This window comes from Bufo gargarizans, chromosome 2 (genome assembly GCF_014858855.1).
Source record: "Bufo gargarizans isolate SCDJY-AF-19 chromosome 2, ASM1485885v1, whole genome shotgun sequence".
Classification (NCBI taxonomy): domain Eukaryota; kingdom Metazoa; phylum Chordata; class Amphibia; order Anura; family Bufonidae; genus Bufo; species Bufo gargarizans.
This window is the reverse complement of record NC_058081.1, coordinates 549,889,046-549,961,134: the sequence shown is the minus strand read 5'-3', so window position 1 is coordinate 549,961,134 and position 72,089 is coordinate 549,889,046. Positions and strand designations below refer to the sequence as shown.

The 72,089-nt window shown below is 45.4% G+C and overlaps 1 long non-coding RNA gene across 1 annotated transcript; it reads right to left on the bottom strand.

Annotated features, from left to right (window-relative positions):
• Positions 1-16,002: 16,002 nt before the first annotated feature.
• Positions 16,003-60,565, bottom strand: LOC122926666. The gene is made up of 5 exons (XR_006387699.1): positions 60,503-60,565; positions 52,752-52,901; positions 49,713-49,771; positions 47,519-47,551; positions 16,003-17,580 (listed from the first exon to the last, which is right to left on the bottom strand). It is a non-coding gene; the product is annotated as an uncharacterized LOC122926666 (long non-coding RNA).
• Between the last annotated feature and the right edge of the window lie 11,524 nt (positions 60,566-72,089).

Below are 72,089 nucleotides of genomic sequence, written 5' to 3'. Positions count from 1 at the left end.
ATTCTCCACAATTTAGCTCAAACAATTGAGCTACGCAATGACCTTACCCCCGAACCACGCAACCCCCCCCCCCCCCAAGAAACACTACCGGATCTTCTGAGGGAAGAGCAATCCGGAATGGTCTTGTGGAACGTCTCTTTGCACATTAAACACACCCTGATCTTGTCACAAGTATAATGCATGTATGTACACCACTGTAGTCCCTAGCACACACCCGACACATGCACCCCCAATTGGATTAGACCCAACAATACCCCATGGTATTAGGGAGCAGCAACGCCGCGTCAAGGCTCCAATTATGTTGCTGTCCATTCATACACCTTTCACATGGCAGAGGGTGACACCCCTTTTCCAGCAGGAGTGCCACCCCCCCCCCCCCCATTCACACACCAGTCACACTGTAGTATACACTCCTCACCGTGTGTAGGGACTACAAATAAATCTAAAAACTCATATCCTGAGCATATAAAAAAAAAATAATCTCATACCCTGAGCATATCGAAAAATAATAAAAAAAATCATATTGTGTTGAGCAAAAAAATGTAGACATAAAATTATTTTTTTGTTTTTTTCTTTGGGCCAAGGGTGCCCCGGCTCTGGCTCCTCAATCTCCGTGGTGCGGAGGAGGCATGGGGTGGGGATGGAGGGGTGGGGGGAGGAGGGGGGGGGAGGAGCATCAACCCCTACTTCCACACTCCTTGCAGGTGGTGGCTGCATGCCCTCCATGGCGTTGGCCAGGCGGGCAAGGATGGTGTTGGTCTGGGCCAACATCCGCATTTGGCGGGTGGTGGTATCCCGCTGATGCCGGCGGGTAACTCTCGCCTCCTCCTGCACTGCAGCGGTGTTGGCCTGCACAGCAGCGGTATTGGCCTCCACCGCAGCTGTCATCCTGCTTAACAAAGCTGGTGTGGTCTCCAGAGCCACCAAGCAGGTGACTATGGCCTTAGAGTTGCCACTAATTTCCCCCAGGCTCTGTGCCACATGTTTGTCCCGGTCCTCATGCAGGGTGAGGGCATGCTGCATAGAGGTGGAGGTGGATGCCATGCTGTCCGCCAGACGACGCACCTCTCCCACCATGGCCCCTATATGGCGGGTCTGCAGGGCCTGCTCCTCCAGCAGACCGTCACGGAGGCTGGAGGATATATGCCTCGTTTTGGACAGAGCCTTCCTGGGAGGAGAGGCTCGGCCACGGACAGAGGGAGAAGGGGAGGGGTCCACAAGGGAGGGGCTTGCCCTGGAGGGGCTTGCCCTGGAGGGGGATGACGTGCTGGGCGGGGGGGTGGTGGGTTGCACAGGGATGGTGGTATCCTCCTGGAGGGAGCCAGAGTCCTCCTGGATGAGGAAAAAGGAATCCTCCTCCAATACCACTTGCTCCTCCATACTTGGCCCCGGTATGATCTCCTCCTGGACCTGCATAGCCAGAATGTCCATGGGGCCTGACTGGACCCCTGGCTCTGGTCTGGATGGGCTGGGTCGAGCCGCAGCCGAAGACGGCCCAGCTTCTTCTTCCTCATCACCACCTGTGGATGACACCAAAACGACATATTTTGCTGGTGCAACACACTTCTCATATGTTCACTTGTACCCCCTCCCATGATGCACAGCAGATATGAAAGAAAAATAACTTACCAGTCCCCAAGTTCCCAACAGTGGAGTCGTACCCTTCAAGTCCCTCCACCTGCTCCTGCACGAACGTTTGTGCAATAAGCTGCTCCTCCTGATTGAGCCGGATCATACATCGCGGACCACCTCCCGTGCCACCGGTATGCTTCCTGATAAGAGCCAGTTTTTCACGGACCCTGCGCCTCATATCATTTAATTTCTTCTGGATGTCATCCCAGGTACGCACTTCATTACCCAGGGCATTGATGTCCAGGGCAATGGCTTCATATATAGCCCTCCTTTGGGCAATGGTGGTGTTTGCCCGCTGGGCACCATATAGGACTTCCTTATGCTGCTGGAGTGCAGCAATCAGGATGTCCATCTCTGCAGCCACAAAGTTGGCCTTCCTTATTTTGGTCCCTTTGGGAGGTGCCATGTCTTGCAAAAGGGCTGAATTTCCTTGCTCAGGGGGGGGGGGGTAGGAAAAAGCAGGATGAAATTCAGCAAAGAACCTGCGCAAGTCTGCTCCTATTTATTTGCTCAGTGCAAGCAGCTGAGCAGGATTTGCCCTGAAATTATGCTAGCAAACCTCTGCTGAGCCGAAAATTCCTCATTTACATAGGGGCACAACCACTTTGACTTGCACGGCCTTGCGCCCTCAGCTTTGCCTTAAACAGGAGCAAATTAAATGAACAAACGATTCCTGAATCAGGTGGCAATTTGGCAAAATTGCTCCAGCGCAGAGAAATTCAGCTGAGCGGCTCAGGTGTAAGTAATGGGCAAATCTACCTGAATCTGGGCCACGGTCTCTTTATACTCCGTCCGTCTCTAGACTGAAGTTCACACAGCTTGGCTGCACAGGAACGTCCTTTAGTACCTCCACACACGTCTTACACAGCACAGAACTTGCTTTCTATCTAGCCAAGATGGCAGCCGTTATCTCTTTAGTCCCTCTTCCTCATTCTTCCTGCTCACACTGAGGCAGGCTGACATCATAAGGGACGTGTCACTTCAACACTTATGCTGTTTTAAAGAGCCACTAACACATTAATACACTTTCTCTATGGTAAACTTCAATGCAAATTGGTCCTATACTGCCATCTACTGACCAAACGAATACTGCAGGAATTTACATTTATCTGTATTACTGGAATAGCATTATACATTAAATTTTAACACAGTTTACCAGGATAATGAAACTTAGACACATTACATGACTGTTTCTTACATATTCCCCCCCACTTTAAGATTGGCAGTCCCTGCCAATGACTGAATATCCAGTGGGCTGTACTCTTATATGTAGAGTGGTAATGTACCGTTGTATGGCAGGCCAAATAAACTCGTCCTGCGCATACCGAACAGGGGGAATGCCAGCATTTGGTCTAGTGGTGCGTCTGAGAACCACTGGTATACTCTGGGGTACTGTAGCCATAGGCTGAGAAGGACCAGCAGACTCCGCATCAGAGGGGGCACAGGCTGGGGGCACACTAGTCACAGGTGGAACATCCTCAGGAGCGGGGATTGGCCAACAATCATCCTCATCATCGTAAGCCCATTCCACACCACCAGTCTCGGACTGTGGGAGCTCGTTGACATTATCAGTTCCATCACAATTTGCTTCTTTAGATTGACACAGGCGCAACATATTTCTGTGAAGTACTCGGACACAATCAGTTCCTTCCTTCTGAACTTCGTACACAGGCCCATTTGCATACTTGCGGGCAACTACACGATATGGCACAGCCTCCCACCTGCTTTCCAATTTTCCTTGAGGCTTCTTGACACGTACCAGCACCAGGTCACCTGGCTGCAATGGTGCCCTTTGCACCGGGGTCTTATCAGGATGAGAATTTTCTTGCAGACGCTGTCGCACCAATCGATGAACTGTCTCAAGTCTCTGCCGGTGTGCTCGCACCCAGGAGGCTGGATCTCTTGGAGGGAACCCATCCACATCATTTAACTGTAACTCTCCGACACTTCGCCCAGACCGTCCAAAGAGGAGGGTATAAGGAGAATACCCCGTTGTAGAATGGACCTGATTGTTATAGGCCCACACCATCTCAGACAAGAACTGAGGCCACTGTAACTTCTTGTCCTCCTCCAAAGTCCGCACCATCTGTAGCAGAGTTCTATTAAATCGTTCGCAGGCTCCGTTTCCTTGGGGATGGTATGGAGTCGTGTGCGACTTCTTTATCCCGTAGATACGTTGAACTTCTTTCATTACATGTCCCTCAAAGCAAGCCCCTTGGTCAGAGTGGATGCGTTGTGGACACCCGTACACTCGGATGAAATCTTGGCATAGGGCTCGAGCTGCTGACTCAGCGGTCTGGTCCTTGGTGGCGGTCACCACCGCAAATTTAGTGAAGTGGTCCACCATTACGAGGCAGTACTGGTGCCCACTGTTGGATGGGCCCACCATTAGGTAGTCTATCATGACGATCTCTAAAGGTTCCTGGGTCACTATGGTTTGCAGGGGAGCTCTTTGTTCTATTGCCTTATGGATCTCACAAGTTCGACATCTATGACATACTTCTTCGACCATTTGACGGAGAGCTGGACAGTAAATCAGTCGCTGTAGCCAACGAAAGGTCTTCTCATGACCAAAATGTCCATTCTTATTATGAGCCTCAAGAGCCAATGATTGAGCCAGTTCACTAGGCACCACGATTTGGTAACAAATGTCGATTTCAGAAGGCAGATATACCTTTCGGCATAGCACTCCATTTTTCATCTCTAACTTTTCCCACTGACTCAGGACTAATAGCATTTCACGGGTCAGCCGTTCTCTTTCCTCTTTACAGGGCTTCTTGCCTTTCTCAACACACTTGATCATTTTCGCCAGCCCCTCATGGGCCTGCTGTATTTGCACCCATTCCTGTAGTGAGGGGCCAAAGAAAGGAGCCGTTTCGGTCCCTTCCACTGCACACTGCATAGCAGTGACCAAGGCTTGTGAAAATCTGCTGAAGTCAGGCATCTCCACATGCTCCAACTCATGATCCACGTCTCCCCTGGGGGCCTGGGTAGTTACCCTAGAAAGTCCATCGGCATTTTGGTTCTCCGTCTTGGACCGATACTTAATGCGGTAATTGAACTTAGACATTCGGGCTATCCACCTCTGCTCCAAAGCCCCGAGCTTGGCATTTTCCAGGTGAGCCAATGGGTTGTTGTCAGTCAGTACTAAGACTTCAGCTCCGGTCAAATACTCAGAGAATTTCTCAGTCATGGCCCATACCAGTGCCAACAGTTCTAACTTGAATGAACTATAATTGTCAGGGTTTCTCTCAGAATCTCGCAAGGATCGGCTGGCATACACTATGACACGCTCTTAGCCATCCTGGAACTGAGAGAGCACCGCTCCGAGACCATACAGGCTTGCATCGGTATATAGCTGGAAGGGCAAGTGGTAATCAGCATACGCCAAGATTGGGGCCGTTGTAAGAGCATCCTTCAATGCCTGGAAGGCGTGTTCCTGTTCAGGGCCCCATTTCACTGACCGGTTCTTCGGACCCCCGGCGGTGCCTCGTAGGAGAGCATTAAGTGGCGCTGCTACTCTAGCAAAGTCCTTAATAAACCGTCGATAGTAGCCGGCTACTCCCAGGAACGCCCTCACTTCTCGCAGGGTAGTCGGTGTCGGCCAGTCTTGAACAGCCGCTATCTTGTCCCTTGACGGCCTCACCCCTTCTCCTGATACACAATGACCCAAGTAATCAATTTCAGATTGGAACAACCGACATTTACTGGGTTTCAGTTTGAGCCCATGTTCCCGCAATCGTTGAAATACTTGTCCCAACTGGCGGAGATGGTCCTCAAAGGTTGCAGAGTACACTATAATGTCATCCAAGTAGATGAGAGTGAATTCAAAGTTGAAGTCACCAAGACATTTCTCCATCAATCGTTGAAACGTTCCAGGTGCATTTGTCAATCCAAAGGGCATCCGGTTAAATTCGTATAGTCCCATGGGCAAGATAAAGGCTGTCTTTTCCTTATCTTTCTCGGCCATTGGCACCTGCCAATACCCACTAGCCAGGTCTAGTGAGGAGAAGTAGCGGGCTCTTCCTAGTGCTGAAAGGGACTCCTCAATCCGAGGTAAGGGGTAGGAATCTCGTACGGTGCAGGTATTCAACTTTCGATAGTCTACGCAAAACCGAATGGACCCATCTTTCTTCCTTACTAGTACCACTGGAGCTGCCCAGGGACTTTGGCTTTCTTGAATGATCCCATTCTGCAGCATCTGGGTCAACAGTTCTTTCACCTCCTGATACATCTGTGGAGGAATTTGTCGGTAGCGCTCTCTGATTGGAGAGGTGTCTCCTGTGGGAATCTCATGGTAGATCCCTGTCGTACATCCAAAATCTTCAGCATGACGTGCAAAGGTTGTGCGGTTTTCCCATAACAGTTCATCTACCTTCCGGATCTGTTCCAGAGAACACAAAGAAGTCTCTATCTTCATCTGTTCTCGAATTGCACCGCCATTCCATTTAGGGGTGGGGTTCTCGCCTTCCCCCATAGACACGGTTACGGCCCATTCACCTCGTTCAGCCGGCCTCAACTGCATCGGGGTCGCTTTCCTCACTTCCTCCGGAGTCACATAAAGGTTAGCCAGCAGCCTTCCTGGGGCTAGGTCTACACTCTGATCCTGAGTGTTCACACATCGGAGGGGTACTCTCCCATTGCGGACTACTGCCAAGGAACGGGCTACTAGCGGATCAACACTTCTTCCGGCTGTCGGCAGTGGTTCTATCAACACAGCTATGCCCTCTAGTTTCCTACAGGTGCCTACAGGCATGGACACTATCATCTCCCGTCTGGGTGGCAACGTAACTTTTGTATGCAGAGGGACCAAAATTCGAGCAAGAGGACACTGTGCATCCGAACTTTTCTGTAAGCCACATGTTCGGACCAGCCGCTGGAAGGCCGTTTGAGTAGGCCGATGGCTAGTGGTTTCTCTCCAATAACCGTGACCTTTCTTTTCAAAGAGAATCTGATCCAATTCTTTTAACACATTCATCCCCAAGATGACAGGGACCTTTACTTCATGTGACTCCTGTACTACCACAATGCCTTTCTTGCCTAGATCCTGGCCACATAATCTGACATTCATCCAGGCCACTCCCACCACCGGTACTGGTAACTGATTAGCTGCGACCACTCGTATGAATGTATGGGGATCATATTTCACATGTCGCTGAAAATACCGTTCGTAATAGTCTCTACTCAGGGTCGTTACTTGGGAACCCGTGTCAATCATCCCGGTAACCGGAATACCTTCCAATTCCATCTGTATGATGGGACTTGCAGCGATCAGATCCTCTTCAGGGCATTCTCCTCTCATAGTCTCCTCAGTTTCCCCTACTGCCCGCCCTACTGCAGCAGGGGATTTCAGTTTAACGGCGGTCTCTCATAAGCTTGTCGCTGCTCTGGACATCTAGCAGCAATGTGGCCCACGCGTCCACAATCCCAGCAGCGTATTTCCCGTCGCTCTGGCCATCGGTTTGGGCCCCTTCGGTAAGCCCCATCGTTCTCTCCTGAGAGTTGTACTACATTATTGGGACCCCTTCGGTAGGTCCTATCCTCATCCCTCCAGTAGGGTTGTGGGTGATGCTGACCTTCTTGGTGTGAACGGCCCACCCCTTCATCTCTAGTTTTCTGGAGGCCTGCAATTCTCATAGAATTCTCATTACAATTGGTTTGTAGGTGTTCCATTTGCTCTTGCAATTTCTGCATTACTGTAAGTATCTCTTTAACTGTCCCTTTTTCCACTGTTTCTGGGCCAGAGCTAGCCCCCTGCGACAATGTAACTCCAACTGCGGTCTGAGGCTTCTGAACCATACTATTGGCACGTGAGATGGCCTCCACCTGTACGTCATGAAATTTAGCATCAGTCTCCCGTCGTATAAAGTCCTGCATAGCAACAGTCAAGCTGCCATCACGGATCCCCAGAACAAATTGGTCACGGAGTGTCCGATCAGGGTTACAGAAGGCTGGTGAGCCCCCTCTTTCCTTCCCTTGAATATCTCGGAGCAGTTCTTGTAGGGCATTTGCATACTGAGGGAGACTTTCATTCTCCTTTTGTACCCTCTGAAAGAACCGTGCCTGCAGGGACCCCAGCAATGCGGTTTCTCCATAAATAGTCTCTAGAATCTGGACAACTTGCTCAAATGTCTGTCTTTGTTCAAATGGCCGCAATATCACTGTAGTCTTAGCATCTCCTTGTAATGTCAATATGGCTAGCTCTACTAGTACTTCTGGTGCGGTCTGGTACATGCGCTGTACCATTCGTATCTGCTCTGCCCACACACTCACAGACATATTATTGCCATCAAACTTTGCTAACTGACTCATTACAGCCCCTGCTGGCATTCTTCCTCCAGCACCATCCCTCCTAACGGGTGCGTCGCCGTCCATTCTGGTAAGCGGATCCTGCCGACTACGCCAATTTGTGAACCGAGAGCAAGGCAGGTGGTATGACTCCGCAACCAGAAAAGAGTGCGTACGCAGAAGTCAAGATTAAGAAAATTGCATTTACTATCAATTAATAAAAGCAGGTTAACAATAAAACAGTATGAACAATTCAAGTCAAATACTACAACAATTTCCACCTTTGCTGTGTCCGTGTTCGCGGTGCGGACACTAAGGAATAGCAGTCCCAGGAACTATCCCTAACTGACCCTAACTTTCAAGCGGGTGCGCACCCCCCTTATCCCAGTGGTCCAAGTGGACCTCTTACAGTTTGTGGAAGTGCACGGTGGGGCCCGATGTCGTCCTTTTCCTTTATAACCAGCGCAGGATCCGCAACAAAGAAGTCCTCCTCAGCAGGCCGGAAAACCAGATGGATATAATCCAGAATTTTACAGTGACTGTCCGGTACCTCGACAGCACTGTGAGTCTCTTTACTGTTTGGGGCAATCCACTCAGCCCAATGTCGGCTCCACAGGTTAGCTGCTGCACACAGTCCTTTTTAACTTGGCTTCACTAAATGCACGGTCTCTTTATACTCCGTCCGTCTCTAGACTGAAGTTCACACAGCTTGGCTGCACAGGAACGTCCTTTAGTACCTCCACACACGTCTTACACAGCACAGAACTTGCTTTCTATCTAGCCAAGATGGCAGCCGTTATCTCTTTAGTCCCTCTTCCTCATTCTTCCTGCTCACACTGAGGCAGGCTGACATCATAAGGGGCGTGTCACTTCAACACTTATGCTGTTTTAAAGAGCCACTAACACATTAATACACTTTCTCTATGGTAAACTTCAATGCAAATTGGTCCTATACTGCCATCTACTGACCAAACGAATACTGCAGGAATTTACATTTATCTGTATTACTGGAATAGCATTATACATTAAATTTTAACACAGTTTACCAGGATAATGAAACTTAGACACATTACATGACTGTTTCTTACAGTAGTGCCCAAGGAAGTCCATCTGTTTAGCGTGGGTGGGCAGAAGAAGAGGAAGAGGATGAGGAGATTGAGAGTGATCCTCCTGATGACGACAGCGAAGTCTTGCCTGTTGGTACTCTGGCACACAAGGCTGACTTCATGTTAGGCTGCCTTTCCCTCGACCCACGCATTATAGGCATTTTAGACAACATGGATTACTGGTTGTTCACCCTTGTCGACCCCTGCTACAAAGAGAACTTCTCATCTCTCATTTCTAGAGAGGACGAGCAAAACGTTGCAATACCAGAAAATCCTTGTTGAAAAATTGCTGCAAAACTTTCCATCTGACAACGCTGGCTGCAAAGTCCGTATTTTCTTGGCCAACCGGGGAGGAAGACAAGGGGAACTCACAGCAGTTCCAATAGAGGCAGGGCAACACTCTCCAAAGCCTGGGACAGTTTAAAGACACCCCGCCAGCACCCTCACCCTGATGCACGGCCTAGTGTCACAAGGAGGGAAACATTTTGGAAGATGGTGAAGGAGACCGTGTCAGCGTCCTCAATGATCCCTCAGTCCCTTACAACTACTGGGTGTCCAAGCTGGACACGTGGCACAAACTGGTGCTCTACACCTTGGAGGTGCTGGTCTGCCCTGCCATCAGCGTTTTGTCTGAGCTGGTATTTAGTGCTGCTGGTGGCATTATAAGAGATAAGCGTATCTGCCTGTCAACGTAAAATGCTGACAGGTTGACTCTTATAAAAATGAACAAGGCCTGGATTGACCATGACTTCTCAACTCCAGCAGAGGAAACCCGATGAACATAAAGGCACTTTAAATGTGTTGTTCATAATGTACTGAATACACTGTATTTCCATGCACCTCTTCCACCACAAACAAGGGTATATGGTTAAATCTTCCTTTTCTCATCTTCCTTCTCCTCTTCCATTATATCAACACATACTTATTCGTCGCATATAATGCCCTCGCATATATGCCCTTCGCATATAATGTTTTACAGGGTCAGCTCAGCTGCAGGCCCTCACATATAATTTTTTTAACGGGTCAGCTAACCAGCAGGCCCTAGCAAATAATGTTTTACAGGGTCATATCACCAGCAGGCCCTCTCCTACAATGTTTTACAGGGTCAGCTCACCAGCAGGCCCTCACATATAATTTTTTACAGGGTCAGCTCACCAGCAGGCCTTCACCTACAATCTTTTACAGGGTCAGCTCACCTAAAGGCCCTCGCATATAATTTTTTAGAGGGTCAACTCTCCTGTAGGCCCTCACCTACAACCTTTTACAGGGTCAGCTCACCAACAGGCCCGCACCTAAAAACTTTTATAGGGTCAGCTCACCCGTAGGCCCGCACCTAAAATATATTACAGGGCAGCTCACCTGCAGGCCCGCACCTAAAATCTTTTACAGGGTCAGCTCACCTGCAGGCCCTCACCTAATTATACCTAATAGGTAATTTGCGCGCATGTTGCTATGATTGGATTTGGTAGACGTAGCCGTTTCTCAGGTTCCCTCTCCGGAATCGAACACTGATTCACTGTTACCTGTGGTCACCATGCGCTGAAAATAACATTGAAAGTTAATAGGGCAGACATCCGAATGGATGTGAACGAGGCTCTCCTTTATGTGATATACAGGTTGTACGGAGTGCCTCTTCCTTGTAATTTTTTTGCAGCACTTGCATTTTATATATAAGTAAATATACAGGAAAGAATGTTTCCTAAAATGTTTTCCTCTAAAATCGATTTTATCTTTGGTTTTGTGCACATTATTGTCAGTCTGTAAAAGTGGTGACCTGGCAGTCCAAGATGCATCCAGACATCCTCCCCATGCTGTTCCCGAACCATTTTGGTGGTGTTTCCATCAATTTTTAACCCTTTCCTATGAACCAGTTACCCTACCCTATTCAGATCACGGGGTGCCTGGTTTAATGCTCGGGTTCTCCCATTGACTTCCATTATACTCAAACATCCCAATGTGTTCAGCCAGAGCACCCAAGCACCTAAGCACCTTGGTGCTCGATCAACATTAGACTCTGTCATTTTACCACTCACCATCACCTCCACACTCTGTAATTTTGCCACTCAGTACCCTTCTCTGGATGCTGCATCCACCACCTCCAGACTCTTTAATATTGCCACTTGGTACCCTTTTCCTGATGCTGCATTCGCCACCTCCAGACTCTGTCATTGTGCCACTCGGTGTCCTCCTCATACTGCTGCCAATTCCAGACTCTGTCATTGTGCCACTCGGTGGTCTCCTCATGCTGCTTCCACCTCACCACTATGTCATAGGTCCACTCAGGGCTGGCATCAGCACCTTGCAAACTGGTGGCCCACTCAGGACTATGCTGAAGATCGCTGTACAAGGGAATCCCCCAGTGCTACTACAGATCGCTGTATGGGGAATCCCCCAGTGCTAATTTTTTTTTTTTGCAATTGTAAAAAAATGTATTACACAAAATAAATGTGTAATAACTAATATATATATATATATATATATATATATATATACATATATATATATATATATTCATATTCATACTTCTGATATATATGAATGCATATTATGTGTGAAACTACTACTGAGGTTTTTAGCCATAATATATGTATAGCAGGTTAACATGAAGCTCTATAGCTCAGTGGTGAAGGTTCTTGACTTTAATGTAGAATGCTCTGAGTTTGAATCCCAGCATAATCATTTAAAAAATAGAGGCTAAATAAAAGTTAAATAGACACACCAACCTTTTAAATTTGTGTAAGGTGGCAACCCTAGCAGAACCCCTGTCCCCCGGTGACCCCATAACTTTTTTTATAGTTATATCTACAGAGATGTGTGGGGGCTCATTTGAGGGTAATCAGTCTTTTTTTACAATACCATTTTGGGGTGTGTATGACTTGATCACTTTTTATTCCATTTTCTTGGGAGATAAAGTGATAAAAAACTGCAAATCAGCCTTTACATCCTTCACCATATGGGCTAACTTTTTTTATATTTTAATAGTATGGGTGTTTTCGCATGCGACAATGTCCGTAATTACTTTTTATTTTATTTTTTATTTTTGGGGAAAGTGGGGTGATTTTAATTTTTTTATATTTTCAAAACTTTTTTTTTACTTTTTTTAAATTACTTTCACTCAGATTGCAACTTATACAGAATAATGGAAATTGCTTCATTATTCTCTATAGAAATCACTATATCACAGTTTAGTGCTGCCACCTAGTGGCCTGAACTGGGAAATACTAACAATAAGCCTGGAAGCCTAGTACAGGCCGTGGCTTATTTATAGAACAGGGTGCTTTCCCTGATCTCTGCCGGGGAAAGGCGTGTCTGAGCAGGAAGCCTGTGCTTCCGTTTTTTAACACTCTCAGATGCCGTGAGAGTTATCGTTCAAGGGCCCACATGTACCTGGACCACTGGTCCACTCTGTGGACTTCTAATGCTGTTCCCACCCTCCCCACTTTATGACTGGTCCACTATTTTGGCTTTCGACCTTGCTGACATCATCATTTGTTTGACCTTTCTTCTGATCTGTAAGAAGTAAGGAAAAATGAGACGCACAACGGATCCTGTCTGAGCAACAGCTATAAGGCCTGTATGGTTCCATCAGAATTGATTTATGATTTAGTAGCCAAAAGCAGGAGTGGGTACAAAACACAGAAGACATGCAAATATTCCATTCACGTGTCATCTCTGTTTTAGATCTACTTGGCTTTAGCAATACTGATGGATTATTGACCAAATGCTGACTGAGCGAAGGTGTATGCTCCACAGACAGGATACGTATTTTGGGGGTTATTGTTCTGACGGATCAGAGGAAGGGCAAAATCAGTGACGTCAACACAAACTTACTGCTGACACCCTCTCCACCCTGTCAGTGGGGCTCTACTTGTATACGTGTTTAATAGAACAGGTTCTGTAGACATCTATGTGGAATCATCTGGCGACGGTGTAAAAGGAGTGCGCTTCTTCTTCGCACTAACATAGACCTGTAAGACTGAGTTCACACTTGAGTTATTTGGTCAGTTTTGGCCCCGTGACTGCCCTAATAAGTGAAGTGTGCAGTGATTCTAAGAGTGATGCCTGACATCTGCATGTCATACTGACTCACAGTATTATTTCACTACCAAAGCAGACTCTCTATGCGTGTTACTGCAAGGCACAATGTTCTACACCACTATAAAGGCTCTCTGCAACCAGGAAATAGCAGTTTTTTTTACATAATTCACCGCAAATTTATTTGGATCGAACTGAATTGTTCCTGACAAATTCAACGAACTGGTGAATCGAATTTTTGAAAAATTCGCTCATCTCTAGTAGTAATCGTAAAACACGCTTAACTCGGATACTTTTTCAAATACAGTTAATCTTAAAGAGGTTTTCTGAGAGTTTGTTTTCCTCTAGATAGGTCATCAGTATCTAATGCTGAGTGTCTGACACCTAGGATCCACGCCATTTAGCTGTAGCGCCGCGGCCTTCTCCAGCTTTTCCTACGCCGTGTGACATCACGTTCATTGGTCACATGCCTAAAGGCAGCTCGGCCCCACTGAAGTGAATGTGGCTGAGCTGTGATACTAAGTACACAGCTTTGTTTGGTGAGCTAAGAAAAAGCCACGTCACTATTGAGTAATGATGTCACTGTCATGTCATCAGTGCAGGAGGGGCCAGAGCTCAGCAGTGGAGAGAAGAATGGTAAGGAACTGTGATGATGTCAACATCATGTGTCATTGCAGGTGGGGGCGGACCTCAGCAGTGGAGAGAAGAGTGGTAAGGAACTGTGATGATGTCAACATCACGTGTCATTGCAGGTGGGGGCGGAGCCCAGCAGTGGAGAGAAGACATGGTAAGGTCCTGTGATAATGTCACTGTAATGTGATCAGTGTAGGTGACAGTAGTGAGTCTGAGAAACCTTGGAAGTTGCAGTCCTCTCATTTTATACTATCTCTCTGAATTGTCTTCTGATATTTCTTATAATAATGGCCTGGACATTCTGCGAATTGTAGTTCTCTCACCTTATAACACCTCTCTGAATTGTCCTCTGAAATGCCATAATAACAGCCTACACATGCTAGGAGTAATCTTCTCTTCCTTTATCTCTTCTCTTTAATGTCCTCTGACACTGGTATATACTGTAGATTATGGTTTCAATTTTGCGTGTTGTATCATCACCCACTGTTCTGGATAAGGGCTTATGAAAGTGGTCACCCTACCATATGCCATTTATAATACTGGTGTTTTCTTATATGGTAGTGCCGTGTGCCCCCTCAGGCACTAGGGCTTGTTCTGCACCCCATGTAGAGTTCTAATAGCACGTGAATTTATTCACTCATTGTTCACAGAATAATCTTTCAGCTCCTCTGTGAAGTCATTGGCATAAGGTTGTCTTCATATTGCATTCTGTACGTATCTTGAGAATTAAGTGAAGAAGAACACACCATGCAGTGCAAGCAGTCTTAGCTATTTTTAGAGGTTCCCATATCGGTAAATGGAGAGCAAGCCATGCAAGCACAGCCACCTCTTCATTCACCGCTATCGGACTTCCAGAAATAGCTGAGTCAGCACTCAGCTATTTTTGAAATTCCCTTAGCGGTGAATGGAGGGTGATCGCACATGCACAGCTGTTCTCCCTTTACTTTTTTGCATAAACATGGGCATATGGGAAAGACATGCAAATGAGCAGAACCTGCCTTGTTTTTCATCTGTCATAAGACTATGAAAACCAATAGATGGCGCTATTGAGTTATAAACAGCGCCCTCTATTGGTTTTACAGTCTTATGACAAGAAAAATATTCTTGTCAGAAGATTATGAAACCAATAGAGGGCACTGTTTATAACTCAATAGCGCCATCTGTTGGTTTCATAGTCTTCTGACAAGAATATTAGACAGAGTCTTATGACAAGCTTATTAGTGTATCCTTTTGCATGGAAAATTCGCGATTAGAATATTTGCGATCTACACTAAGATGATATCTGACACTGGGAAAGCTGGATAATAACTCGCGATCTACACTGAGTTATTACCCAGCTTTTCCAGTGTCAGATATTATCACTGACGTACTACATAATTATTACACAATATTCGCTATATTGCTATATATTTGTTTTTTAGAATATTACGAATATACATACCTGGATTTTGGCATATAGCCTTTGTGTGGTTGTCTATTGTATGTTGTACATAATAGGAGTCTAAGATGCATCCAGCTATCCTCTTAATGCTGTTGCCAAACCTTTTTGATGGGGTTTCCATCAATTTCTAACCTTTTTTTATGAACCAGACACCCTCTTCTCTTCCGAGCAGGGGGTGCCTGGTTGTCTCCCATTGACTTCCATTGTATTCGCGTACCCAAATTGTTCGGACGAGCACTCAGATCTGCCGAGCATAGCGATGCTCGCTCATCACTAGTCTGCACCTATCTACATTTGTGGCCTATTGTAGCAATAAGCTACAAATATTTAGATAAGAACTCCCCTTTAACATTGGGGATAGTGGCATATCATGAAGGCACACTTAAAAGCTGCGGACACTATTGAATGCAGTTGATAAAAATAGCTTAGATACAGTAAGTGTTCATGAGCAGAGATGAAGGCCACAGGTTAAGCTGTAAGACAGCTTCTCTGATGGATTTTATTGTAAAGAAAGAGCAGCCAGGACTATATGAGAAAAGATGATCTAGCCTTCCCTGATGCCATACTACTCACACAGGCAACACTGTTGAAGAAGGTTCCCCTGGACCGAAACGTTCTGTGACTTACTGTGGAAAAATTATGATAAAAATATCTGGATCAGAAATCCCTTTGATGTCTCTGTAAAGGATAATAAACTATATCTTTATTTGCAACATAAACATTGGAGTGCAGCGATTTTCCTCTTTACTTGGCATATTGACCTCCTGGTCATTTCGCTAACACCAACACGTGACAGTATACAGACCCCAACTTTGTCTATATATGAGAAAAGATGACAAACAGTTGTAATTTTTTAAAATAAAGAACAACTGGAAAAAGGTTTTTTATTGGCCCAAAATGAGTACAATGCAAAAATACAAAACAATATACATTTAAAAGGTGTGTATAGCTTTTAAACAATCACTATACATCATTACAAAATTGCAGCAGGAACACAGGTCCTTTGGTAGTGTTCTCCTCAACATCATTTAAAAACCCTTTCAGTATCTACCTATTTCATTGATGTTAAAGAATATATCTGACCATTAACATAGCTCAAGGTGATCACAAATTGATGTTTGGTTGAACAATAGTAAAATAACCAATATGGAACAGTTTTAGAACATAGCGGAGTGCACAGGAGTGGTTCCTTTGCCAGCCTTTGGAGTTCTTTGCACATCATAGACTCTATTAAATTATGACAACACAGTCTCTGAATTCTTCATCAGGACATTGGAGCACTAGGTGCCTCCTGATTTTTGCTGAACTCCTCTACAGACATGTTACAGGTAGTTTTGCTGCTTCTCTCAATGACTGGACGATCCATGCAGTATCTAACTCTCTGGTCTGCTTAATGATTTGACTAATCTGGAGCTGGTGAAATCCACTGTTCTGGAGCTGCTCCACTTTTCTAGAGCCACTACTTCTGCTGGTTCTCTTCAGTGCTCTGCACCACACTGTTCTCTGCTCCCTGCTTGAACCTGTACTGCTAACAGAGGTGGCTATTCTGGACATATTGACTATACTTTGCCTGAAGTTCACTAGCCATGAGTCCATCAAGTTGTCCCAATATGTTCATCCCAAAATTACAAAGATCGTGCCCTTTTCTTCTGGAGTTCTTGGCCCCAAACTAGTGTCTTATTGCACCATCACAAAAAAACACCATTTAATCACCCACAAAGTCAGAAAAATCAACACTGTAAGGGTACAGGAGCCAATTTCTAAGTCTGACCATTACATTTATTAAGAAAGTGGCACAATCTAAATGGATCTATAAATGATGTTCAGGGTCAAATCACCCCAAATTACAGCAAAAGTAACACTGCAGGGGTACAGTGGCAATTTGTGATGTCTGGACATGACCTTAAACACCATGGAAAGTGGTGCACCATGAAGGAACCTCTACTGATCAATAGACCAGGAAGCACCATTCCCCAACTGCAATTAGGTTCGATTGGAGTTGGAATTCTAGTGAAAGGTGGCTGTCCCCATCCATCTAATACTTGTCACCAATTCAGTAGATAGGTGGTAAATATGTGTGGGAGGAATACCCCTTCAATTTGTAACCACTATATATAAAGGGGACAAGCAAGACATGGATGTAACTATTGCTGTAATCCTGGACCACAACCTCAGATCTGGATGTTTTTACTGTTTGAATAATGCAGCTTTTTACAAAGTGAATGATGCATGTTCATAATAATATATAAACAAAACGAATATAAAAAGTGTACATAAGAAAAAATAATAGCAAAAAGACAGCTATGAACAGCCATGTTTAAAAAAAAATGTGTGAGTTGCAGAGACTGTATATGAAATTGTGACAACCATGCCACCTGCTGGCACATCCAAAGATTGCAAGACTTTTGAAATTGTAGATGACGTTTTGGCTATATAATACCGACTCTATAAAAGAAAAAAAATATTAATAATTTAGTTGCCCAAATATCAAAGAAATACATTTTATTTTATGTTTTGGAGATACAATTTTAGGTAACACAATAGTTATCAGTAGAAAAACTATGGCATCAACATTAATGCATACCTCTCAACCATCCCAGATCTGGCAGGAGAGTTGTGAGTTTCAGCAGCTACACCACAATCCTGGGATGGCTGATGTGTGTCCCGCTTTCAACTGTCTCTGCACCCTGTTGAATGCAAGGGGTAGGCAAGGAGCCATCAGCTCCACCGTTCACTGGCCTTTGCTCTGCCGCTCTGAGTAACAGTTCACAAGCTAGGGAATGCTGATAATTCCTTGGCCTGTGCGCCCTTGTGCTTAGTTAAGCAGGCACAATGATGTCCTTTCATTGCATGTGCTGCTGCCTAGTGCAGGTGAGTATTATTATTTATTTTATTAACACTATTCTAAGGTGGGCACTAAGGGGGCATTCTGCTGTGTGTGTGGAGGAACTAGGGTAGATAACTACTGTGTAGGGGCATTAAAGGGGCATTCCTTCTGTGTGGGCACACTTAGGGGGCATATCTACTGTGGGTGGGATTGGGTGTGTATAGATAGGCATTGAGCAGAGTTATGGCTTAGTGTAAAAAAAAAAATAATTGCCATGGATTGGGCTTTTCAAAAGTTAGAAGTTATGATAAATAGATTCAAAAAGTTTTTTTTCTGTCTGATATTATTGGTGCAAGGAACTAATGACAGAACCTATTATCATTAACAGGGTTGTCTGGAATGTTAAGAAACTTCAAAAGCAGGCCATTATATAAAATAAAGAAAAATTACCCGCCCTTGAAACCCTTTAAGACCCTTTAAGACACAGGCAGTTTTCACCTTCCTGTCCAGGCCTATCTTAGCAAATCTGTCATGTGTCATTTAGGGTCTATTCACACGTCCGTTTTTTCTTTCCTGATCTGTTCCGTTTTTTGCTGAACAGATCTGGACCAGATCTGGACCCATTCATTTTCAATGGGTCCTGAAAGAAAACGGACAGCACAATGTCAGATTTTTTTTCAGGACCCATTGAAAATGAATGGGTCCAGATCTGGTCCAGATCTGTTCAGCAAAAAACGGAACAGATCAGGAAAGAAAAAACGGACGTGTGAATAGACCCTTAATGTGATAATATCTTTGGAATGCTCTTACTTACCCAGGCCATTGCACTTTATGTTAGTAATAAATTTGGGTCTAAATGTTTTACCTTTATTTATTAAAAAAGTTATTTGGAAAAATTCGGTATTTTCTATATTTTAATGTCTTTGCTTTTAAGACAGGCAGCGATACACCACAAAATAGTTATTAATTACCATTCATCATATGTCTACGTTGGCATTATTTTGCAAATGTCATTTTATTTTTTTAGGATGTTAGAAAACTTTAAAAAGCTATTTTAACATTTTTTTCAAGAAAATTTCCAAAACTCAATATTATGGACCAATTCAGTAAAAGTGAATTTGAGAGGATAACATACTAGAAACCACACATTACTCACAACTCATTTTAGAAACATCGATAACCCTTTAAAGCAGGGGTGCACAACCTTTTTTGGTCTGGGGGCCGCATTGTCATAAAAAAATGTGGATCGGCGCTTATCCCACACAAGCCAGTGCAAAGTGACTGGGGAGAAGTGATCGCTGCCACAGTCGTGCTGCAGATAATCAGACATCTTTCATTCTGATAAAATATGCAAATCAGCCGACAAATGAGCAATTCCTTGTTTATCGACTGATCAGCTGCGCGATTATACCGGCCAGATATAAGATATGGGCGCTCCTATGAACACTTGTTCCCAGTAATTGTCCCAAATATCGTGCTGCAGAATAACCCCTGAAACCGAAGAGTTATACTTACCTGCTCCCCGTCTCTCCGGTTCTTCGAACTGCCTCCGCTGTTTACACCTGGCAGTGCATGGACATGGTCATACACCACTCCAGACAATGACTGGCTTAGGCGGTGATGTGGCCACAAGCAGCGTGTCACTGCTGAAGCCAGTCATTGACTGGAGCCGTGCAAGTGACCATGGCCATGCACTGACAGGTGTAAATAGAGAAGGAACCGGAAGATGGGGGCAGTGCAGAGGACCAGAGCGGAGTGGAGCAGGTAATTATTAATTTTCTATTTTAGAGGCCATGCTCCAGGCCTCATTTTTACCAGAAAAGTGGCGACATTTCCTATTTATAAATCAGCGGTTTCCTTCACTGCAGAGGACGGAGCTAACTGGTTATTATCATCTCCTGCCAATCCAGTTATAGGCGTCCTGCAGTAACCAGTAAGCACATTACCTTGCTAGTGGGGAAGGCGCCTATTGGTTAACGCTTGAATGACCAGGCCCGAAAAGGCCTTAATGACCAGACACTTTTTTGTGATTTAGCGCGCGTGGTGGTTCAAATGGTTGTAACTATCTTATTTGTTGGACTACCAAGATAATTTTTGCAACAATTTTTATTTAGGGGAAACTGTACAAAACGTTTTTAAAAAATATATATTTTTTCAAACTATGGCTCCTTATTCTTTAATCATGCAAACTGACACCAAAATAAATTATTATAATTAGATCTCTATTTTGTGTATTTTGCTATATAATATGAAACGTTTCACGTGAATGGGGCGGTAATGGTGACGGTTTTGATTGGTGTGGGTGTCTTTTCTTTTATGTATGATTTTTTTAACTTAATATATTTCTGCTACATAATATGTCCCCCAAGAGGTCATAAAAAGACCTTGGGGGACACTGTCACTTTTTTAAATGAACACTCTCTTTTATTAAGCACTTTTTCCTTTTTATTTTATTTTATTTTTTTATTTATTTAGTTTTCAAATTTTAATTTTTTTTTTTTTAACTTTCTTTAAAATATATTTTTACCACATAATTTGTCCCCAAGAGGTCACTGAAAGACCTTTGGGAGACAATAAGTGACTTTTTTTTTGTACTATTTCCACTGTAACTGGATCATCCAAAGGAGCCCCAGTTACAGGGAAACCAGCCTGCTGCGGAGGCTTTGCACCAGGGCAGCGCTCCTCTGTTTCTGAGACACCCAGAGATCACGTGATCGCTGGGTCCACACTGCAGAGTGCTCATAGTGGAGAAGGCAGAAGCGCTAATAAAGCGCTTCTGTCTTCTCCTCGGCTTCCCCGCTCTCACTAATAGCCGGGGACCCTTTCCGCTCCTGCTACAGTGCAGGAGCAAAACCTGTGATCCATCTGCTGTGCGGCGCTCTGTGCAGAAACACAGCTGATTGCAGGATCAGCTGTGTTTCTGGCCAGCAGGGCCGCAAACCATGGCTCTGGGGGCCGCATGCGGCCCGCGGGCCGCAGGTTGTGCACCCCTGCTTTAAAGTGTTCCACAGGAATTAAAGCAAAATGGAGGGGAAATGTTAAAATCCCCTTTTTTTATTTTTCATTTTAATCCATCCTTCCTCTAACACAGAAAGGGTTGAAGGGTTAACAGCAAAACAAAACACAGTATTTATTACCCTCATTCTGCAGTTTACAGAAACACAGCATATGTGGTCATACAATGCAGCATGGGAAAACTGCAGGGCTCAGAAGGGAAGGAGCACCATAGAGGTTTTGGAGGGGAGATTTTGCTGGGCTGGGTTTTTGTGACACCATATCGCATTTGAAGAGACCCTGAGGTACCCCTACAGTGGAAACCACCAAAGTGTGACCCCATTTTGAAAACTACACTCCTCAAGGAATTTTTTAATGGGTGTAGTGAGCATTTTGACCCAACACGCGTTTCATGGAATTTAGAAACACTTGGCTACAATAAATGTCCCTTTAGGTCAAATTTTTATTTTATTTTCACAAGGGATAACAGGAGAAAAAGCACAAACAATTTGTAATCCATTTTATCCTGATTATGGAAACATCACATATGTGGTCATAAACAGGGAAGGAGCCCTATATGGCTTTTGGACAAAAAAACTAAAAAATCATGTTTTTGTGTCTCCAATATTTGAGAGCCTTATATTTTTTTATTTTTCGACTTTAATTGCTCAATATCATGCATTTTGTGAGACGAGGTAATAAAAAAATGGATGTCAAGCGCATTTTTCTTTGTACGGTAGACCATGTGATTTTTTTTTTTATAATTATTGTGGACATGGTAATACCCAATGTGTCTATATTGTATTGTAAATGAGTGCTTTGCTTTTTACTTAAAACATTTATATTTTTATAACATCCTTTTTTTTCTTTTTTTTTTGTCCCAGTATAAGATTTTTCAGGGTCTGATCCCTTTTCCAATGCAGTACAATACATGCTTTATTGTGCTGCATTGAACTGTCAGTTTTAGGCCTTTTTCAGTATATTGCGGTCCAGATCTGCAAAAAATATGGATGATGTCCGCGTGCATTCCGTTTTTTGGCTGGCCCCTGAACAGTACTATCCTTGTCCGTTATGCAAAAAAAATATGGAAATACAGAAACAGAAGGTATACAGAGTACTTTCCTTTTTTATTTTGCGGATCCATTGAAATAAATGGTTCTGTATATGGAACACAAAAAACGGAACGGAAACAAAAAAATAAAAATAAATTTGTGTGCAAGGGGCCTTACACTGACAGTTCACCTATGAGACCTGGCCTGGGGGCTGGGCCTCATAAGCTTCATGCTTTTAAAATGATTAGGGATAAAACCAGATGCCGAATATGGCCACTGGATTATTGCAGAAACCTTGTCCATAGCACATGATCGCTTGCCACGTCTCTCTCTATGCTCAGCTCACAGGACAATGGTGGAGACCACGTGGGATGAGGGTTTTATAGGGCTGAGACATCACAGGGGATGGGTACTGGCGGATTGGCTGGCTGCGTAGCATTATGGGTCATATCATGTTCCTGAGCTTCTTACTTTCACTTTGTAACATGTGCAGCTGTCCTTTTAGAAAAAAGTTATTAGTTACCACGAAGCGCGAGGATATTCAGATTCATGTCATATTGGATTCTTCCTAAACTTTGGACCTAATTCTAACATTCACTGAAGCAGGGCCATAGATTTTTCCTGGGGGGGGGGGGGGGGGGGGGGGTTCAGCTTTCTCAAATTATAAGACTTTATCTAGCAGACACACCAGGGTTTGAAAAAAATATACCAGCCATATCATTCCTAAACCAATCCTTTACCTTCAGCAATACCGATTTAGTTGTTTGACACCATATGGAAAAAACATGTTTTAAAAAGACTCGTAATTGGTACCCAGGGCCGGTCTTTGGGGTGTGTGGGCTATCCGGCCGCACAGGGCGCCATAGCAACAGGGGCGCCGGGCGGCCGACAGCCCGCCGCAAACTAAGTCTATTTACTATTTTGTTGTGGCCGCCCGCAGGCCAACTAACAGCATGGCCTATAGAAAGAGGAGGGGGCGGGGCTCGGGGCCGCTCTCAGCTCCGCTCTGCTGCCTGGCCTCCTGTCTCTTTAAGAGAGCAGACCAGCGGCTGCTGGAGCGTAACGGAGCTGTTGCACAGCTTTTGATGTTGCCACTGAGCTCTGCCCCCAGGGCCCAGAGAGAAGAAGGAAGGAGTGAGCCTGAGCGCCAGCCAGCAGCCACAGCCTGAGCCAAGTTCCACCATAAGTTACAGGTATTTGGTAGTACAATTTTGTTCAAAGATAACAACTGGAAGGATCCCATCTGCCACTGGCCCATCATGGAGTAGGAGAAATGTGCCATGGTGGGGGGGAGGCTCATAGAGGACAGGGGGACAGTGTGCTTTCCTGCTACTACATCAACCCCCCCCCCCCCAGGGATTTTGGGGGCCATTAAAGGGCTTCTGTCACCCCACTAAACAGTTTTTTTTTTTTTTGTGGACTTATAATCCCTACACTGCGATTTATCCATACATAATGTGATTCATCATTTTGGTTCAGTAGATTTTGCTAAAAACGTACTGTTATAATATGTAAATTACCTGTCTACCAGCAAGTAGGGTGTCTACTTGCTGGTAGCAGCCGCATCCTCCTATCATAATGACGCCCCCTCCTCATGTTGATTGACAGGGCCAGCGAACGGGATCGTTCTCTGCTGGCCCTGTTTGCATTCAAAATCTGGCGCCTGCGCCATACCTGTCTTCAATTGGCGCAGGCGCACTGAGAGGCAGACGCTCGCTCGGCCGCTCCATCCTCAATGCGCCGATGACGTCACATCTACACCCGGCGCAGGTGCATTGAGGATGGAGCGGCCGAGCGAGCAGAGCCGTGTGGTGATCATATTTATTGTATGTATGTGTGTCCGTCCCTGTGTGTGTGTCAGTCCCTGTGTGTGTGTGTCTGTGTGTGTGTGTCTGTGTGTCCATCCCTGTGTGTATCACCATGCCCACAGTGTTCCTATGTCTTGACGCAGCTGCTTCAGAACGTTCTGTGCGGGGCAAGAAGAAGAAGATGGAAGAGGAGGCAGTGCCAGCATGGAGTCCGTGCGATAGACACAGGGAGGCACACTAAGGACGAAGGTAACACTTCCACATGATCTACACTAGTGTTATCTGTGGTTTTACATAGGACTGCAGGTAACACTACCACATTATTCAGCACTAGTGTAAGGGGGGGGGGGGGCGCCACAAGGTTAGCTCGCACAGGGCGCCTGAACACCTAAGGCCGGCCCTGTTGGTACCTACCCACTCCAGACTGGAGTGACAGTCTATGGCACGCATGACACATCACATTCTAGCTTACTCTTGTAATTTCCATAAGAAATTAAATATATGAATTGACACTGTCTGTAGCCTGGAGTGGGGGGTGGGGGTGGGCTTTCATTCTTCATGATTTTTTTTTAAACTATTACTTTTACTTACACTAGTGCTCCAGAGTCTCTGTCTGTCCCTCTCTCTCAAACTACTCCTTTTTCTTTCTTCTCTCTCTCTTCTAATCTTCTGAGATCTCCAGGCTCTGTGCTCTGTCAGCCGCCGCCCAGGAGTAGCAGGCACGCGCAGGCAGGAAGCTGGCCGGGATCCTGACGTACGACAGGTGGAGGCGGAGCCTGAAGGCAGCGTGCATGCCATGTGATCCTCAGCGTCATCCCTGCCTGGCTGCCCTGTGTGTGTCTGTGAGTTACTTGTGCCGTCGTACCTGCCCCCCTGCGCTGCCCGGCCCCGCCCTGCAGCCTCCATCACTTCTCTGTGTGCCGCACTGCCCGCGCCGCTATTGCAGGCAGCGGCACGCCCGGGCCGTTCTCTGGCAGGTTAGGAGGACAGACACTCTGGGGGGGGTTGAACCCCCCTATCCCCCCTTATCTACGTCCCTGCACTGAAGGGATGCTATGACCAATATTGGAACCAGGGCTGTGGAGTCGGAGTCGAGGAGTCGGAGTCAATTTTGGGTACCTGGAGTCGGAGTCGGCAAAAAATGAACCGACTCCGACTCCTACTAAATTTAAATTGGAATAAAAAAAAAAAGAAGAAGGTTTAAATGTCCGAATTCATAAACAGTTATAATTAATGACTTCTCTACTGTAAGAATAAAGGCCAATGCATGCAGTGCCTCACGTCACGTGTCGAAAGATTATTTTCCGGTCTAAAAATAATAAAGTCTGACTTAAGAGCCTCTATGAAAGAAGATCTGGCAGAGGCAATTCTCTTCCTTAGAACTCTACATTGAATTGATTTGCATTTGCTAAGCCTGTAACTACATTTTAAGATTAATATAAACCATTTCTAGGTTTTACAGATTTTGTTTTTGGTTCATATAGATAAGCTTTGTTTTTGTTCTAAAACAACCAAATAATGTGGTTTGTATTTTTTAACTTGTAAAGTTCCTGATGTTTATGCCTGCTGCTACTATCCAGCCACTTGATTAAAAAAAATGAATAAAATTGGTTGCTTTCATTGTGTTTGTCTTTTGCTTAAACTGTACAATACAGTAGACTGTTGGCTTCCCAGCCAGTAGTTATTTGGTAATGACATGTATGTTGCCTTTCTTTCCTTCAAGGAATGTATAAAATACATTCGCATATTAAATACAGAGGAGTCGGAGTCGGGGAGTCGGAAGTACAAAAAACTGAGGAGTCGGAGTCGGGGCATTTATCTACCGATTCCACAGCCCTGATTGGAACGCATACTGGTCCACTGTGATGCTGTTAGACCCAGATGCACAGTCACTGTGGTGCAGATTAGTTCATAAAAAATTGATGGGTTTAGTGCACCCAGGTAGGTATTCAGGGACAATGCAAACACACTGCGTCCCTGCACCACTGCTACAGGTGATCCCCCACCTAACTCAAGGTGATCAAGTTGAAACATCTGCTTACATCAAACAGTCTGCCATCACACTGTGCGTCAAACCGGATCCGAAGCACACAGGCTGTACTGCGAGCATGCATGAATCATGCGAGCATGAATCAACTTGGAGAAACCAACTTATTGTGTACATGCAGCTTGGGTTGATAAACATCTATCCATATCTAGCAGCCTGCCAAATCAAACGTGTGCCCACCAGACACGTGCAGGCATTGGCTCTGATACGGGCACAAATCAACCTGTTTACCTAGCTAACTATCGGTACACATGGCACACCCTGACTGCTAAAGTGCTCTAAGCGTTTTGCCTATTAAGGCTCATCAGGAGCACTAACACGAGCATTGCTATTCACAGGGTACAGTTCTACAACAAACAAGCCACCGCCCCATGTGCAGAGGCCGCTGCAAAACAGCACTAGAGTGGCCAAGCTGTTTTGCCGCGGTCTCTGCACATGAGGCTGGCGGCTTGTTTGTTGTAGAATGATACCCTACATAAGACAATCGCCCGAAATTTTTTAAAAAAAAATTCGAGATCAGGTGAAGGGATAAGTTAGGATGGAATTCTTAGGGGCTGAATACAAGAAGAAAAAGTTAGTAGGTGGGCTTATGAAAAAATGGAGGTGTATAATTCCACGAGTGTTCAATAGAGATGAATTACAGGATCTGATTCGTCCTTATCGTCTGACTTCATGGTATCTGAGAGAACAACTTAAAGGCAGATTAGGCGATCTGGGAGAAAGTAATGCTAACATCTGATTGAAAGACGTCACGAGGGATAGGAGAGGGAAGTTGGTATAAAACTATCTGGACATGTGCAAATTTAGTTTTGTTTATGTTTTTGTTCATGTATTTTATTTTATGTTTCATTGCCTGATTCTATGGAGATATCTTTTTCACAACCAATTATGTGAATGTAATAGAAACAGCTATTTTTTTTTTACATTGTACACCCTCTGTGAAAATATATATCAAATGTGAATGTGTCATCATTTAATGAAACAATAAAATTGTGTTTAAAAAATAAATAAATAAATATAGCTCTCAAACTATGGAGACACTAAAACATGTTTTTTTTTGTTTCAAAAATGATATTATTGTGTAAAACTAAATAAAGAAAAAAAAGGTATACATATTAGGTATTGCCATGTCCGTAAGAACCTGCTCTATAAAAATACCACATGACCTAACCCCTCAGGTGAACACTGTAGAAAAAATTAAAAAAAAAACGGTGTCAAAAAAGCTATTTTTTGTTACCTTACATCACAAAAAGTGTAATAGCATACGATCAAAAAGTCATATGCACCCCAAAATAGTGCCAATCAAACCGTCATCCTGCAAAAATCAAACCCTACCCAAGATAATCGCCCAAAAACTGAAAAAAACTATGGCTCTCAGACTATGGAAACACTAAAACATGATTTTTTTTGTTTAAAAAATGAAATCATTGTGTAAAACTTACATAAATAAAAAAATATATATACATATTAGGTATCGCCGCATCCATAATAACATGCTCTATAAATATATCACAGGACCTAACCCTTCAGTTGAATACCGTAAAAAAAAAAACGGTGTAAAAAAAGCCATTTTGGGTCACCTTACATCACAAAAAGTGTAATATCAAGCGATCAAAAAGTCATACCCACCCCAAAATAGTGCAAATTAAACCGTCATCTCATCCCGCAAAAATCATACCCTACCCAATATAATCGCCCAAAAACTGAAAAAACTATGGCTCTCAGACTATGGAAACACTAAAACATGATTTTTTGGGGGTTTAAAAAAAGAAATCATTGTGTAACACTTACATAAATAAAAAAATAGTATACATATCAGGTATCGCCGTGTCCGTTACAACTTGCTCTATAAAAATACCACATGATCTAACCTGTCAGATGAGTGTTGTAAATAACAAAAAAAGTGCCAAAACAGCTATTTATTGTTACCTTGCCTCACAAAAAGAGTAATATAGAGCAACCAAAAATCATATGTACCCTAAACTAGTACCAACAAAATTGCCACCCTATCCCGTAGTTTCTAAAATGGGGTCACATTTTTTAGTAAATTTCTACTCTAGGAGTGCATCAGGGGGGCTTCAAATGGGACATGGTGTCAAAAAACCAGTCCAGCAAAATCTGCCTTCCAAAAATCGTATGGCATTCCTTTCCTTCTGTGCCCTGCCATTTGCCCGTACAGCAGTTTACGACCACATATGGGGTGTTTCTGTAAACTACAGAATCAGGGCCATAAATATTGAGTTTTGTTTGACTGTTAACTCTTGCTTTGTAACTGGAAAAATATTATTAAAATGGAAAATCTGCCAAAAAGTGAAATTTTGAAACTGTATCTCTATTTTCCATTAATTCTTGTGGAAAACCTAAAGGGTTAGCAAAGTTTGTAAAATCCGTTTTGAATACCTTGAGGGGTGTAGTTTCTAGAATGGGGTGATTTCTATTATGTAAGCCTCACAAAGTGACTTCAGACCTGAACTGGTCCTTAAAAAGTGGGTTTTTGAAAATTTCTGAAAAATTTCAAGATTTGCTTCTAAACTTCTAAGCCTTGTAATATCCCCAAAAAATAAAATGTCATTCCTAAAATGATCAAAACATGAAGTAGACATATGGGGAATGTAAAGCAATAACTATTTTTGGAGGTATTACCTATGTATTATAGAAGTAGAGAAATTGAAACCTTTTTTCAAATTTTTGGTAAATTTGGTATTTTTTTATAAATAAAAATGATTTATTTTTTACTCCATTTTACCAGTGTCATGAAGTACAATATGTGATGAAAAAAACTATCTCAGAATGGTCTGGATAAGTCAAAGCATTTTAAAGTTATCACCACATAAAGTGACACTGGTCAGATTTGCAAAAAATGGCCTGGTCCTTAAAACTATCTACAGAGATTCCTTGTTTGCTGTGCTTGATTGCTTCCTATGGCTATTGTTCTGGCTGCTGCGCGCTAGCTCCAGTTCCTGCCTATTATTTGTTAATGCCTGCTTTCTATTACACACCGCTTGGGTTGAGGTACCAGCAACAACATTGGGGAAATATCGCTCGTGTAGATGGCTCACTACACTGGTGGTTGGGGCCACGGAACCTCCTGGATACAGGAGGTTCTCGATGATCTCTTCCTGAAATTTGAGGAAGGATTGTGTTCTCCCAGCCTTACTGTAGAGAACAAAACTATTGTACATCGCCAATTGAATTAGATATACAGACACCTTCTTATACCAGCGTCTGGTCCTGCGGGAAAGTAAATAAGGAGCCAACATCTGGTCATTGAAGTCTACCCCTCCCATGAGCAAATTATAGTTGTGGACACAGAGGGGCTTTTCAATGACACTGGTTGCTTGTTCAATTTGTATTGTCGTGTCTGCGTTAATGGAGGAGAGCATGTAAATGTCACTCTTGTCCATTTCATTGCGAGCAGTTCTTCATTACACAAGGCAGCCCTCTCCCCCAAGACGGGTGGCAACGAGCCGTTGGGGGAAGCCCCGGCGACTAGGTCGCGCGGTGCCACAGCAGCCAATCTGTTCTAGAAACAAATGCTTGAAGAGGGGCATACTTGTGTAAAAATTGTCCACATAAAGATGGTACTCCTTGCCAAATAAGGGTGACACCAAGTGCCAGACTGTCTTCCCGCTCCCCAGGTCAGTCAGGACAACCGACCGGCTCCAGGGTCTGATCTTTACCCTCATAGACTCGAAATTTGTGCGTATAGCCTGTGGCCCTTTCACAGAGCTTATACAATTTGACCCCATACCAGGTGCGCTTGCTTGGGAGGTATTGTTTGAAGCCAAGGCGCCCGGTAAAATGTATAAGGGACTCGTTTATGAAGATGTTTTGCTCAGGGGTATACAAATCTGCAAATTTGGTGTTAAAGTGGTCTATGAGGGGCCGAATTTTGTGGAGCCGGTCAAAAGCTGGGTGGCCTCTGGGACGAGAGGTGCTGTTGTCACTAAAGTGCAGGAAACGCAGGATGGTCTCAAACCGTGTCCTGGACATGGCAGCAGAGAACATGGGCATGTGACGAATTGGGTTCGTGGACCAATATGACCGCAATTCATGCTTTTTTGTCAGGCCCATGTTGAGGAGAAGGCCCAGAATAGTTTTAAATTCGGAAACATGGACGGGTTTCCACCGGAAAGACTGGGCATTATAGCTTCCCGGGTTGGTGGCTATAAATTGAGTGGCATACCGGTTTGTTTCTGCCACGACTAAGTCCAAGAGCTCCGCAGTCAAGAACAGCTCAAAAAACCCCAGTGCCGATCCGATCTGAGCTGTCTCAACCCGAACTCCAGACTGGGCGGTGAAAGGGGGAACTACTGGTGCGGCTGAAGTTGGGGGCTGCCAATCAGGGTTTGCCAGCACCTCAGGGACTCTAGGGGCTCTACGGGCCTGTCTGTGCAGTGGCTGCGACGGGGGAACTAATGCACGTGCCACCGTACCAGCTTCAACTGCCCTTCTGGTGCTCGCCACTTCACCATGTTCTGCGGCAGTGCAGGTACTAGGTCCAGGATGGGTTGCGCTGCTGGTGTATGCCTCACCACGTAATCCGACAGCGCCAGCCCCACTCTGCTGCCCTTGAAGCGGATCCTGCGCAACCTGTGGTCTAGCAACACGGGGCCAGGTACACCTGGTGGTATCAGGGACCTCAACCTCATCGTCCGAACTTTGGGTCAGACTGCCACTGCTTTCTACAGGTTCGTATCCTGACCCGCTGGATTCGTCAGATGAGGGTTCCCATTCCTCATCCGACTGGGTCAGAAGCCTGTAGGCCTCTTCAGAAGAATACCCCTTACTTGCCATTTGGTCAACTAAATTTAGGGGGTATTACCTGAGACTACCCAAGAAAAAAAGCAAGCCTGTCTTACAAATGGGAGGCTAGCGAAGTATCGGAATCCGCTGTGATTGATAAAAAATATCAAAACTGATTTTTTTTATCAACGCAGCGCTTGTGTAGTGATTCCGCAGTGATAAAAAATATATATATTTTTTGTCACTGCTGCGGGGCAGGCGTGGGTGAACGCACGTGTGGGCTACCGATCAGGCCTGATCGGGCAAACACTGGCCCAGATTCAGGTAGATTTGCCCATTACTTACACCTGAGCCGCTCAGCTGAATTTCTCTGCGCTGGAGCAATTTTGCCAAATTGCCACCTGATTCAGGAATCGTTTGTTCATTTAATTTGCTCCTGTTTAAGGCAAAGCTGAGGGCGCAAGGCCGTGCAAGTCAAAGTGGGTGTGCCCCTATGTAAATGAGGAATTTTCGGCTCAGCAGAGGTTTGCTAGCATAATTTCAGGGCAAATCCTGCTCAGCTGCTTGCACTGAGCAAATAAATAGGAGCAGACTTGCGCAGACTTGTTGCTGAATTTCATCCTGCTTTTTCCTACCCCCCCCTGAGCAAGGAAATTCAGCCCTTTTGCAAGACATGGCACCTCCCAAAGGGACCAAAATAAGGAAGGCCAACTTTGTGGCTGCAGAGATGGACATCCTGATTGCTGCACTCCAGCAGCATAAGGAAGTCCTATATGGTGCCCAGCGGGCAAACACCACCATTGCCCAAAGGAGGGCTATATATGAAGCCATTGCCCTGGACATCAATGCCCTGGGTAATGAAGTGCGTACCTGGGATGACATCCAGAAGAAATTAAATGATATGAGGCGCAGGGTCCGTGAAAAACTGGCTCTTATCAGGAAGCATACCGGTGGCACGGGAGGTGGTCCGCGATGTATGATCCGGCTCAATCAGGAGGAGCAGCTTATTGCACAAACGTTCGTGCAGGAGCAGGTGGAGGGACTTGAAGGGTACGACTCCACTGTTGGGAACTTGGGGACTGGTAAGTTATTTTTCTTTCATATCTGCTGTGCATCATGGGAGGGGGTACAAGTGAACATATGAGAAGTGTGTTGCACCAGCAAAATATGTCGTTTTGGTGTCATCCACAGGTGGTGATGAGGAAGAAGAAGCTGGGCCGTCTTCGGCTGCGGCTCGACCCAGCCCATCCAGACCAGAGCCAGGGGTCCAGTCAGGCCCCATGGACATTCTGGCTATGCTGGTCCAGGAGGAGATCATACCGGGGCCAAGTATGGAGGAGCAAGTGGTATTGGAGGAGGATTCCTTTTTCCTCATCCAGGAGGACTCTGGCTCCCTCCAGGAGGATACCACCATCCCTGTGCAACCCACCACCCCCCCGCCCAGCACGTCATCCCCCTCCAGGGCAAGCCCCTCCAGGGCAAGCCCCTCCCTTGTGGACCCCTCCCCTTCTCCCTCTGTCCGTGGCCGAGCCTCTCCTCCCAGGAAGGCTCTGTCCAAAACGAGGCATATATCCTCCAGCCTCCGTGACGGTCTGCTGGAGGAGCAGGCCCTGCAGACCCGCCATATAGGGGCCATGGTGGGAGAGGTGCGTCGTCTGGCGGACAGCATGGCATCCACCTCCACCTCTATGCAGCATGCCCTCACCCTGCATGAGGACCGGGACAAACATGTGGCACAGAGCCTGGGGGAAATTAGTGGCAACTCTAAGGCCATAGTCACCTGCTTGGTGGCTCTGGAGACCACACCAGCTTTGTTAAGCAGGATGACAGCTGCGGTGGAGGCCAATACCGCTGCAGTGCAGGAGGAGGCGAGAGTTACCCGCCGGCATCAGCGGGATACCACCACCCGCCAAATGCGGATGTTGGCCCAGACCAACACCATCCTTGCCCGCCTGGCCAACGCCATGGAGGGCATGCAGCCACCACCTGCAAGGAGTGTGGAAGTAGGGGTTTCACCTGCTGGAAAAGGGGTGTCACCCTCTGCCATGTGAAAGGTGTATGAATGGACAGCAACATAATTGGAGCCTTGACGCGGCGTTGCTGCTCCCTAATACCATGGGGTATTGTTGGGTCTAATCCAATTGGGGGTGCATGTGTCGGGTGTGTGCTAGGGACTACAGTGGTGTACATACATGCATTATACTTGTGACAAGATCAGGGTGTGTTTAATGTGCAAAGAGACGTTCCACAAGACCATTCCGGATTGCTCTTCCCTCAGAAGATCCGGTAGTGTTTCTTGGGGGGGGGGGGGGGTTGCGTGGTTCGGGGGTAAGGTCATTGCGTAGCTCAATGTGCATGCCCCTTCTTTGAGCTAAATTGTGGAGAATACTACATGCCCCTACGATTTGGCATACAAAGTTGGGTGAATACAATAGGGTCCCCCCTGATTTATCCAGACATCTGAATCGAGATTTAAGGATGCCAAATGTGCGCTCCACCACCGCACGGGTACGTGCATGGGCTTCGTTATATCTTTCCTCTCCTGGTGTTTGAGGGTTACGAAATGGGGTCATCATGTGAGGTCCCAGGGCATAGGCAGAGTCACCTGGAAGGGAAAAGACAGGAGGATGTTAGTCGTGCATGTGCCCCTTGTGATGTGTGCATCATGGGGGGGGGGGGGCAGTCATACCTGACACCCATGTCACTCACCAATCAGCCAGCTGTCTCCATACATGTTCTGGTCAAACTCGGTTGGGATGGGGCTGTGTCGGTAAATAAAACTGTCATGGCTTGACCCTGGGTGTTTGGCACGGACATGCCATATGAGGCCATGTGCATCCACAATCATCTGCACATTTATCGAATGCCAATGTTTCCTGTTGCAGTAGATATGCTCGAGGTGCCGGGGGGGGGGGGGGGGGCGTAGTGCCACATGGGTACAATCTATTGCACCCACAGTGCGTGGAAATCTGGCTAATAAATAAAAATCACTGATTGCCTTCTGCCGCACGTCAGCCGTGGTTGGTTTGATAAATTGTGTGCCCATTCGTCTGAGTATTGCAGGGATCACTTGGTGCACACACCTGCTCATGCTGGATTGGGACATCCCCGCCACCACTCCACCTGTGCGCTGAAATGAGCCAGTTGCCAAAAAATGAAGGGTTGCCACTACCTTCACCAGTGGCTGCACTGCCTGTCCCCGATGGGTCGGGCTGCTGATGTCATCCTGCAGGATTGTTACCAACTCAAGGATGACTTCAGGGCTAAAGCAAAACATGCGATACACCTCAGTATCAGTCATCTGAAAAAGGTTGTAGCGCCCTCTGTAAATCCTCTCCCGTGCCCTCCTACGAGTCGGCTCAGTCAATAGAATATCAAGAACCATAGCTGCCCCTGGCATGTTGGTGCACAGATGTGAGGTCCCGAAAATGTGGGTGCTCTGCTTGTTCAGATCGTCTGTCTAGGTGCTGCTGAAGTTGCGCGCTCCTTCAGATGACATTTGGCCATCTTTTGCTAACTTGCCCCTGCTTTTAACAGGAGCAAGTTTGCCCAGGGAAAAAAGCTTGCACGCTTCCAGCGCAAGATGCGCATCACACGCGCATGTTTCTGAATCATCGGCAGTACCTAATTTGCATATTCGCTGAGGGAATTCCATGAAGGCGCAACTTACACCCCGCGCAAAATTGCACGAAAATTGCGCAGGAACAGCTAGGCTGCGTGCGCGGGAAAATGGCCGCATTTCAGGCTTAACTGGTTTACAGAATCAGCCGCAAATTTGCATAGGAGCAAATCAGTACTTGCGCGGCCCAAATCACACTTGTTCCCGCGCAAGTGCTTCTTGAATCTGGGCCACTGTGTTTTGGGTGGAGGGCGAACTAAGGTGACACTAATACTATTATAAATCTGACTGTGATCAGTTCTGATCACTTACAGATACTATAAAAGTACCAATGCTGATTAGCGATACGCTAATCAGCGAATCAGTGACTGCAGTGCGGTGGGCTGGGCGCTAACCAACGCTAACTACCTACCAAAGGTGCCTAAACTATCCTAAAACCTAACCGTCAATACTGGTGAAAAAAAAAGTGACAGTTTACACTGATCACTTTTTTCCCTTTCACTAGTGATTGACAGGCGTGATCAAGGGCTTAAATAGGGGGATGGGGGGGTTGATCTGGGGCTAAATGTGAGGTGTTTGGTGCACTTACAGTGATCTGTGCTCCTCTGCTGGGACCAACCGACGAAAAGGACCAGCAGAGGAGCACAGAAGCCATTTAACACCTTATATTTATAAATATAGTGGCCCAGATTCAAGAAGCACTTGCGCGGGAACAAGTGTGATTTGCGCCGCGCAAGTACTGATTTGCTCCTATGCAAATTTGCGGCTGATTCTGTAAACCAGTTAAGCCTGAAATGCGGCCATTTTCCCGCGCACGCAGCCTAGCTGTTCCTGCGCAATTTTCGTGCAATTTTGCGCGGGGTGTAAGTTGCGCCTTCATGGAATTCCCTCAGCGAATATGCAAATTAGGTACTGCCGATGATTCAGAAACATGCGCGTGTGATGCGCATCTTGCGCTGGAAGCGTGCAAGCTTTTTTCCCTGGGCAAACTTGCTCCTGTTAAAAGCAGGGGCAAGTTAGCAAAAGATGGCCAAATGTCATCTGAAGGAGCGCGCAACTTCAGCAGCACCTAGACAGACGATCTGAACAAGCAGAGCACCCACATTTTCGGGACCTCACATCTGTGCACCAACATGCCAGGGGCAGCTATGGTTCTTGATATTCTATTGACTGAGCCGACTCGTAGGAGGGCACGGGAGAGGATTTACAGAGGGCGCTACAACCTTTTTCAGATGACTGATACTGAGGTGTATCGCATGTTTCGCTTTAGCCCTGAAGTCATCCTTGAGTTGGTAACAATCCTGCAGGATGACATCAGCAGCCCGACCCATCGGGGACAGGCAGTGCAGCCACTGGTGAAGGTAGTGGCAACCCTTCATTTTTTGGCAACTGGCTCATTTCAGCGCACAGGTGGAGTGGTGGCGGGGATGTCCCAATCCAGCATGAGCAGGTGTGTGCACCAAGTGATCCCTGCAATACTCAGACGAATGGGCACACAATTTATCAAACCAACCACGGCTGACGTGCGGCAGAAGGCAATCAGTGATTTTTATTTATTAGCCAGATTTCCACGCACTGTGGGTGCAATAGATTGTACCCATGTGGCACTACGCCCCCCCCCCCCCCCGGCACCTCGAGCATATCTACTGCAACAGGAAACATTGGCATTCGATAAATGTGCAGATGATTGTGGATGCACATGGCCTCATATGGCATGTCCGTGCCAAACACCCAGGGTCAAGCCATGACAGTTTTATTTACCGACACAGCCCCATCCCAACCGAGTTTGACCAGAACATGTATGGAGACAGCTGGCTGATTGGTGAGTGACATGGGTGTCAGGTATGACTGCCCCCCCCCCCATGATGCACACATCACAAGGGGCACATGCACGACTAACATCCTCCTGTCTTTTCCCTTCCAGGTGACTCTGCCTATGCCCTGGGACCTCACATGATGACCCCATTTCGTAACCCTCAAACACCAGGAGAGGAAAGATATAACGAAGCCCATGCACGTACCCGTGCGGTGGTGGAGCGCACATTTGGCATCCTTAAATCTCGATTCAGATGTCTGGATAAATCAGGGGGGACCCTATTGTATTCACCCAACTTTGTATGCCAAATCGTAGGGGCATGTAGTATTCTCCACAATTTAGCTCAAAGAAGGGGCATGCACATTGAGCTACGCAATGACCTTACCCCCGAACCACGCAACCCCCCCCCCCCCCAAGAAACACTACCGGATCTTCTGAGGGAAGAGCAATCCGGAATGGTCTTGTGGAACGTCTCTTTGCACATTAAACACACCCTGATCTTGTCACAAGTATAATGCATGTATGTACACCACTGTAGTCCCTAGCACACACCCGACACATGCACCCCCAATTGGATTAGACCCAACAATACCCCATGGTATTAGGGAGCAGCAACGCCGCGTCAAGGCTCCAATTATGTTGCTGTCCATTCATACACCTTTCACATGGCAGAGGGTGACACCCCTTTTCCAGCAGGAGTGCCACCCCCCCCCCCCCATTCACACACCAGTCACACTGTAGTATACACTCCTCACCGTGTGTAGGGACTACAAATAAATCTAAAAACTCATATCCTGAGCATATAAAAAAAATATAATCTCATACCCTGAGCATATCGAAAAATAATAAAAAAAAATCATATTGTGTTGAGCAAAAAAATGTAGACATAAAATTATTTTTTTGTTTTTTTCTTTGGGCCAAGGGTGCCCCGGCTCTGGCTCCTCAATCTCCGTGGTGTGGAGGAGGCATGGGGTGGGGATGGAGGGGTGGGGGGAGGAGGGGGGGGAGGAGCATCAACCCCTACTTCCACACTCCTTGCAGGTGGTGGCTGCATGCCCTCCATGGCGTTGGCCAGGCGGGCAAGGATGGTGTTGGTCTGGGCCAACATCCGCATTTGGCGGGTGGTGGTATCCCGCTGATGCCGGCGGGTAACTCTCGCCTCCTCCTGCACTGCAGCGGTGTTGGCCTGCACAGCAGCGGTATTGGCCTCCACCGCAGCTGTCATCCTGCTTAACAAAGCTGGTGTGGTCTCCAGAGCCACCAAGCAGGTGACTATGGCCTTAGAGTTGCCACTAATTTCCCCCAGGCTCTGTGCCACATGTTTGTCCCGGTCCTCATGCAGGGTGAGGGCATGCTGCATAGAGGTGGAGGTGGATGCCATGCTGTCCGCCAGACGACGCACCTCTCCCACCATGGCCCCTATATGGCGGGTCTGCAGGGCCTGCTCCTCCAGCAGACCGTCACGGAGGCTGGAGGATATATGCCTCGTTTTGGACAGAGCCTTCCTGGGAGGAGAGGCTCGGCCACGGACAGAGGGAGAAGGGGAGGGGTCCACAAGGGAGGGGCTTGCCCTGGAGGGGGATGACGTGCTGGGCGGGGGGGTGGTGGGTTGCACAGGGATGGTGGTATCCTCCTGGAGGGAGCCAGAGTCCTCCTGGATGAGGAAAAAGGAATCCTCCTCCAATACCACTTGCTCCTCCATACTTGGCCCCGGTATGATCTCCTCCTGGACCAGCATAGCCAGAATGTCCATGGGGCCTGACTGGACCCCTGGCTCTGGTCTGGATGGGCTGGGTCGAGCCGCAGCCGAAGACGGCCCAGCTTCTTCTTCCTCATCACCACCTGTGGATGACACCAAAACGACATATTTTGCTGGTGCAACACACTTCTCATATGTTCACTTGTACCCCCTCCCATGATGCACAGCAGATATGAAAGAAAAATAACTTACCAGTCCCCAAGTTCCCAACAGTGGAGTCGTACCCTTCAAGTCCCTCCACCTGCTCCTGCACGAACGTTTGTGCAATAAGCTGCTCCTCCTGATTGAGCCGGATCATACATCGCGGACCACCTCCCGTGCCACCGGTATGCTTCCTGATAAGAGCCAGTTTTTCACGGACCCTGCGCCTCATATCATTTAATTTCTTCTGGATGTCATCCCAGGTACGCACTTCATTACCCAGGGCATTGATGTCCAGGGCAATGGCTTCATATATAGCCCTCCTTTGGGCAATGGTGGTGTTTGCCCGCTGGGCACCATATAGGACTTCCTTATGCTGCTGGAGTGCAGCAATCAGGATGTCCATCTCTGCAGCCACAAAGTTGGCCTTCCTTATTTTGGTCCCTTTGGGAGGTGCCATGTCTTGCAAAAGGGCTGAATTTCCTTGCTCAGGGGGGGTAGGAAAAAGCAGGATGAAATTCAGCAAAGAACCTGCGCAAGTCTGCTCCTATTTATTTGCTCAGTGCAAGCAGCTGAGCAGGATTTGCCCTGAAATTATGCTAGCAAACCTCTGCTGAGCCGAAAATTCCTCATTTACATAGGGGCACACCCACTTTGACTTGCACGGCCTTGCGCCCTCAGCTTTGCCTTAAACAGGAGCAAATTAAATGAACAAACGATTCCTGAATCAGGTGGCAATTTGGCAAAATTGCTCCAGCGCAGAGAAATTCAGCTGAGCGGCTCAGGTGTAAGTAATGGGCAAATCTACCTGAATCTGGGCCAGTGTGTTATATGACTTCTGATTTGATTTTTCAAAAGTCACCAGCCTGCCAGCGATGATGATGACGAACAGGCTGGTGACGAACTTCTGCGACGATTCCCGGCCCGCACTGCGCATGTGCGGGCCGGCTTGGTGCGTCATCTCGCGTCTCACGAGATGACGCGCCGATGCGTCGAGGAGGAATAACTCGCCCGCCGCCCAAACGCAATCCTGCGTTAGGCGGTCGGGTAGCAGTTAAGGTGAAAATTAGCCCGGTCCCTAAGGGGTTAAGGAATATTGTGTGTGTCAGCAGCAATATATATTTTTAGCGCATCCTGCTCTAAATACTGTGTAATAGGCCACTGCAGACAGTTAAATTATTTACGCCACATCTCCTGTGTAAAGTGTGCGCATCCCTAAAATATCAGTGACATCCAGTGCACTTTTTCTGTAGACGGTGTCCGCTGCAGACAGCTAAATTATCCGTGCCACATCTCCTGTTTAATGTGTGCGCATCCCTAAAATATCAGTGAAATCCAGTGTACTTTTTTTGTAGACGGTGTCCGCTGCAAACAGTTAAATTAGCCGCGCCACATCTTCTGTTTAAAGTGTGTGCATCTCTAAAATATCAGTGCCACCCAGTACACTTTTTCCGAAGACACTGCGAACTTTGACATTATTGTGGTACTTGTCCTGTATAACGTTTCCTAATCACAAATACCTTTGTAAAATTATTTGCGCATACACTTCCAAATCCTACGCTACTGTACGTGTGACATACCTAAAAGGCATATATCACAAGGGGCGGAGAAGTGGCCGTGATGCTGGGCGCAGAGAAACTGTGCCTGCTGCCAGAGCACACAAAAAACTATCATCCACGATACCTAGCTTCATTTCCCAGTTTGCAGGATGGGGCAGGACACCACTATTGAAGTCAGACCAGTTCGACCAGGTGGTTGGTTGGATTGCAGCAGATAATGCGTCCAGTCGGTTAAGCACCACCTTAGCTTCCACCAAGTCCAGTCTCAGTAGCCAGGAGTCTGTTCAACACAATCCTCGCCCTGATCCTCCTTCTTCCCACCATGTACAGTCTGGCCAAACAAGTGATCCCACACTCGGATATTCCGAGGACCTCTTTTCATCGCCATTACTTGATTTGGCCCTCGCGCCAAGCACTCTTGAAGAGTGTTTAATGAGGTGGATGATGATGAGACACAGTTGCCAATGAGTCAACCGCAACTACAGTCGTGGCCAAAAGTTTTGAGAATTACATAAATATTGGAAATTGTAAAAGTTGCTGATTAAGTTTTTATAATAGCAATTTGCATATACTCCAGAATGTTATGAAGAGTGATTAGATGAATTGCATAGTCCTTCTTTGCCATGAAAATTAACTTAATCCCAAAAAAACCTTTCCACTGCATTTCATTGCTGTCATTAAAGGACCTGCTGAGATCATTTAAGTAATCGTCTTGTTAACTCAGGTGAGAATGTTGACGATCACAAGGCTGGAGATCATTATGTCAGGCTGATTGGGTTAAAATGGCAGACTTGACCTGTTAAAAGGAGGGTGATATATGAAATCATTGTTCTTCCATTGTTAACCATGGTGACCTGCAAAGAAACGCATGCAGCCATCATTGCGTTGCATAAAAATGGCTTCACAGGCAAGGATATTGTGGCTACTAAGATTGCTCCTCAATCAACAATTTATAGGATCATCAAGAACTTCAAGGAAAGAGGTTCAATTCTTGTTAAGAAGGCTTCAGGGCGTCCAAGAAAGTCCAGCAAGCGCCAGGATCGTCTCCTAAAGAGGATTCAGCTGCTGGATCGGAGTGCCACCAGTGCAGAGCTTGCTCAGGAATGGCAGCAGGCAGGTGTGAGCGCATCTGCACGCACAGTGAGGCGAAGACTTTTGGAAGATGGTCTGGTGTCAAGAAGGGCAGCAAAGAAGCCACTTCTCTCCAAAAAAACATCAGGGACAGATTGATCTTCTGCAGAAAATATGGTGAATGGACTGTTGAGGACTGGGGCAAAGTCATATTCTCCGATGAAGCCTCTTTCCGATTGTTTGGGGCATCAGGAAAAAGGCTTGTCCGGAGAAGAAAAGGTGAGCGCTACCATCAGTCCTGTGTCATGCCAACAGTAAAGCATCCTGAGACCATTCATGTGTGGGGTTGCTTCTCATCCAAGGGAGTGGGCTGAATAAAGAATGGTACCAAAACACCCTCCAACAGCAACTTCTTCCAACAATCCAACAACAGTTTGGTGAAAAACAATGCATTTTCCAGCACGATGGAGCACCGTGCCATAAGGCAAAAGTGATAACTAAGTGGCTCGGGGACCAAAACGTTGAAATTTTGGGTCCATGGCCTGGAAACTCCCCAGATCTTAATCCCATTGAGAACTTGTGGTCAATCTTCAAGAGGCGGATGAACAAACAAAAACCCACTAATTCTGACAAACTCCAAGAAGTGATTATGAAAGAATGGGTTGCTATCAGTCAGGAATTGGCCCAGAAGTTAATTGAGAGCATGCCCAGTCGAATTGCAGAGGTCCTGAAAAAGAAGGGCCAACACTGCAAATACTGACTCTTTGCATAAATGTCATGTAATTGTCGATAAAAGCCTTTGAAACGTATGAAGTGCGTGTAATTATATTTCACTACATCACAGAAACAACTGAAACAAAGATCTAAAAGCAGTTTAGTAGCAAACTTTGTGAAAACTAATATTTGTGTCATTCTCAAAACTTTTGGCCAGGACTGTACTGTCTCAAGAGGCTGATGAAAAGGATGAGACACAGTAGTCAATCACTGAGGTTGTGGTTAGGTCAACAAATCAGGAGGATGATCAGAGTGAGGAAGTGGAAGAGGAGGTGGTGGACGATGAGGTCACTGACCCAAACTGGGAAGGTGGAAAGCCGAGCGAGGACGGCAGTACAGAGGGGGAGGGATCTGCAGCACCGCAACAGGCGGGAAGAGTCAGTGGGGTGACAAAGGGAGAAGGCGGGCCACTTCAAACAGGCCTGCAACTGTTAAATGGAATACCCCCTTGCGGAAATCTCCCTTGTCAAGGGGTAAATGTTCCACAGTATGGTGCTTTTTTCAGGAAAGTGCGGACGACAAAAGAATAGTAGTTTGCAACCTGTGCCATATGAAAATGAGCCGGGGCGTGAACACTAGCAACCTCACAACCACCAGCATGATCCGCCACATGGCATCCAAGCACCGTAATAAGTGGGACGAATGCCTGAGTCCACAATCTGTGTCTGCGGGCACACCACTGCCTCCTCTTCCCCTATGTTACGTGCTGGCCAATCCCCTGTCGAAGGCGCAGGCCCGGGTGCCTCCTGCCCTGCACCTGGACCTTCGCAAGCACCATTAGCGACCACATCCACTTTTGTGTCCCAGCGCAGCGTCCATATGTCCTTACCCCAGGCATTTGAACACAAGCAAAAATACCCAGTCACCCACCCACAGGCCATACCACTAAATGCTCAGCTTTCCAAATTACTGGCCCTGGAAATGTTGCCATTTAGGCTTGTGGACACTGAGGCCTTCCGCAGCCTGATGTTGGCGGCCGTCCCACATTACACAGTCCCCAGCCATCACTATTTTTCAAGGTGTGCCGTGCCCACCTTACACCAACATGTGTCCCGTAACATCACCCGTGCCCTGCCCAACGCAGGTTTCCACCAGCACCTACGTTAGTGGCTCCAAACCCCACTTCTCCTCCTTCGCCTCCTTGCCTGAGCTACTGGTGAAAGTGCGCTGCATGTGTGCATATTTCCGCAAATCATCGACAGCTAAAGCCGGTCTGTCAACACTGCAGCAGCGCTTGAAAATGCCAGCTCACCGGCTGTTGTGCGACGTGTTGGCCAGGCTTTGTGAGCAGTAGAGGGCAGTAGTGAAATACCAGCTGCAACATGGTCGTCGCCTTTCCAGTCAGCTTCCGCTATTCACAAGCAAGGAATGGGCATGGATGTCTGACCTTTGTGAGGTTTTAAGAAACTTTGAGGAATCAACACAGATGGTGAGCAGCGATAACGCTATTATCAGCGTAACCATCCCACTTCTGTGTCTACTCAAAAGCTTGCTGCTCACAACTAAGGACAACACTTTGCATGTGGAAGAGGAGGAAATGGGGGAAGGCATTACACCGGGTGATAGCCAGACCACCCTCAGTTCGTCTTCTCAGCGCTTCTGCCGACTTCCGTGCTCATGGAGCGTCCCCATCACTATGGGAACGTCTCCATATACTAGAATGTACTGTCGGATTTGAGAATTACGTTGAAATCGCAATTCAATTAATTCAAGTTATAATAATCGAATTGCGATTTCAACTTAGCACTGCTATATTCCATATTCGTTAATTCTAGCCTAATATGGAATATAGCAGTGCTAAGTTGAAATCGCAATTCGATTATTATAACTTGAATTAATCGGATTGCGATTTCAACTTAGCACTGCTATATTCGATATTAGGCTAGAAGTAAAGAATATGGAATATAGCATTACTAAGTTGAAATCACAATCCGATTAATTCCAGTTATAATAATCGAGTTGCGATTTCAACTTAACACTGCTATATTCCATATTCGTTATCCTAATATGGAATATAGCATTACTAAGTTGAAATTGCAATCCGATTAATTCAAGTTATAATAATTGAATTGCGATTTCAACTTTTTACGTATATACTTAATATTGCTCTAACTTCGTCTTTTAGAATATTCGTAATATTCTAAAAGACGAAGTTAGAGCAATATTACGAATATTCTAAAAGACTAAGTTAGAGCAATATTACGAATATTCTAAAAGACGAAGTTAGAGCAATATTACGAAATTTCGTAAAATACACATAGCCTAGCCATAGTCAATTAGTCATAGGAACGTTGCCTTATACTATCAAAAGAAAAAAATCGCAATACGCGATTAATTAAATCGCATATTATTCGCGATAATTGGAATAATTACGAATATTTGATGTCGACGAATATAACACGAATATTCAATCGAATATTCGCGAAATATCGCAAAATTTAATATGGCACCTCCCGCTCATCACTAGTTATAACAAAAAGTAGGCTCAAGTATATATGGCAAAGAAAGGGGAGGAAAAAGGAGAAGAAAAGAAAAATACGCCAATATCATCTATATTGAAGTCACAGTAGGGTAAAATTGTATTTCATGCAGCATAAAAGAAGTAGTGCAATCACCACATATCATCACGGTAGACATATATCATTGAAAGCAATAGGATACATATATATTCAGATAGATATCACATAATGTGCTGCCTAGTATACTATGGGGCGCCTGGTGCGTTAATAAATTCTATTCTGTAGAAAGATTTGTTCCTAGAGGAAGGAGGAAGGGAGACTAGCTTGTGAAAGCACATACCTGCAACTTGTGAATGGAAACCTCTGCCGGATGTGTACGCCGTGGCTGGCGCGCTGTAGTTTATAAAGGGGCTAGAGTGTATAGCCTCCCGGATGGCTACGTGCGTCTGGAATGACGTAACGATCTTCCGCGCATGCGCAGTAGGTGTATTATGGCAAGAAAGGGCATAGGAGTTGCCCTTAGTGAGATGAGGATTTATTTCTGTATATCAAGGCTACAGATGCACTAATGGGGAGGAATAATGTATGTATGTGTGTATAGGAGGCTTGTAAAGGACCCTTATAGCACTGGTGTGTAGCTAGTAAAATATATTTAAACATGACCGAACATCTTATAGTAGTAATGGAATCATATGTACATAGAGGAAACCAGCGACCAATAGTTATCACAAGACTGAGTCGATATAATGGATAGCTGAGCTAATGGGATGAGGGGGGAAGGGGAGGGGGGAAAAAGGGATACGAGACGATCAACCGTCCTCTGGGAGCACCCAACCCTATAAAAGGGTGTGCAGATCTCATCAACCCTTTACTTGGGCCCATCTACCAGGCGTTAAGGTGGCTTCTGCAGATGGGTCCCTAACACTAAATATACTGCCTCACTTTGGACTTACTTAAGCCTACAATATTATATATATATATATATATATATATATATATATAATATGGTTGAATCTTCCTTTTCTCATCCTCCTTCTCCTCTTCCATTATATCAACACATGCTTATTCGGTGCATATAATGCCCTCGCATATATGTCCTTCGCATATAATGTTTTACAGGATCAGCTCTGCTGCAGGCCCTCGCATATAATTTTTTAAAGGGACAGCTAACCAGCAGGCCCTCGCATATAATTTTTTAGAGGGTCAGCTCACCAGCAGGCCCTCGCATATAATGTTTTACAGGGTCAGCTCACCAGCAAGCTGTCGCATATAATCTTTTAGAGGGTCAGCTCACCAGCAGGCCCTCGCATATAATATTTTACAGGGTCAGCTCACCAGCAGGCCCTCGCATATAATGTTTTATAACGTCAGCTCACCAGCAGGCCTTCACCTTTAATCTTTTACAGGGTCAGCTCACCTGAAAGCTCTCGCATATAATGTTTTAGAGGGTCAGCTCACCTGCCGGCCCTCCCCTACAACTTTTTAGAGGGTAAGTTCACCAGCAGGCCTGCACCTAAAATCTTTTACAGGGTCAGCTCACCAGCAGGCCCACACCTAAAATCTTTTACAGGGTCAGCTCACCAGCAGGCCCGCACCTCAAATCTTTTACAGGGTCAACTCGCCTAAAGGCCCTTGCATATAATGTTTTAGAGGGTCAGTTCACCTGCAGGCTCTCACCTACAACCTTTTAGAGGGTCAGCTCACCAGTAGGCCCGCACCTAAAATCCTTTACAGGGTCAGCTCACCAGCAGGCCCTCGCATATAATTTTTTACAGGGTCAGCTCACCAGCAGGCCTTCACCTACAATCTTTTTCAGGGTCAGCTCACCAGCAGGCCCGCACCTAAAATCTTTTACAGGATCAGTTCACCTGCAGGCCCGCACCTAAAATATTTTACAGGGTCAGATTACCTGCAGGCCCTCCCCTAATTATACCTAATAGGTAATTTGTGCGCATGCTGCCTTCCTTGGATGTGGTAGACGTAGCTGTTTCTCAGGCTACCTCTCCGGAATCGAACCCTGATTCCCCGTTACCCGTAGTCACTATGGTTTGCGCTGACAATAACATTGAAAGTTGATATGCCAGACATCTGAATAGATCGTCACTGTCACGTTATCTAGAGTCACCAAAGTGGCAGCAGGCCCTCGCCCATAATGTTTTAGATGGTCAGATCAGCAGGCCCTTGCTCCTAATGTTTTAGAGGGTCACCAGCAGGCCATCAATCATAATTTTTAAATGCTGTGTATGAGGCCCGCCTTATGTGTAATAAAGGGTGTATTGGAGTGCCGGTTCCTTGTAATTTTTGGCAGCCTTTTCACTTAGTGCATAGGCTTTATGAGTGTAGGAGTCCAGCTACATGAACAATTGTACCACAATGTGAATGAGGCCCTCTAATATCTGATATACAGGTTGTATCGGAGTGCCTCTTCCTTGTAATTTTTGGCAGCACTTGCACTTTATATACAGGAAAGAATGTTTCCTAACAATTTGTCCTCTAAAATAGATTTTATCTTCGGTTTTGTGCGTATTATTGTCAGTCTGTAAAAGTGGCGTACTACTCGGACAACATCGCTCCCAGAAGCGACCTGGGAGTCCAAAATGCATCCAGACATCCTCCCCATGCTGTTCCCGAACCATTTCAGTGGTGTTTTCATCAATTTCTGACCTTTTCCTATGAACCTGGCACCCTCCCCTCTTCAGAGCAGGGGGTGCCTGGTTTAATGCTCGGGTTCTCCCATTGACTTCCATTATACTCGGGTGCTCGGTAGAACACCCGAGCATCCCAATGTGTTCGGCCTGAGCACTATGGTGCTCGATCAACACTAATTGTTACAATGGATCCACACAAAAAAATGGATGCAACACGGACATCATACGTATTTTTTGCGGATCCGCCTTTTGCGGACAGCAAAATACATACAGTCATGTGAATGCACCCTTAAGGGGAAATAGGTAAAGAATTTACAAACGGACTCAATTTTGTGCAGGTTCATTTTATATATAAAATTGTGTTTTTGAGCAGCCTCTGTCAATGTGCCTAAAAAAGCCTTGCCTACCTCTTCTCTCTCATATTTCTTCTAGCGCTGCGCTCCAGTCCTGCCCACCGCTGATGTCCTTTTCCTGGCTGCAGCAGTGACATTCCATACACACAGGACACAGTGCAGCCAATCACTGGCCTCAGCAAAACATGGTTTGTCACTGCTGAGGTCTGTGATTGGCTGCACTGTGACCTGTGTGCACATAATATCACCGCTCCAGCCAAGAAAACAAACAGCATTAAGAGTGCAGCACAGGAAGAAGAAGAGAAGGAAGGGGGTGGAAATAAATTATTTTGTTATTTTAGACTATTTACAGGGGTTCCTCGATTTTTCATTTAACTTTGACAACCCCTTTAAACATGGACATACATTTTAGAGTTGGGTAATTTATGTGATTGCGTTGGATAATTAATGACAGATGAGTGACTAATGAGATATAAGTGATTTTTCTAGGATTAAATGATCTCAAATGGACTTTTATATTGATGACCTCAATATCAGATGCCATCTCTCATGCGCCCCCTTCATTATTTCCAGGGATGCCCCATACATTTTGTAGTAGCTCTGCCTGATATCGCAGAGACACTTGAATGGGATTAAGCAGCACAGAGCTGCCATACCAGAATAATATCTAATGATAGCCTATCAATATCAATAAAGTCCCAACAACTCACCACATCCAAATGTCCAAGTTTTCAGCAATAACTCTTAAAAAGAAAAGCAAACAAATAATAATTATTCCCTGATTGTCCTTTTGTGTGAAGTCTTAATATCGTACTCTTTTTTTTTTTTTCAGATTTATTTTGGTTTAGGAGATTGTGGGTATCAACCAGAAAATAAGTGCCCATCGGGGGGGGGGGTCACTATCAGCCTGTATTTGAACACTATAAATTGCATGTTCTGTACATTTTATTTTCCAAAACTGCAGTTTTGACATTCTATTCAGGCACCAGAACGCCTAGGATAAGTATTCTTACATGGGAGGTGCTGCAGGACATGATAATGTAGGATGACAGAGGAAATGGGAGAAACGTGTAAAAAACACATGGCCAGGAAGCTGCGATAATTTGCTATAAAATGGTATGTTAAAGAAGACCTGTCACCACTCCAGACCTGCCTGTTTTAATAACTACATGCATCCCCCATGTAATAACAATTCTGAAGAATCTATTCTTGTGTCTGTATGTCGTGCCATTCCTCAATTATTTCTACTAGAAGTTATGAATGAAAAGCTAGCAGTCTGCAGTAAGGGTACAAAGGGGTGGTAACCAGTTGGGGGGGTGTAGCTGCACAGACTCACTCTATCCAATCAGTACTGCCATTGTCAGACTGTGCAGGTACACACCCCCAACTTGTTACCATCCCTCTGTGCCCTTACTGCAGACTGCTAGCAATTCATTTATAACTTCTGGAAGAAATAATAAACGAATGGCACAACATGGAGCCATAATAATAGATGCTCCAGAATTGTTATCACAAGGGGACTGTATTAAGATATTAAAACAGGTGTCAGGGGTGGTGAAAGGTCCTCTTTAAGCTACTGCTATGGGTAAATGTACCCTTAAAGGGAATCACAGTCATCACTTGGATACTTATATGAATTATATGCAGCAATACATGAGTAGTACTCAGGGCTGTATTTACAGTTTATACTGCCCTAGGCACGTTTAGTGCACACTTCCCCTATTTGTTTGTATATTACTGTTTTATTAGCTGTAGGAAAGCAGTGTGAGGGTTAACTCTCCCTGTAGCTAAAATAACTAAAAGTTAGTAATAAGAAGATATAAGAAGCAGGTGAACAAATCAACCTAAATCATTCATTTTCTCTGTTAAGTGACCCCCTTCCTGATGCCTCTGCCTATCACTGCCATAGGCACATTAACATTATGTGTACTTATGTGCATCTTTGCAAATACTGACTTGGTAGTACTGCAGATATGAAGTCCAGATTCATATTTTTATTTTCCTACTTCTCCCAAACCTACTGCCCTCATTCCATTTTCCTACTGTTACCCCTTAAAGCTGCGATAAAATACAAAGTCCAGACTGCTGTGCTAACTTAATGGTGAGGCCTCATGTGAGCATGCACGGCAGTCCTAACAAAGTATTTCAGGGCAGCTTTGAGCACTGACAGCGGGAAAGGGGCCAGTAGGAAAATATAAAATGGTGATCTGGGCTTCTAATCTATAGTACTACTCATTTACTACTGCAGAAAATGGTCCAAGAGCATGGTGACTGATTCACTTTAAGTGTACTTAAATTAATGAGAACATCCACTTGTTACCATATACTGTATCCTATTAACTTTATGACTGCGATCAGAGGCATTTTTATGGTCTTTGGGGTGCCCAAGAGTTCCAACCCACCAATCTCCCTTCAACTAATCTATCCATGCAGTGTCAGACTGGGATGCTTAGGAACCACCAGTAAAATTCATTCTGGGGGCCTGCGATAAAGTTACTTGCAAATATTATCTGCTTGCACTTGGTTGATTATGGAGATCCCTGCAGCGACTTTGAGAAGACAGGTCCATGATGAGAGGGGATAATGGTTGTCCAGTATCTGTACCTGAAAGTCCCATCAGCCACCCAATGCATCTGTTAATAATAGACTGTGCAGTTTGTTAAATAATCCAGTTTTTATATGAGCATAGGTTGGTTGAGCTGTTTTATGTAGCCTTTCTATTTGTAGAGCAGTCAGTCTACGATGCCATATGCCATTTGTGTAGGGAGTGTGGGAATAGGTGCCTACCTTGCTCATGGGCCAACTGGTGGATTTACCTGTTCCCCTGTGGGTCTGAGCCTGCATGCAAACATATTTTTTTTTTATCATGGCAACATTTCTTCCTACTCCTTGTGTGTTACTTACCATTGTAGATTGCCCATGATCATATACTAGTACTGAGCCTTGTGTCTTGCTTGATAATCCTAAATAGAACATATAAACATTTGAAATCATCCAATAATGTTACAATGATATCTGGGTTTGTATAACGTCTGTGCTATTTACCACAGGGTGTTGCTGTTCACAGACAAGTGGCCCATCCATTTCTACAAACATGGTAAAAAGAAAATCATCACTACAGCCCTCTTAGGACCATTCACACAGTACTATTCTTTGAAATGTTATTAGCTCTAAGATTATGAGTAGAGAAAAGCTAAGTTTTCACAAATTCGATTCGGACGCTTCGCCTAATTTTTTTGAGAAATTTGCTTCATTCCAAATTAATTTGTCACGTTAAATCAGCTATATCCGGGCCTGCAGTGAGAGTGTATGTCAGTGTACATCACTGTGCATTGCAGCAACATGCATAGCTAGTCCTTTCTTGTAGTGAAACAGTTACTGTGACAGGCAGGTGGACACCCCAGTAACAGTAGAACTAGACAGCTTATTCACCCCAATTTGAGAATCAAGGCCTAATAGAATTACTTATTTATTGACCAAGGTGGACACTGTTCAATTAGATAGCTCTGTGCCCTACACAGGGATTGATGCAAACTGCGCTGTCTCCTATGGATCACTTCAGCTTCAGATTACAGTCCCTGCACTGTCCCTGCAGTCTTCATATGCTCTCCCTATAATCTCCCTACACTGTCCCTGCTGTCTCCCTATTCAATATTTCACAATTAAAAGCTTTTAACAACACTGTCCCTGGCACTTGTCATGTCTCTCCCTATGCTCGGCTCACAGTGTAATGGTGGAAACCGTGCGGGATGAGGCTTTTATAGGGCTGTGACATCACAGGGGCTGTATTCCTGTCCACTTCTTTATGTCTATAGGACAGCAGAAGCCAGCAGGAAGAGAGAAGGCAGATGGCATGTGCACACAGCGCACACCGTTTCCCCGTACAGCTGATTGTGGGGGTTTCGGGTGTCGGACCCCGCCAATATCATATTGATGGACTATCCTGAGGATAGGTTATCAATATTAAAAAAAGCCCAGATATCCCCTTTGATACAATTACAATCTTGAATCAAAACATTTATTTAAATGGAGTCTTGTGGCAGGGAGAGTGGTCACTGAACATGAATGGACCTCTCCTTGGCACTTGTGACTGCAGTGCCAGGGAGGGGGAAAAAAATATGATTTCTCAGTTATGCATCCTGTATGACCAGGGCTGCCATCAGGAACTTCAGGGCCCCATATATTCAAAGCATGTAGGCCCCTTTTTGTACATGTACACTTTTATTATAGTTGATTGAAGGAAATAACAATTGCGCTGTTTACCGATCACCATAAGTAATGTGTTTTTCTATATTATTTTAATTACTAGGATGCTAAATAATGTTTTGTTATATTTAATAGTAAGTATGATACAAAGTCACATTTATCGCAATGGTTTTTGCCCTATATAATTATTTAGTACCATTAACTTCGTGGAAAAATACAACTTTTACTTTCCAGTTTTCCTTTACCATAAAAGAATAGTGAGAAAAGTGAAAAATCCATTTTGATCTAAAACGCTAGTCTTAATAAATGCCCTCCAGCGTTTTTTCTTTTTTGGAAGGAAAGCTAATTTGAGTATCTTTCCCAGAAACCCAAATGTATGCAAATTCGCTTTCCTATTTAAAAAAAAATGCATACAGGTAAAACTATAAAAATTAGAATATCATGCAAAGTTAATTTATTTCAGTAATGCAACTTAAAAGGTGAAACTAACATATGAGATAGAATCATTACATGCAAAGCGAGATATTTCAAGCCTTTATTTGTTATAATTTGGATGATTATGGCTTACAGCTTATGAAATCCCAAAGTCACAATTTTGAGGTACCCTTTGTTTAGGGGGTATGGACTAACTAGCTGACTAGAGTGTGACACTTTGAGCCTAGAATATTGAAGCTTTTATCACAATTCTAATTTTAAGCTGCATTAATGCAATTCCTTTTAATTTGCATTACTGAAATAAATGGACTTTTGCACGATATTCTGATTTTTCGAGTTTTACCTGTATATGATGCCAACAAATGTAAGATACAAAAATTTGAATATCTGTTTCCCAGAAAGGATGAGCAGCTTTGGCTGGACAAGAATACTCCTCATGCCAACTTGATCGACCTAATGACAAAGAGTATCCCCAAGAGTAACCCTAAGGTCACTCAGCTAATCAAGACAAATTTATCTTAAGACATCAAGTATTCTTGTCCTTTTGGCAATAGAATTGAACTGCACATCTCATTTAGAAAAGCATAATCCTGGGGCCCCAGTACTCTTGTTCTTTTGGAAGAGGAACTGAATTTTAAAAGAGTTGCCTCACTTCAGCAAATGGCATTTATTATGTATTGTAGAGATATTTAATACAAGGCACTTACTAATGTATTGTGATTGTCCATATTGCCTCCTTTGCTGGCTAGATTAATTTTTCCATCACATGATGCACTGTAATCCAGCAGTAGTGGCCTTACCAGAGCTGTTCCTAACAGCATTTAGAAAACAGTCCGAAAATTGTTTTACGGCAGCCCAATGGGCCATAGACATAATGGTCAGGAGGGGACCTCATTGACTTGTATGGGAGAGTTTTCTAGACATGCTCTGTGACCTGTGCAGAGGTCACTGTACAAGGTAAGAATAGATAAGCTCTGACAATCACCTATTGTGAGTGGTGGATCCTGTCTTATCTATACACAGAGGTGATATCATCTCTGGCAGGATTAGAATGACAGATAAGCAGGTAACTGCAGTAAAGTGATCTCTACAGACCAACATTAAAAATAACTTCAAACATTATTTACAAATATGTTAAACATAAATGACAGCAGGTCATTTTCTGATGACACATTATCTTTATTCTGTCAGGGTATATATATGGGTTATTCAAAATCATGATCAAACCTACCTAGAATAAAAGCAAATGTCTACTTTGTTACTATAAATTCAAGTCAGAGTAATTAATTCTGCTTCAATTACCTTCCATCCCTTTCCTCTCTTTCTCTGGAAGGATATATCGTTGGTGTAGTAGAAAAATGACCCCGAGTATCAGTACAATTACCGCCACTGACCCAAAGAAGATTCCTACTATAACAGCACCAAAGGAATCATGAGCACACTCCATAGTTTCTGGGATAGAAAAGGAAACACAACAGTGTTATAATAAAATTAAAAAAATGTCCATTTATCCTGTCAGGCCTTATGCACATGATTAAGTTGTCTGTGTGGAAGCTTTTTGGTGGCACATGTATTCCCTATAGTTATAGGATGTACTGTGGACACTCCATATGCAGCCATATGGTACCTCTATGAGTACTTGATGAACATAGCACAACATGCAATGGAACATGGGGGTACAGTATGGCCTCTTATATGGGTTTAGTACAAATCCATACAATCAGATGTATAATACGGTCGTGAGCATGAGGCCTTGTCCACTTTTCCGTTTTTCACTGACTTGCTCTGTCTGCATTTTCCACGATCTATTCACATTTCAGTATTTTTTTTTACTGACCATGGGTCATGAAAAAAATTATAGAGACGTGCACAACTTTGATCCATGGAGCAGACCAAGCACGCCCATAGAAGTCTATGGGTCCTTCAAAATCATGAACACACCACGGATGGCAATTCATTTTCAGCTGAGCAACATCAGTAAATTACGGGTGACACATGGATGGTTAAAACAGATACGCAGACCAACCAGGGATCCTTCACAGACATCTTCATGGATGAAACATGTACGCTTTTTTTCACGGAGGTGCCACACGGAAATGTGGACGAGGCCTTACAATTATCAACAAAGCATAATTTTATCATTAAGCAGCTGTCACTTACTTGTGCCTGTGCCATTGTTGATGGTCCATTGTAATGCCATTGTATATCCTTTGAAGTTCTGGGTCTATAGGTTGTATATTCTGAGCAGAAGGTTGGTCATCAGTAAATTACAGTTTAAAATAAAAAAGTCATATTGTAAACTGTAATTTTATTTCAAGACACGGAGGCTCATATTGCTTAACCCTTTCTTTACTACACATAAATAGCAGCAAAGAATTAAACAACAAAATCCACCAATGGGCATACAGCCCTCCCCTTTAGTCACAGCATAAAGGGAACACCCCTCAAGTCCTTCCTCCTCTTTCTTTGCTGCTGCAGCGCAAGTTAAGTATTCCACCCTCCTGCTTGCAGGGGTTGGTGGTATTTGTGTCTTTATTATATTGCTGTTTTTGCTGTTATAAGGGGATTATTGTTCCCCTGGTGGTTGTAGTTCGTCTGAGCTATTCGGACTGCTCTCTATACCCTTGGTTTACTCCTCACAGGTATCCCGTACCCCCCCCCCCCCTGCACGCTCCGCTCCGCTTCCTATGTCCTGCTTGTCTATGGAGCGGGAGCTCATGTTGTATTTCTCTCTTAGGTGGTGCGGTGTTCTTACCCTTAGGCTCCGCCACGCCGCTGCGCCATAGATCTCGCGATTTTCTGCGGGATCTCGGGCGCCATCACTCTTCCTCTGCCGCTCGTTCCCGCCACCTTTGCTGCTGCGTCCGAGCTCTCGCGTGACATCGCGGGATTTCGGACGTCATCTTGTGAGCCGCATCGCTGTACCCATCTCAGTGAGCGGTCTCCGCGGCAGCAGTTCGGAACGGCGGCTCCTATTACTGCAGGGTGACTTACTCTGCTCAGCTTCTTCTTTATTAGGGTTACTTAGCTTAGTGTCAGGTAGCTCCGGCCATTGTTATTATTATTCACTCAGACAATCCCGGCTATATTCTGCAGGATCATGTCTGCTCAGAAGGCTCCTCCTACAGCCCATGGGACCCCCTCTATTGGGGACTCTCCCTGCCCCCCTCATATTATGGGGATTATTCCATCTACTGGGGGGGCTTCTCCTGTACCGGCTGATTCCCAAGCCCTGACCCTGCAGAGGTCTATTTCAGAGGCCATTATCTCTGCCATGGGGTCAATGTCCTCGGTGTTAACGCAATCCATATCCCAGGTGATAGTCGCTAACACTTCATCCATGGTGGCCCCTAACCCTAGTCCTGTACCAGCCCTTGCCTCCAGAAATGATATGAATGATGGCCTTGTTCCATCCAATGACGGCGCGCTTCGGCCGCGCAAGAGAGCCTGTCCGCGCCAGGCAGAAAAAGCACGGCATTGGAAGTCTGCCCGGTCCCATCCCGAGCTAGATTCTGATTCTCATGGGGAATCTGAGGAGGAGGCTTTGATTGAATCCTATGATGATTCAGTGGAGTTTGACGAGGATGTGTCACCTGCCCAAGGGACTTCTGTCTCTTTTTCATCGTTTCCACGGCGACCGATAGAGGTCGACCCTTCGGACCCGGGTCCGTCTGATTCCCTTTTGGATCCAGCAGGGGAGGCACTTTTTGATCCGGACTCTCTGCATCACCCTAGGTCCGCGGAGTGGCTTCCGGCACCCCACATTGCCAGCTATCTGGAGTCCATGGTCCGTAAGCCCCTTAGCAAGGAGGCACGAAACAAACTCCGGGCAGAATGCCCTCGCCCGACGGTACCTAATAAGGTATGCGAGACACCGGTCGTGGACCCAAAGATGGCCCAGTTCCTGTCCAAAACAGGATTTAGCCCTAAGAGAGGCCTAGACTCGGCCCTTAAAGCTTGTCAGGACAAGTTGCTGGATATTTTAGGGCCCCTGACGAAGATTTTTGATTTGGCGGAATCCGCCAAGGCTGAAGGCCAAATGGTCGACCCGGTAGAGCTCCGTGGTTGGACCCAAAGAGCCATTTGCATGGCAGGTAATGCAAACACCTCCCTAAGTATTGAACGGCGCAAAGCCATTTTGTTAAAAATCGAGCCTAAACTGACTAATATGGCTCTGTCAGAATCCGGTAAGGATGCCCAGGGTTTCCTCTTCGGGGACCCCTTCATTAAAGAGCTGGGCAAGTTCGTAGGGACCTTTACCGCATTGGATAAAGCTCAGACTTCGATGCGTAAGGTGTTCAGTGGTAGGGTTTCCGCTAGGGCCGGCAGTACCAGGGGCCGTCTGTCCGGCCGCTCCTCTTTCCAGACCCGTGGTTCGGGTCGAGGCTCCTTCTCGTCTTACCGCACGCCTACCCACAACCAGAGACACCAACCGTCCTTCTTCCCTTCCCGTGGCGCTTCCGGACGGGGAAGGCCTTACAGAGGAAACCCAAACCTTAGACGCCCATTTGGTAAGTTTACCTCCTCTTCTCCCTTTTTCGGAAAATTGTGTAGGGGGCAGACTCCAACATTTTATTCATGCTTGGGAACTCATTACCAACGACCCCTGGGTGTTATCCACGGTTCGGGGTTTCCACATAGAGCTTGTCGCCCCTCCAGTGGTTCCCTCCCCACTCCCGACCACGTTCCGTTCTCTGGAATCTCAGAACCTCATAGACATGGAATTGCAAGCCTTGTATCTCAAGGGAGCGGTAGAACCGGCCCCTCTCGGGCACAAAGGGGTGATCAGCAGTATTTTCCTGGTGGAGAAGAAGGGAGGCCAGTTCCGTCCAGTAATCAATCTCAAGGCTCTCAATGCATTCGTCAGGTACAGGCATTTCAAGATGGAGGGCATCCATCTCCTAAGGGACATGCTACTGCCCGGGGACTGGCTTGCCAAGTTAGATCTCAAGGATGCATACTTGACGGTTCCGATTGCACCTCCTTCCAGGGATCTCCTGTGCTTTCGTTGGCAGGGGACGGTTTGGCGCTTCTCGTGTCTCCCCTTCGGTCTCTCGTCGGCCCCCTGGTGCTTCACCAAACTGATGCGTCCGGTGGTGGCATGGCTCCGTTATCGGGGGGTGAGACTCATAATCTATCTAGACGATATTCTGATTATGGCAGAGGCACCGTGCCTCTCTGTTGTCCCATCTGCAGATGTCGATTCATCTCCTTTCAGCTCTGGGCTTCATAATCAACCGCGAGAAATCTTGTCTAGTTCCTTCTCAGTCCATGGAGTTTCTCGGATTCCAGTTGGACTCTCTGTCCTTGACGCTCAGTCTCCCTCCTATGAAGGTGCGGTCGTTCCGCAAGGAGTTACGTCGCACTCTTTCTCGGCAACAAATTTCCCTGCGTCATTTGGCCAGAGTGATAGGCCTCTTATCATCTTCCATTCAGGCCATCTTTCCGGCTCCCCTCCATTATCGGGCCCTTCAGCGTCTCAAGATCGCACACCTGCAGGCCGGTGCTTCTTATGCGGACCTTATCTCCCTGGATCCGGAGACGAGAGACGAGTTGGAGTGGTGGATTGCCAACCTCTCTGCCTGGAATGGCAGAGCTCTGTTCGGCCCACGCCCGGATGTTGTGATAGAGTCGGACGCCAGCCTTCACGGTTGGGGCGCCCATTGCGAGGGTGTTTCCACGGGAGGACCTTGGTCCTCGGTGGAGTCCCACTTGCACATCAATGCTCTGGAGCTTCTGGCGGGTTCTTTTGCTATCCGCAGCTTCACCAGCGGGAGGGCCCAGGCTTGTATTCGCCTTCGGATGGACAATGTCTCGGCCGTCCGCTACATCAATTCCATGGGAGGTACCCGCTCGAGAATGTTGACACACCTGGCCAAGGATTTCTGGGATTATTGCCTGACCAATGGCGTATCGGTGGTGGCGGAATACCTACCAGGATTACACAACACGCTGGCCGATTGGAACTCTCGTTACATCTCGGACGCCAGCGACTGGAGGTTAGACGGGGAGATATTTGCTACCATCGAATCTCGGTGGGGCCCGTTCTCGATCGACCTTTTCGCCTCGCGCTGGAACGCCCAACTTCCCAGGTACTTCAGTTGGAGGCCGGACCCAGCCGCGGAAGCGGTGGATGCCTTTCTCCAACATTGGTCGGAGGACGTGATGTATGCCTTCCCACCGTTCTCGATGATTCCTCGGATTTTGGCCAAGATACGCCTGCAAGTTTCGGAGCTGGTACTGATACTTCCCTTCTGGAGCGCTCAGTCGTGGTTTCCTCAACTACTGGAACTTCTGGTGGAGATCCCCCTTTTGCTTCCTCTCCGGACATCGCTTCTTCTGGATCCGCTGAACCATCCTCATCCGCTGGTGCTGGAGGGGTCCCTACGCCTTCTGGCATGCAGAGTGTCGGGTTGTCCTGGCAGACCGAGGGACTTTCGGCGACAGCTATCTTCCTTCTGGAGAGCGCGTGGGCCCCGGGGACCAGAAGAGCCTATAGGGCGGCTTGGCGATCTTGGGCTGGCTGGTGCAGCCTTCGGAACCTGGATCCCACTACGGCCGCTGTAGGCCATGTGGTTCAGTTTCTCAGTTCCCTTTATGACGAGGGTAAGGCCTATCGTACCATAAATGTTTTTCGATCTGCGATTTCCTCTGGACATAGGGGATTTGATGGCTGTTCTGCTGGGCGTCATCCGCTAGTGTGCCGTTTGCTTAAAGGCTCCCGCTTTGCGCGGCCTCCCAGGCCTCGGTTTTCTAGCTCTTGGGACGTTTCATCCGTTTTATCTTTCCTGTTAGCGTGGCATTCTAATGAGGAATTATCCCTTCGCCAGTTATCGGCCAAATTGGTTACCCCTTTTTTGCCTGATCTCTTGTAAGAGGGTCTCTGACGTCCGGGCGTTGGATCATGACGCCCGGTCGTTTACTCCAGAGGGTGTGACATTCAATATTTCTCGGCGTACCAAGACTAATATCACGTCGGTGTCTTATCCCTCTTTTCCTTCTTCAGTGGCGCTTTGTCCTGTCGCTTGTCTGAGGGAGTACGAGTCCAGAACTCGGTCCTTGAGATCCTCCTCCGCTTCTCAGTTGTTTATTTCCTTCAGTCGGCCTTTTGCTCCGGTTGCCGCTGTGACTCTCTCTCGTTGGGTGAAGTGGATCTTGTCTCTCTCTGGTGTCGACACTTCGATTTTTACGGCGCATTCTGTTCGCGGCGCTTCTGCGACTTCCTTGACTCTGTCGGGTGCGCGCCTGGAGGACGTCATGAAATTGGCTGACTGGTCGCGCGCCTCCACGTTTAGGGAGTTTTACTTTAGGCCGGATCCGCATGTGTTCTCCTCTATTGTGAATCGACTTTGAACTAGCAATATGAGCCTCCGTGTCTTGAAATAAAATTGAATGATTTTCCTAAAATATGACGTAAAGTCATGATTTTATGAAAGACACGGAGGCGAGTATTGCCCCGCCCACAATTTGTCCCTCCCTGGTTTTGTCTAATCAGTTTATTGTATTTTGTAGACTTCTTTTGTCATTAATGTTATTTATACTATTGTGTATATGTTTAACTTATTGCTGTTTTCTTGCCTTCTCTGGTTCGACCGGACGTGCATAGGTTTTTTACGCTTTGGCGTTGCTGGAAGTTATCTGTTTGTTTCTTTTTAAGGTTGACCCCATCGACTTCGGTGATGTGTGGAGGGGATCCTCTGCGGTTCAGTTTGCTGTTTTTCCTTCGAGTCGGTGTTTCAAGACGCGTTGGACTTTCCGTTGGAGTTCTCCTGGTTCCAGTTGTTCCCGTTGGGTTTTGTTGATGGACTCATGAAGACAAAGAAAGAGGAGGAAGGACTTGAGGGGTGTTCCCTTTATGCTGTGACTAAAGGGGAGGGCTGTATGCCCATTGGTGGATTTTGTTGTTTAATTCTTTGCTGCTATTTATGTGTAGTAAAGAAAGGGTTAAGCAATACTCGCCTCCGTGTCTTTCATAAAATCATGACTAAAGTGTAATTTTACGTATGCTTAAGAAAGCTCTACAATGTCCTTGCATGGGGTGAACATAGTGGTTTACTAGGAATGTACATTAATGGCCAATGCTTAGGGTAGGTCATCCATGAATACTTACCAACATTGTTGTTGATAAGACCTCAGAAATGCCCTAAACCTACCCCGAGAATGCTAATTTTTGGGCAGGGCTTACACAAACCTTATCCATTTTTGGCGCGAGACTATCCATAGTGAAATCATGGAATACTCCTTTCAAGTTCATTTGTGCATATAAAAAAGACCTCTAAATCTCTTCTTTCCATTGCACATTCATGTAGTCAAACAACAAAACTCTGCCTGCTTGCAGTCACCATTAGATGGACCTCACACCTGCACTAAACATTTAAATGGTATCACTATATACAGATGTTGACCATTTTTCAATAATTTCCCAAATTTCTCTTGATGCTAATTTAATGCATTATCACGGCATGCTATTAAAACTTTCAATAGGCTGCAATTTACATCAAGTCCAATAAACATAATGCCCCTTTCACACAGGTAATGCTTGGTCAGTGTTTGATCTGTGATTTTCATCAGTGATTGTGAGCCAAAACTAGGCGCTGGTCAAAAACACAGAACAGGTGAAAATCTTTCCATTATACTTTATTTCTTTATAGGCTCCACTTCTGGCTCACAATCACTCATGGAAATCACTGAACAAACACTGACCAAACACTGTTAAAGAGGGCTACGGCATAGACATCTTCTGAGTATGGGAAAAATCATATATTTTTTCCCCAAAGCCTGCCATCTGCTGCCACTCATTTTAGGATAAGTTGAGCGAAAAGGAAAGTTAAAGAAGGATGCATATGTAGATATAGTTTTCTGAATGACATCACTACCACCACTATCCTAGCATTTAACTTAGGATACTTGGATCAACTCCCAGAGACCACATGTGTGCTACATCTTATGAGAGCCTCAAGAAAATAAGGTGCCTGTGTCCTGATGCATGTATAAAGTCAACACAATGTCACCATAGATAATATATATGCTCCAGTTTTCCCTCGTAATCTTACCGTGCTGTCTCTTCTGTAGTGCTGAATAGGGAAGTGCTACTCCAACCACAAGATTGTTTCTGTCAAAGCTTCACATAGAAATATGTAATAAGTATGTAATTACATCAGATGTTAAGGGCTGAAAATAAATTATTCATTCTTCACCCAAGAGGTGTAACTTCAAGATCTTGGGACTTGGGACTATTACAAAATATGTAACAGGTCCTCCCACATGCTATATGTTTTCTATACTACTGGTGTCTTCTCACAGTGGTGCTTGAAAGTCCTAAAAAAAAGTCAAACGTAACCATATCAAACAAATGAGTAAAAATGTTGGCTTGGTCATTTATTCACTGAGGTAAATGATCCAATATCACATGCCTGATAGTGGCAAAAGTATGTAAACCTTTGGTTTCAGTATCTGGTGTGAACCCTTGTGCAGCAATAACTGGAACCAATCCTTTTCATTATTTGTTGATGTCCTACACATTGGCTTGGTGGAATTTTAGACCATTACTTTGTATAAAACTCTGCTATGTTGGTGGGTTTCCTCCCATGAACTGTCCACTTTAGGTCATTCCACAATATTTCTATTATACTAAGGTCAGGACTTCGACTTGGCAATTTCAAAACTTTACCTTTATTCTTTGTTAAACATTCTTTGGTAGAACAACATGTTGTGCTTAGGGGTGTTGTCTTGCTGCAACACCCACGATCTCTTGACATTCCACTCATGGACAGATGTCCTGATTTTCTCTTTTAGAATTTGCTGGTATAATTCTGAATTCATTGCTCCATCAATGATGGAAAACTGTCCTGGTCCAGATGTGTTAAAACAGGACCAAACCATCAATAGTTTTAGTAGCTTTCTGGCTTGTCCAGGTGATCTTTAGCAAACTGCAGATAGGTAGCAATGTTATTTTTGGTGAGCAGCGACTTTCTCCTTGCAATCCTCCCATGCACACCATGATTGTTCAGTGTCACTCTGATGGAGAACTCATGGACATTAACATTAGCTAATGTGAGAAAGTCCTTTTGTTCTTTAAAGGCTAGCTTGGGTTCTTTTGTGATCTTGTGGACTACTACACACCTTGCTGTTGGTGTAATCTTTATTGGTTGCCCACGCCTGGGGAAGGCAATGATGGATTTCAGTTTCCTCCATTTGTACACAATCTGTCTGAATATGGATTAGTGGAGTTCAAACTCTTTAGGGAAGGTTACATAACCTTTTCATGCCTGATGAGCATCAACAACTCTTGTTCCTAGGTCCTTTGTTTGTGCCATGATATACTTCCAGAAACATGTTGTGAAGATCAGACTTTGATCAGACTTCAGATCCCTGTTCTTTAAATAAAGCTGGATACACTGTACTGTAGCAAAATATTATGGCTATATACTGAGACCCTTGGCTTTGGACTACCAATTCCATCATTATCAATGGATGACCAAAAAATGGGAACCAATTAAATGAGTTGAACAAACTAGAAAATCCCTTCTTAGAATAAAGTTTAGCTTCTTTAACCCAACTATTGAGGAAGTTGCATGTGGTATTACATAGTGTCCATTAAAATAAATGGGTGACTGTGTAATGACTTTGCCAGGTTATGTGCTCCAAAGTTGAAGCTGCTCCTCTTAAGAGCCCCCTGCTATGGTTTTTAGAGGGAGCCCTAAGTTTAAATATATTAAACCTATCCAGCATGAAAACATGCTCACAGCTGTGAGAACAATAATTTCCATTTCTGCTTTGTGTGGTTGGCTTCCTGGATGGTTGACAGGAAATTAGGTAAACCTTAGGAAATCATGCAAGATTTCTCTAGTCTAGGAGCGGTAGTGGTCCTGATTAGACTTTGTGTAACAATGTACTCGTTCAGCCCTTCGCTCACTGAGTTTTGGTGCAGTGAAAAGGTGGAGTGAAAGAATCAGGCAAAAGTAGAACAACAAACATTTTTCCTTACTGAGTGCAAAGAATGATTTACAGTACATCCAGATGCCATCAGTACAAGGTGTGATGTCTCTCCAGGTGATGAGGTATGGTGGCAGGCAAGATGGCAGGCAAAAGCACTATAGAGTAGTCCTTCTCTCTCTCCTGATTTCCCTCCACTAACTGCAATAACCTGGAAATTGTGGCTATAGGTGTCCACTTTTGCAATGCAGGATTTTGAGTGTGTCTGTCCTGAATTGTGGTGATGGGTATCTTAACTTGTTAACCCTTACCTTGCAGCAGAGTCTGTATAGCTGTAGTGCTAATCACTCTGCTGTCTTTGTACACTGTAGCTTGCAGTTCCTCTGGTGGCTCAGGACCCTGCAGTCTCGCTGGAGTAGTGGTCCTCACAGAGGAGCTGTATCTTTAGTCAGAAAGGCCCTTGGAGCAGGAGCAGTGCTCCATCACTCCCAGCTTGCTCATCTAACTCTCAGCCTAGATCTCCCTAGAACTCTCCCTCCACTATAGATCGGTAGGTTTATCGTCTGTTGTGTGTAAACTATTTGGTGGTTTTCTGAAATATGCTATATAGCGGGCAGTAAACATTGTTTCACAGCCAACTTCCCTGTGCAATGGTTCAGCATCTCTTCACAAGATTTACAAGAAATTAAGCAATGTTATAACTGCCACTGATCGTCCTTGGATGCTGTCCAATATAGAGTTAGTCTGTACTAAGATTTCAGTGCAGAGCAATCAAAAATGTACTCTGCCCTGAGGGATCAGAAATGCTGGAGAATCAGCTTCTGAGCTTCAATGTTTGTAGTGCCAGTGACTGACACAGTGGAGGACATTTATCAATAATGGCGTAATTTGCACAAAAAAAATACTAATTTAACAAATCAAAAGTGGTGTTTTGTTTCACCTCATATATCACAAGGCGCACACCATTAAAATGTGACTTTTTAAAATATAAACTTGATTATCTGCTTATTTCTCTCAATTTGCGACAATGTCAATAGCACAAAAATGCAAATTTTTTAAAACCAAAATGTGTCATTTCAGTCAACCCTGCCAGACTGCACTTGCAACTTTTTAAACATACAGTATTTGTGACTTTTGAAGCATATTCGTGACATTTCCACTGGTAAATTGAGACTTTTTTCTGATACTCGGGAAGTTTTTGTTATTGTTTTGTTTTAGTTGAATGTCAATTTACTGACAAAACCCTGCTGTTTAGATCAATTATATTAGATAATAATACTCACCTATCACTTGTTACCATGACATGTTGGTTTTTCTATTCATAAATGCAACTTTTTGACAAAAAGTTGCATCTTTATGACATGGATGTGACCTTTTACACAAAAAACTACCACGTATGCTGGCTTTATTGTCTGCAACAATTTGAGCCATTTCTGCCGATAAGAGGACGATAAATGAGGTGTAATATGCGTAATTTTATAGCCCCGCCCACTTTGACATTTATAACTCATTTCTGATGTGATTCTTTATGGTGACAATTCTGGAGAAAACAGTTAATATATTTGGCACAAATCAAAACATCATTCTTTTTGGTGCATTTAACGCCATAATTCTTGCACAACATGCTTAGTAAATGCCCCCACAGTCTTGTCAAGTGATGTGAAATAATTTTTGGGCTCTCAAGTAGAAATCTCCATTGATTTCTAGCATGTTGGGAGTTGTATTTTTAGACTGCTGGAGAGACAAAAATTAGACACCAATGAGGTAGACTAGATGATGTATAGAGCTTACTTGCAAAGTCAACTCAATGCAATCCTGGAGTAGGTGAAACTAAAAAAATTAGCATATCGTGCAAAAGTCAATTTATTTCAGTAATGCAACTTAAAATTAGAATTTAGTGAAAAGGTTCAATATTCTAGGCTCAAAGTGTCACACTCTAGTCAGCTAATTAATCCATATCCCCTGAGCAAAGGGTAACTCAAAATTAAGACTTTGGGGTTTTCAAAAACTGTAAGCCATAATCACCCAAATTATAACAAATAAAGGCTTGAAATATCTCGCTTTGCATGTAATGAGTCTATCTCATGTGTTAGTTTCCACCTTTTAAGTTGCATTACTGAAATAAATGAACTTTGCACAATATTAAATTTTTTGAGTTTTACCTGTACATGACGATATATGATTTTATATCCATACACATTCATTGCTAAAATTGAAATTTGTCTGGTTGCCCTTGGAAACAGATACCATTTTAGTTCCATCTACTGTTAATCCTTACAGCAGAGCTCTAACTGCAATAATGTACTAAAACTAGAGATGAGTAAACCACTCGAGATTCGGTTTGGTTCAGGTTTTCCGAATTTTTGAAAAAGTTTGGTTCGGATACTAATTAATTCGAAGTTTGGACCAAATCACAGTTGCTCCAATTGCCCTGAAAATTGCTATGTAACAGCCTCTAGTCTCCTAGGACTCTCTTTGTTTATTTTTTATGATTTTTTTTGCCCTCCCCCGCTCCCCAATCTGTGGAACGCAATAGTAAATGATTCCTAGCTATGTTTGAACAAATGTTTGATGGTGTTAACATACAGCTTGTTTAAAGCATCTGCAGGCATGGGATTCAGACGGTTCCCTCCGGCTCTCCAGATCTGATTGTTAAAATTACAGCAGAATCGGAGAACTGTGTTACCAGCTGAATCCCGTTCAGGTGCTCTGGTGGCGGCAGTGGGAGATGAGCGCTTCCATTATGGAAGCGCTCATCTCCTTACATTAATTTGTATTGCTGTCCTCAGTGGCCGGCACAGGCGGCGCAATGATGTCATCACGTCCGCTTGAGCCGGGCCTTGTACTGCGCGCGACACAGGCTGGAAGAGGCCTGCATTGCATCGTTGACAGCGTGGAAGTAAGTATAAGTGTTTATTTTTTCTGTTCTGTGGCACACTATGGTGGCATCTACTGGGGGCATTACTGGCACATCATAGGGGACACTATGAGGTCATCTACTAGCACATCATGGGGTACTATGTAGAATCTATACTGGCACATCTGGGGGCATTTATACTGGCGCGTTCCGCCACCTATTTTCTGCTGCGGCGATCAGGGCAGTCTTTAACGCTGTACTAATGAAGCGCTTCCATTATGGAAGCGCTTCATTAGTACAGAAGGACCAGGAAGCGGTGAAGGATCTGTACTCACCACTTCCTGGTTCACGGCTTGGCTATCGGCTGTGCATGGCTGCGCACAGCGTGAGGTCTCTCTGTGACCTCACACTGTGCGCAGCTATACACAGCCAGCCGACAGCAGAATGAAGAGGATCGCGATGGTGACTAGAAGGAGGAGAGGTAAGTGTTTTTTTTTATTTTAGAGATATAATTATGAGACGCACAGAAGTGGATGAATCCACAGAAGGAAGGGGCAACGTTAAGCCCCGAAACGCGTTTGGTCCAAGACCCCCAGTCTACCCACATGAACTTGTGCTGAATATACTTCATAATCAGCCCAGGCTGATGCTGCAAAAAAACGGAGTATCCTGTAAGTAAAGAGGCCCTGGCACGCTGACTTACTAAGAACGCTGATCAATTAAGATCGCAGCACGAGAATATCAAGCATCGTTACTGCAGAGACAACTCAGCGTGGAAGCAGGGAAACTACAAGCTTGGAGGACACCGGCTCTTCAGCGGTACGGAGCGGTGCCCAGAGCCATACAGACCGGTGGCAGACACAACCTGGGAGCAAGTTTTTTTGCCGACACAGTGAACCGGAACTTCAGCAGTGGAAGACTGCAAAAGTAATCACCGAACAGTGAGTAAGAGCGGGACGCCGCTTTAAACACTCATTGTAACAGTGGACTTTCAGAGACTCAGAAACTTTGTCCCAACCAGCGGATCCCAATCCTTTATCTAGTTAATACTGGCAACAATTTTATGGCTCTTATGTCATTATATGTTATTATATTATATTACCAAATGTGATCAAGGGTTTTAGCCGCAGGATAAGTTATATTGTGGTTGCACTGATGTTCAAATAATCCACTATTTTAGATATTTATTTTATTAACTTTTAGGTTGTCCTAGTAGTTTATTAATAATTGTGGGGATATTTTTATTCGGTTATATGTCAACTTATGGTCATGTTAATAAATTCATTAATGGAAGATTAGGCTTATCGCTTCATTCACATGGTTCTACTTATAGTGTGAGTGCCCAGTATATTTCATTTCACAGTTTTTTTTTATTTTATTTGCACTGGGGGCTGATGGCTGACCTGGGGGACATTGGGCAGACATGAGGGGCTAATGGGGGGCTTATGGCTGACATGAGGGGCAAATGGGGGGATTATGGCTGACATGAGGGGGTAATGGGGGGCTTATGGCTGACATGAGGGGGTAATGGGGGGCTTATGGCTGACATGAGGGGGTAATGGGGGGCTTATGGCTGACATGAGGGGCTAATGGGGGGCTTATGGCTGACATGAGGGGCTAATGGGGGGCTTATGGCTGACATGAGGGGCTAATGGGGGACTTATGGCTGACATTGGGGGGGTTTATGGCTGACATTGGGGGGGGTTTATGGCTGACATTGGGGGATGATAGATGGCTAAAGGTTTGGGGGTTTATCTGAGCCATTGGTGGTCTGATCTGAGGTCTGATTAACATTAGGGGTCTGATTGCTGGTCTGACCTGAGGTGTAATGAAAAATATTTTTTTCTTATTGTTCTCCTCTAAAACTAGGTGCATTCTTATAGGGCGAGAAATACAGTATAGTGCAGCAGAGACCAGTGCAGCAGAGACCGTAGTCAGTTTATATAGTCGTTATATAGTGTTATATATTTTAATATGCACCTTGTGCTTTGTTATGCGCGTGAATCAGTCAGCCCCTGATCTCTACAGGGGCGGTTTTAGGGGGCGGTCCTAGGGATGGGTAGGGGCGTGGCCAGGGGAGGGAGGGTGAGTTCCACCACCTTTTCTCTGAGAAAAAAAGCCCTGGGTGTAGTAATCATGTATATGTTGGTTTAATTAAATTGAACAAACCCCCCAAAAGTTGGCACCGTGTAGAGATAGCAATAAGCGGAAATGGATTTAAACCTATTTGTATCACCCACAGATGATTTTATGCGCTACCCTGTGAATTGGTGTAGTGATCATGTATATGCTGGTTTAATTAAACAGAACCCTTCCCCCCCAAAAAAAAATAAAAAAAAGATCTGACGCCTAATATCACTTTATTACTCATAGTTAATTTTGTGCCCTACCCTGTGTTTTGGTGTATTGATAACATATATGCTGATTTAATTAAATTGACCGAGCCCAAACAAAATGTCAATTAGTATTTAACTGAAAAAAATTCCAATTGGGTAGTTGTAAGAAACGAACAATATCACTGGGGCCAACTATCTAAAATATAACTTTTAATATGAATATCTTAAAAATACACACATAGGTCCCTCACGTGGGGACTGATAGACACACAAGTAACATACAGACAGAAAGAGCCAATTAGAGGACTAGGTGGAGGAGGCTTTGTATGGTGATACACCAGGGCCAGAACCATATGGGTCCCTAATGTGTCCCTATGGTGTCCCTGTGCTTATCTCAGCCCAGAGATGCACCCTAGTGGTGGGAGCACTCCGTCCCCGTACCTAACCTACCTGTCCTTAAATTGCCCTTATGACATAGCGACCCATATGGATGTTTGGGTCCTGCAGCAACGATATTGTAACAATATTTCGTCCTAATCGGAGGTAACGATACCGTAACAATATTTCGTCTTAGTTAGAGGTCCAGGAGGATCCCTGGATCAATAAAGCCACAATTTACATAGATAATTATAAATGTAGTGCTCTGAGTCTCGACGCGTTTCCCCTTAGTGATACGGTTCATCAGGAGACTAAAGAAAAGAAGTATATAGTATATAGACAAATACGTCACTGCCACAATTCAGCGACTACATAGCAATGGTTTAGGAAAGTGAAATGAAAAAAAACAAAATTACCGGAGCACCTCCAGGCGGCACTACACTGCTAGAGAAAGAGTACAACTATACAGAACAATGTAGGTACTACTGATAATAGTAAATGTACTTATCCGTTCCTATGTATCCTCTCCAACCAGTGGACCGCGGCCAGGGGTGCTCCAGGGGGCAAACAAGATAAGGCTCCAATTTGTAAACCAGCAGTATGATTATTTATACCCTAAATGGGGTGAATCCTCCCCACCCCTGCACTAATCACCATGCCTCCTTGTTGTCATGTGACCCAGGGAAAACATAATACTTCAATACCAAATTATAGGGCTCAGTAGTAAATGAACCTCATTTCCTATATGCCAGGTTGGTGCCCGTGTTGTCACCACAATGCCGTACACTTAGTGAAGAAATGCCTCCTGTACAAGTGCCTGATCGTAGGTGGAACGCACGCCAGGGCCTAAAAATGGCCGTGCGTTCCACCATAGATAGCCAGTCCCAGTCTGTCTGCATCATTACGATATGTTGCGTTCCACAGCGATGTCTGAGGGGGCGTGGTATGCGTTCCACCCCCAGCCAGCAATGAGTCAGGAGATTAGGGGCATTATCAACAAATACTGGCCTATCCTCCTTATGGATTCCGATATTTCAGACCGACTTTCTACCTGCCCCAGTATATCATTCAGAAGGGGCCGATGCCTCCGTGACCGGCTAGTTCATAGCCATTACTCGGGACCCACTCCCAAAGGAACATGGCTAGATCGGAAACCACTGGGCACATTTCGCTGTGGATCCTGCCTGGCCTGCAACAATTTAAGCAACACTAAGTTTAATGTCTGCTCGGTCACAGGTAGAACTTTTGACATCCGGGATTTTGTCAACTGTCACAGTAAGGGGGTGGTGTATTTAGCCCAATGTACATGCCCTAAAGATTATGTGGGCAAGACCTTTAGGGAGTTTCGGAGGCGCATACTTGAGCACCTGAATGACATTAGGAATAAATAAGATACGCCCCTAGCTAATCATATGTGGGAAGTCCATTGTGGGGATCCTAGACTTCTGAGGTTCTCCGCACTGGAGTTGATCAGACCCTCTCCAAGGAGGGGCGACTGGGACCGCAGGATCCTCCAGAAGGAGTCGGAATGCGTCGTCCGGTTCCGGTCGCAATCTCCTGCGGGACTGAATGAACGTCTTACTTTTTCTTGCTTTGTGTAATATACCTGGCCCACGGACTCCTTATCCCTACCCATAACCTCTTCCTTAAATGACAGAATATATCATCGACACGTGAAGTGTCAATATGTAGAATCTAGGACCATTCCACATCAGTAAGGTCTGCCGACCGTCTATACTTTTATGTATCTGTTATTATTTCTATTGATTGTCAACAGCAGACAGTATGTAAACTGACGTATGATGTGCCCTAAGCCCGCAGCAGTTTTATTGTTTCAGGGTTCTGGTTATCTTACCAGCACACACAAACCTCCCACCCCTCTTTGATTGCCCACTGATTTGACGTCCGTACAATACACCTTGGCCCCTACTATCCAGCAATGACCGATAGCCTAATACACCCCCAATAGGTCCTTATATACTACATCGTGATATCTTATTTATCTATTCAGACTTGTAGATGACCTTTTAGCATCTCTCCCTCATTAGCCCTGCGCGATGCCGGTAGACGGATTCCATCAATAAATCTGTATTAATAGTAGCCGGCTCGGTCCTGTATATATCTGGTGGAGCGCATAACCACGCCCCCCTCCATGCTGCCGTGGAACGCAAGCGCTGTGACGCAGGCAGGTAGTCATTGGTAGCTGGGGGTGGAACGCATACCACGCCCCCTTAAACACCGCTGTGGAACGCAAAGACCAGGATTTTCAGCATCCATGCCGCTGACGCGTTATTCTACCCTACCTCGTGAGATTTCCCTACCCTCTGACTTCCTGTCGCATGAGCGATGACGTCGGGGGGCGTGTCTCACTTTTCTCCATCTGCGCATGCCCAAAAGGACACTCTAGTGAACATCTCAAGGCTGAACTTAGCAGCACGCCGGGAACCTGCGCATGCGTCTGGGAGCCGAGGTAGGGAAAAATCACGGGTCAGTGCGCAAGCGCAGTTAACTCATTAAAATCCACCCGATATACGCGCCTGCGCAATGTGATGGTAGGGAAAAATTACGTCCCAGTGCGCAAGCGCCGAGGGTAAGCATGAATATCCATGCCAAAAGCACTTTTAACCCTTTGCAGGAGCTATTCTCATATTGGTTCTTGACTGATTGTCCTCCTATATATAGGTTCTATTATATAGGGGGTCTGTCTGCACAGTATATGGGGGGGGGGGGTCTGTCTGCACAGTATATGGGGGGGGGTCTGTCTGCACAGTATATTTGGGGGGCTGCCTGCACAGTATATTTGGGGGGCTGTCTGCACAGTATATTTGGGGGGCTGCCTGCGCAGTATATTTGGGGGGCTGCCTGCGCAGTATATTTGGGGGGCTGTCTGCGCAGTATATTTGGGAGTCTGTCTGCGCAGTATATAGGGGGCTGTCTGCACATTAAATGGGGGGGGCTGTCTGCGCATTAAATGGGGGGGGGCTGTCTGCGCAGTATATGGGGGGCTGTCTGCGCAGTATATGGGGGGGCTGTCTGCGCAGTGTATTGGGGGGCTGTCTGCGCAGTGTATTGGGGGGCTGTCGCACAGTATATGGGGGGGTCTGTCGCACAGTATATGGGGGGGCTGTCTGCGCAGTATATGGGGGGGCTGTCTGCGCAGTATATGTGGCGCTGTCTGCGCATTATATGGGGGGGCTGTCTGCGCATTATATGGAGGGGCTGTCTGCGCAGTATATGGGGGGCTGTCTGCGTAGTATATGGGGGGGCTGTCTGCGCAGTATATGTGGCGCTGTCTGCGCAGTATATGGGGGGGCTGTCTGCGCATTATATGGGGGGGCTGTCTGCGTAGTATATGGGGGGGCTGTCTGCTCAGTATATGGGGGGCTGTCTGCGCAGTATATGGGGGGGTGTCTGCTCATTATATAGGGAGGTCTGTGCAGTATATGGGGGGGGGGCTGTCTGTGCAGTATATGGGGGGGGCTGTCTGTGCGGTACGGTATATTGGGGGATGTATGTGCAGCATATTTGGGGGGGGGGGCAGTGTATTATATTTGTGGCCTGTGTGTTAGATGTGTACAACCCTATTTTAACAAAAAAAAATAAAAAAATTCCCTATATCTCCTATGCCATGGCATGTTTTTTGCTACGAAACTGCAGTCATCTCGTCACTTGGAGAAGGATGAGAAGCGGCCCCCATCCAGAAGGACACACCTGCCACCAAATCCGTCTTTCACTGGATTCTGTAATCCCCGTCTGCTGTGTATATGTGCACCGTCCGTCTGCTGCACTGCGTCTGTTCTGCCATTTGCTCTAACCATTTTAATAAAAAAAAATTGTGTCACAACTCTGACCAGCATGTCCTCCTATGGAACACAAAGTACCTGAAGTGGTAAGAAGAAGCCCATGTGTGAGGCCCGCACCCTGGCGGGAGCATTGAAGGGGCATCTGACAGGTGACGAGCTGCTCCAGCATTGTGTACTGTGATCACCGCGAGTTCAGAGGTCGGCACCCATAGGCTGTCCACATGCTGTGAATTACATCTCCCATCATGCTGGTAAAGTATTATGGGAGGTGTAGTCCAAAACATCTGGAATACCAAATGCGTATGAATGAAAAGCATGGTGTGTGACTGGT